The sequence below is a fragment of the Lactuca saligna genome, chromosome 3 (genome assembly GCF_052625555.1).
Source record: "Lactuca saligna cultivar CGN05327 chromosome 3, ASM5262555v1, whole genome shotgun sequence".
Lineage (NCBI taxonomy): Eukaryota > Viridiplantae > Streptophyta > Magnoliopsida > Asterales > Asteraceae > Lactuca > Lactuca saligna.
Window position 1 is genome coordinate 35720027 of NC_136419.1, and position 72089 is coordinate 35792115.

A 72089-nucleotide genomic window follows, 5' to 3' on the forward strand; every position below is an offset into this window, starting at 1 on the left:
CAGGGACAAGCATGGTAAAGTCAGATCGAGTGTGCACCATGTATCAGTTAGGGGTTTTGGTCATAAGACTAAGTTTGGGGGACAAAAAAATGAACTTGGGACCCAAGAAACAAAGCTTCAAGAAATTGAGATTTTAGAATCCTAACTCAAAGTCGAAGAGGACCGGACCTTTCCACGTCTGCGAAGAGATTGAGAACTATGTGAGAGAATTCAAGGGTTTTAAATCAGGACCGATAGCATATGAAGTCGAGCAGGTGACTTACATGGTGGCAAGTGTGAACATTGGATAGGTTTTCATGATCTCTTCACTTACCCGAGCAATATGTGCTTACTAAGGGTAGAATATATGTTGGGAGGATGAAAAATTGTTTTGGGATGTATCGTTTGTGCCTTAGTGATGAGGGTGGTGCGATTAGGCCAAGTGTTGAGTGTAATAGTGCTAGTGCGAGTGTTATGAGTGTGTCTTGTGTTGATGTAATTGGTGGATTGGTTGCAGATGTTAGTGAAGTGAACTTTTTTGGTTATTTTGTTTGTTCAATTTTTTATGGCATAAATGTTTAGCACACACTATGACATAAATGTGAAACTTGTGTGAAATCAAAGTTTACAAAGAAACCATTTCCATCGGTTAAGAGAAATACATCATTACTTGAGTTGTTTCATTTTGATATATGTGAATTAATTGGAATACTTACTCGAGGAGGAAAAAGATATTTCATCACATTTTGTGATGACTCTAGTCAATATCTACCTGTTTATTTGTTGACATCAAAAGACAAAGCTTTTCATGCATTTAAATGGTATAAGGCTAAAGTCAAAAATCAACTTGAAAGACACATCATAATTCTCGCTCGAACCGAGGTGGAGAATATTTCAACCAAGAGTTTGACACATCCCGTGAAGAGAATGGAATCAAACATGGGAGAACATCACCATATAATCCCCAACATAATGGTTTGGCTGAAAGAAAGAACTGAACCCTTTGCGAGATGGTCAATTGTATGTTGAACAAATCGGGTCAACCAAACAATCTATAGGGGGAGCACTATTGACTGTTTACTATGTTCATTCAAGATCACTGGTCATGTGATTACTACAAGCCCTTATGAGTTGTGGAAAGGTAGAATCCTAACCTAGACTATTTGAAAGTGTAGGGGTGTGTTGCTTATTATCGGAATCCCGATCCTAAGAGAACCAAATTAGGAGTATGAGCTAATAAGAGTATATATATTTGATTTGATCACAATATCAAGGCTTACCGATTATTAGATATTGAATCATGTGTTGTTGTGGAATCTAGAGATGTGGTACTCTTTGTGGACTAGTTTTCTAAGGATGATGAAAACTCCAGTCATACAACCCCTACAAATACTTCTCGAGAAATACTCTCAGCTTCTCCTATTGTGGAGGAAGCAAGGAGAAGGACTAGGGCTAGAATATATAAAAGTTTTAGAGATGATTTCTATTCTTATTTGGATGAAGGAACACAAAAGAATGTGACGAGAGAGGTCATCTTTTCCATTAACTTGGATGATGACCCTAAGACCTGTACTAAAGCCATGACGTCTAGAGATGATCCATTGTGGAAGGAAGCCAGCAATGATGAAATAGACTGAATTATGGGTAATGGAACTTGGGATTTGGTTGATCTACCCAAGGGGAAGAGGCCTATAGGATCCAAATGGACATTGAAGAGAAAATATCATCTAGATGGATCCATATATGTCTATATAGCAAGATTAGTCGCTAAAGGCTACAAGCAGCGAGAAGGGATTGATTATTTTGATACCTATGCCCCAATTGCTAGGATTAGTTCTATTAGAACTCTCATAGCAATATCAGATTTGAAAGGATTGTACATTCATCAAAAGAATGTGAAGACAACCTTTCTGAATGGTTATCTCAAGGAGGAGATTTACTTAGAGCAACCTGTCAGTTTCGTAATACCCAGACAAGAAAACAAAGTTTGCAGACTTGTTAAATCCTTGTACGGTTTCAAGCAAGCACCCAAACAATGGCATGAGTGAAATGATACCAGTGTGACTGCTTCTGGATTTCAACACAATAGTGCTGACAAGTATATTTATTCGAATACACATCCGATTACATAGTAGTAATATGTCTTTATATTGATGATATATTGATCATTTTCACTCACCTAGAAGGTATTATTGAGATGAAGAAATACCTATCCTCAAACTTTAAGATGAAAGATCTTGGTGAAGTTGATACAATTCTTGGTATGAAGGTGAAAAGGATAAGCGGTCAGATTTCTCTGAGTCAATCTATTTATATAGATAAAATTCTGACAATGTTTCAAAATTTGAATATCAAGGAATTCAACACTCATTTTGATTCAAGTGTGAAACTTAACGTGAATTATGGACGATCAGTGGCTCTATAACATCCCAAAATTTAGGGCCAAAAATTTCATTTTTAAATAAGTTATTACATAAAACCATCAATATAACAACACTCATTATAATATCTCGTGACCAACCAAAGTTTCGGTAATCAAAACAATTTCATCAAATCATCCTAAACATTCCCAGAAGTAACCTAGGTGGTTTAGCCTTCCATAGATTGCACAAAACACAAAAATTGAATAAAAACAATGTAATTCATAATAAAATTCATAATCAAACTTGAAATCATAAAATTAATAAAATCTAATGATCAATCAATCATGGAATGATGACACCTTGGAGAAGAAGTAACCAAATCTGAATTTTGATGGAATTGATGATGATTCACCGGTTGAATGATCTTCAAACGTTGCTTGATGATGAACTTGGTGATTCGTAGCTTCGGATTCATAAATTGATGATCAAAAATGCGTTTGGAGAAGGTTTGAAAGTGTTTGGAACCCTCCAAAACTAAGGAAAATCGCAGGGGAGAGGTCCTCGATCGATTAAGGTTTAATCTCCCTTAAATAGGTGCTAAAAAACTGATTTTCGGAGCTGTTTTCCGCGTCGGCGTCGTAGTAGGTGTCTTGGACGTGAGGTAGGACGTTTGGGCGTCCTTCATGGCGTTTTACATGCCTTCTTCCGTCCTTGATTTTCACTAGAAAATAGCCTAAAACAGGTAGGCGCCCTACGGGGCATCTTAGACGCGTTCTAGGACGTCCCACATCTTTTTTTCCCCTTTTTGGTGATGAAAATGGTAGAATCAGTAAAAACGCAAAACATTAAATTTGTAGGAAATTTTGTCTAGTTTTCAGAACTTCTTCATTCATGTTAATCAGAGCTCTAGATCTTGAGATATGATCAAAACATTGAAGAGCGGTCAAATTTCTCAACACCATTTTTCTTCATTCCTTTAGTAATTCGTCTCCCATACATGTTAGCTTTATTTTGCTCATTTTTCTTGTAGTTTCCACCCACTTTTAGTCGTATATAATGACCTGCATAAAGTTCAACATTTCATCAAAGTAGTGCCATTCTTGGACAATCACACATCAATTCAACATATTTAGTACAATTTAGTATATTCATCAAATAGACTTATCATGCTGGAGGTGTAATGGGATTAGTTTAATACGAATCTAACTCCAAAATGAAACTCAAGTCCTCTCCAGTTCCTTAGCAACTTTGTGGCTTTTCTTAATTCTTTTATGGATCATTTACTTTTGGTAGTACATACACATATTATATTCTACACCTATCCACAATATATCCAAGAATTGCTCCAAGGTTTCAAAGTCACTACACTATGCTATTTTTGTAGGTCTTTTCACATACAATGTTTCAAGGACCTAATTATTTATTTCCTAGACTTTACTAGGTTCTCGTGTCTCTACCAACGCCCTACCTTACAAACATATACCATATCAATCATATAATAAACTTCCTAGACTCTTCTTTTAGGATTCCTTCCACTCCTCCCTTCTATTGGCCGAGGAGGAACATCTATCAATATTAAATAATTATCGAAAAAATACGATTACATACCTCTAAAATCAAATAGTTTGTCGACAAAAAGGTTCGACACTACGATGGTTAGACTCAAACAATAGTTGCGTAATAGCACCAAATCAGGCAATCTAAAACTATTAAATGTTGGGAGCATGCAACCTAACGTACTTTTCGAAAAACTAAGTAATATCAATATAGGTTCTAAGCAGTAAATAACAAGAAATTCCCTAGGTGATAATGCATCTTAAGTATAAGGAAATTCTAACAAGCAATTCCTGAAAAGATCCTTAGCCTATATACTAGCAAGAGGAACATGCCAAATCAGTTGCTGACATGGAAGATAAGATTGCCTCATTACGACGTGAGATTGCTAAGAATAATGACGACATTGTTACAAGCCCGATGGTGAACAAAACAAGACTTGAATCGGCATTAGTAGTGGATGCATTGGATAAAATATCAGTTCGTATTGTGTATCTGTATAACATAAATAATTTACTTATATAAAGGTACTAGCTACATGAAACATGATGTATGTTTCAGGTTCCTACAGAGTGTGAGTTGTTGCTACCTTACGGCATGGTGCGAAGAAGATGTGCCAACGGACGCATCCACCCATTTGGAAATGGGATAGTACATTCGACACCTTTACAAAAAGATTACGTGAAGGTATCAGTAGATATAATCTATGGTGACTATCATTCTCTCCATATTCATGTGCGACCAATGATGCTGATAACCTAGGGGATGCACTTTATAGTTTTATTCAGTGGCCAAGGCATGCCATTCTTGTTACTAAGGTATACATACATATCCTTTATTTTTCTTCTAATATTGTAGTAGTACATCCATAATTATATTAATCACTTGCTTTGACTATCTACTAGACCTCCCACTTGCCTCCATCCGTCGAAAAAGATGCAAGTCCTCCCACCAAACAAGTTGCCTTTATTATGGATAACCATGTAATTGCTCAAAACTAGTATTAGTCCCTTGAAATTCTTGAAGCCTATGTAACAGTCAAATGGTCTTTTAATGCAGGTCCAACAATACCAAAAAAAAGCAAGCTGCTAAGCGGTTGCCAACAATTGCAAAGAGGGCAACACAAAAATTTGTGACACCAAAGAAACTACAAGGCATACTAATCATCCGATCATGGTATAGTAGTTTTACAAGCAACAAATTCGTTGAAGAATTTCATGTTGAGTCAGAACTCGATATGTTTGGGTCGGGGAGGATTGAAACGTACATTAGACATGATGTGATTATAGAGATGTTGAATAGTGAAGAGCTTAACATCAATTGTATACTTTGGTATCAAATGTAAGTGTATTAATTTTCATTATATTAAACTTTTATAATATTTTATTTTTATATATACTATTTTGTTTCAGAGTGTCACATTCCATTTTTGCAACAAATGGGGTTAACAGATGTGCATATATAAATCCACAGTCGATCACTGAAACAGAATGTGTCCATGATGAGCAGGACAAGACAAACCAACACAACAATCGTGTTGTAACTGGGATCGCTGAAACAATGAATTTCCATCAGAAATTTTTTTTCTTCCCCCATATTGGCAAAGGTACCATATTCTACTATATTAATTGTTGTATGTTTTTTTGTTCATTGATTTTTATCCTAAGCACTTTAAACATTCTAGTCGACATTGGTTGCTGCTTGTGATTTTCCCTTATCAACACACTGGTTACATTTGGGATTCCATCCAGAAGTCGGGAAATCCGACTAATTCTTACAAAGTCATAAAGCATGTTGAAAATTAAGATATTTTTTTATATATTTCTGGATGACATTTCTTTCTATAAAATGCAACAATATTACTTGTTTTTGTTTTAGGGCTATTGAAATGTTTAATGGAGATTTTGAAACATCACATTTAATGACATGGACGATTGTTGATGTAATTGACTTCTCTCTCTCTCTCTGTCTCTCTGTGTGTGTGTGTGTGCATATATATATATATATATATATATATATATATATATATATATATATATATATATATATATATGTATGTATATGTATATATATAACATAAGAAAACCTTTGATTATTTTTTTAGTGCAACCAACAATCATCTAATTGGGAATGTGGCTATTACATGTTGAAATGGATGCGTGAATTTGTCATGTATCGACAATATGCATTCCTAAATGTAAATAACTTTTGTAATATTGTTTTTTTCATTTTGTCTACTGCACCAAACCGTCTATTTTGTTCAATAACACCTTTTGTTTTATTTTGCATGTAGAATCTTTGGAATGACATAAACCCCATTGCAGAAAAGTTCTTGGACAATGTGGTCAATGCGTGGATGACTACTTTTCAAAGTAAACATATGAAATGAAGCCTGTTTGTAATGGTTAGATCTATTCTCTACACTTGTTATTGGATTTATTTTGATGATAATATTTTTGTAATATCTTTTATTGGTGTCTAAACTATGTATAGTAGATGAATAAGTTTGTTTAAGTTTTTTACATTATATTCTCAATTATTTTGTTTGATTTTTAACTTCTACGGTTAAAACAAAGTAATGTATCATATGCTTTGTTTTTAACCATAAAAATATAAAATCTTGACTCATCTTTGCTTTTGATTCTTGATTAGCTTTTCATTGCTGATGGTTGGTTCGAATCCACTTTGAATAATGGAGCTATAGTAATCGGAAAGCTTAAAAAAGATAGAAGAAGTTTTTTTTTTTTTTTTTTTTACCTTTTTTAGGTGTCATAGGTTTGTAATGAAAACAATGGTTCTTCTTCTTTGTCGTTTGAGTCTAACATGATTGTGTTTTAGTACTTTATTTTTAACTACTATTTTGTTATAGTTACTTGTTATTATTCGAAATGACCAATTATTATCGTTCGTAAAAGCTAATGTATTTATGTTTATTTTTTATTGTAGTTGTCAATTTTATAATTTCTCATGACTAAGGTAGTGTTTATTTTTTGTCTGCAGATCTGCGTGACCTCTTCTGTCTGTGTCGCACAGACCACGCGCAAACATTAGCATTTGCAGACTGTTTGTTATTTTGAAGACTGCAGACCTAAAAATGTATGTGCGTCCTCTTCTGGTGCAAATGTGGATCACAGTCTTCTAACGTCTTCAGACATCTTCTAGCAAAAAAAAAAAAAACATATATATTTATTTTTTCAATTTTTTTTTAATTTATATTTTTTCTCCAACTTTATTAATAATAAACAATTTGAAAAAAAAAATTAAAAAACTTAAAAAAAAACGTTCGACGATACAAACATGATATTTTTGATAAATTTATAAATAAAGATTTATTACAATAATAGTCGTTGAAGTTGTTTATATAAATATGAAAAAAATTATAATATATTCTTATACTTTTTTGTCAAATTTTGTAAAACATTATTTAATACAGTATCGTTAATTTTCAAGAAAATATTTATTGTACATTTTTAATGGATTTAATTGGAGAAATTGAAGTTTATTTCCATCCATTTATGTATCAAATTCTTTGATCACTAATTATAATGTTTAGTTATAACTTTGCAACCAAAGTTGTTGATTTTTATCAAATATATACGTTAATTCATATAATTTTTATTTTTATTTTTTATACACCAATACATAAAAATTGATATGGATTCGTTAATTATTTATAACAAAGTCATAAAAATATTAATAAAATTACTTTGAAGTTAAAAAAAATCAGTTTATTTAGATTTCAGTTTATTTTAGTAGCCCGCAGATATTAAAAAGCAGTCTTCTTTTTTCAGACAACAGACATTTGGTCCACCTTTTCTACTGCAGAGGTCTACAGATATGGTCCGCAGATTGCAGACATTTTGCCTAAAAAAACAAACAACACCTAAGTTTTTAACATTATAAACACGCATATCCATGTATGAAGTGGAAGACCGGTATAATTGGTTTTGAAACTATTTTATATTTGATTTTTTATTAATAGATATATACGTTACGGTTCTAAAACCGTACTCTGTTTCCTAGATTAGCGTATTAAATCTTCTTATATATTACAGTTCTACAATCGTGTTCTATTATTTAGATTACCGTACTATATATTCTTATAGATTACGGTTTTAGAACCGTATTCTATGCATAGTTTACCGTATTATATCTTCTAAATAGAAAATGGTTGTATAAGCGTATTTTATTGCTTCTTCAAATAAAACACGTTCTATTAAAATAGGCTTCAATGTCCGTATTTTAATTGCTTTTTCAACCCTATTTATTTTTGATTTTGTTGTAGTGCTTCTTTGAGCTTTATCCTTACGACCAAAGATGTGGGCGATAAGAAGTTTGTTATCTTGACTATAGAATTCGAGAAGGCCAATGCAAGTATACCGGATCCAACATCCTATCTGGATTTGGTTTGTGGATTAGTTGGAAATGTAGGTGCTCATTTTCTCAAGTACCCATGATGTCGTCGATATATTCACTAGATAAATTCATGTCGCTGACATTATGCATGTATATCAGCTCCAAAAGCGACTTGCCTGGTAATAATAGATTAAAGGGAAGTGGTTGTTTAATAAATAAATATCAGTTGTTATATTTATAAATATCGATGCTTGTGAAGATACATATTCGTAAAATTGTATTCTAATACGGTTATGTTCAAAGCATGTTATAACCTGACATTTTATTGTTTTGTATTATTAATTTTGAGTTGTTTGGCTGAAGCCTTTTTCTTTTATATTGGTGGGGAGTCTTGCTTGCAAGTATATTTTATTTTTATTAATAAAACTTTCTAGTTATACCATTATATTTTACAAAAAAAATAAAAAAATAATTTAAAAAATAATAATAAAATAGAGTAAATTAAGCTAATGGTCCTATGGTCTGGGTAATTTGCGCATTTGGTTTCTAATATTCTTTTCCTAACTCGGATCGTCCATATGGTTTAATTTTATTGCATTGTTGGTCACTGATGGATTTAAAATGACCAATATACCCTTATTTATTATTTTATTTATTTTTAACTAATTAAAATAAATTGTTTAATATGTATGGGTCCCATGTAAATCTCTGTCCTTCTCTTGAATATGTAGGTGTATTCATCTACCTTCTTCGCTCAAATCTCACATGATAACACCAAACTAGATCATCTCATCTCTCTCCCTCTCTCAACTTCTACAAACTCATACCACCATCACCTACCGAATACCTAACAACATCGTCGTCGCTGCCTTGTCGAGTGTTGCGATTTGGGGGCGGAGGTGAAAGCGGAAGGTGGTGGAGCCACCGACTCATCATCCAAAATTAGAGCGACTCTCCATCTCTGATCCGACGTCCACATATGCCTCTCACCTCCGATGTAGCCATCTCTGTTATGGTGTAATGGAGGAAAACTCGTCGGATATTGGTCCTCCGATCTAGAACACTCATCTACGCCTCTCACGTGAACAATTGGGTTTAGTGAAGAACTTGTTTTGCCATTATTGATGATTTTCAGTGACGATGCTTGAAGAACAACTGATGAACTGATGGAGAACGAGATGATTTTGGTTTGTTGATTATCATGATTTTTTTTAAGATGAACCGGTTCAAGAACAGATGAAGATGAGGACGGTTTTGGGTAGTATGGGTGGTTTGATATGAAAAATTAGTTGGATTCAATGGGTTGATGTTTGTTGAATCTGATAATAGTGATGAACATGATTTAGGTTCCAATTCATTCAATTGTCCGAAAATTTCTGTAGGTAAATTGATGTTTTGTTTAATTTTGATTCCTGGTCAAAGTTTTGCTGAATGATCTAGGTAATTTTACTCATTTGTAACATAATAACTAATGCAGATTTGTTCAATGGAAATTGTTTATGGGTTAGAGGGAGACTGGCTTGGATTTTTGCAAATTTGGTTTTTCTAGATTTGATTTTCAGGTAGGCTTTATTTTTTATTTTGTTTTTGATTTGATCTTTTAACCAGAAGGGGGAGGTTAAAAGGTTTAAAACACATGGATAGATACAAGAAATAGTGGCCGAAGATATTTGTCGGAGTTGGTAGTTGGATATTTTTGTACGAGAAGGTGATCAGGTATTGGGGAAGGAAGACCGATGAGAAGGACGAAGGGATTTGGGTAGGACCCATTAATATTAAACAATTTTTTTTAATCAATTAAAAATAAATAAAATAATTAAAACAATAAATAAGGGTATATTTGTTATTTTAAGTCCATCAGGACCAACGATGCAATAAAAAAAATTTAGAAACTAAAAACACAAATTAACTGAAACCATAGGGACCATCTATGTAAGTTACTCAAAAAAAATCTTTACATCTGTAGCGAACGACTTCATTTTTTGTTTTCCTTGTAGTGTCAAATGGTCTTCAGACGGCCCTGGATCATGACCTTTAAAGCGTTAGATAATTTTTTTGGTATTTTAGTGCTCTTAAATAATGCATAAGAGAAATCATTGATTCCCATGTAACTAACATCTCTCCATGTGAACAAGATTTAAGACTCTCCGGGAATTAAACTCACCGAAACCCATTAAATTAATATATAGTGTCGTCTTACAATAGGAACTTCATAAAATTGATGATGTCTTTACTGGTTGAAAACCAAATGAGATGGCTAGCAATCAGCCAATCATGCAAGCATTGAAAGACAATAAATTGTCAATCATTTGAACCAATCAAACCGGTGGAAGATACGCCTTTCTGGATTGGATCATTTACGTGAAAATCAACGAACCCTTCAAATAATTTCTCTCCAAAACCAAACACTTTACAAGTCGGAAATTTTCGTATGGCGAACAAAAAGATGAATTTGATCCTAAGGATATGGGAACGAAAGGTGTAGGGTCAACATTCTATACAAATGATTCAATCACATGAGTCACGAGGTTCATCAACACGCAGAGGCGGAGCTTGAACAACTAACTTGGGGGACCAAAAATATTTTAAACTGAAATTAACATTCTTAAAAAAAAAACAAATTGTTTTCAACAAATAAACATCAAAAACACATAGAAAAATGATTACAATTCAGCCCGACGACCTTTAATGTCTTTAAATTCATCAATTCGTTTCTTTATCATCTACCTTTCTTTTGTAAAAATAATCTAAGGTTTTAATCTTTCCCATGATTATATCTACAAAAATCAAAATGAAGGAACAATTATTCAATCAAAATAAAAAATATAACAATAACCAATAACTCATTTAACAATTAACAATATGTGAAAACTAAAAAATGAAAAAAATGAACTGAAATCAAAAGTGATTAAGTGAAAACAGAACAATGACCAAATGACCAAATGACCAAATCAATAATGTCTTGTTGATTTTCAGTTTTGTTTGAAGCATAAGTGCATAACCAAATGACCAAATCAATAATTAGTTTTGTTTGAAGCATAAGTGCATAACCAAATGACCAAATCAATAATTTTATGTTCCTTTTTGGTGTCTTAGAGCTTACATTAAATCATAAGTCATAACCGTCAACAATTAATTTAATCCATAACTGAAATCAAAAGGTTATTAATTGGCATTTGGCAAATGACAGCCAAGTTAAAAAGAAATTCTAATTCCTATTTTGGAGTTTGGACCGAGAGAATTAGGGAAACTCAAAAACAACAAATAGTAGTAGCAGCAACACAACAATGAACAATCAACATTCAACAATCAAAAATCAAAAGAATTAAAGAAAGAACAACAGAAGTAGAGAACTAGAAAAGAAAGAACAGGATTCGCCGATTCGGGAATCGGGATTCCATACGAGACCATACCTGATTTCTGAGTTTCTATTTTCTGTGAATGGCGACTTCAAGACTTGGCGAATGGCGATGGCCGATGGCGAGACTTCAGACTCGAGAGTGAGACCAGGCGGAAACAGCGACAGTGCGACACAATGCGAGACAGCAACAAAGGTCACAACAGAAAGCTAGAAGCGATTTAGCAAATTGGGAAATTGGATGAACGATTTTGATTTCTTGAAGAATTGCTTGGAGAATTCGTATATTGGACTATTGGAGATTTGGAGTCTGTGAGGGATCGGGAGGGGCCAAAGCCCAAATTTTAAACAGCAGGCCAATAACAAAAAATTTTTGAACTATAATTACTGCTTCTAGCCCAAAAATCAGGGGGGGCCACTGCCCCTCCTGGCCCCAAAGAAACTCCGCCCCTGTCAACACGTGTTTCCTCACTATGGTGAATTTTGGGTGCAAGGATGCATGTATTAAAAGTAAAAACATAATAATTTGTTGTTGACTATAAATCTATCAACTTTTTTACTATTGTTAATGTGTATATTTTCCGTTCAACAATAATCCTTCTTCAATACGCTCAATTTTTTATATCAGTTGTTAAGGGATTTCTTTATCAATAGTGATTTGAGCGTTGTCTTTATATTTTTGGCTTTTTGTATTGTACTTTATATTTAATACACCATCATGTACATGGCACGTAGAGAAGGACCAGGTCTGAAATAGAAATCAAATGTAGGGAATTCTTTGGGAAAATATCAAAATTACTGCTAGAGCCTAGTTGGGACAAGAAGCTAGCCAGGGCTCACAAGAAAAAAATATGGGTACAATAGGTAAGTTAGTCCGTGAAGTTAAAATCAAAAGCGATATTAACTTGGTTTATGACATCTACAAACACAAACCAAATGACTCTTCAGTCATCTCCATCTCCCCTGATAAGGTTCAAGGTTGTGATTTTGTTTTAGGTCAATGGGGTGATCCTGGATCTGTCATTGGCACTTCATCCATGGTAAACTATTTCCACTATGATCATTCAACATGAAAAAATTGTTCTATGTGTGATCAATGTTGGTGATTTTTTATCATCAATGTTATTTAAGTGTAATGAGATTACTTTGTTGATCAAAAGTGATATTTATAAATATTATACAACTAAGGAAGGTGTAGAGTACACACTTATTTAAGTTTGATCAAGTTTCAAAGTACACTGTCATTTAGGGGCGAAGCCTCTAAACGAACGGGGGTCCGGGGGCAGTGCCCCTGGTGGGGTCCAAGGGGATTTTAGAAGTTCGGGGATCAAAATTCGAAAAATTTCGCATGAATAGTAACCGGACACGTCGAAACCGCCTCAAGGTCGAAGCTGCTGCGTCACCGAGTCGTGGCTGAATCCGAGACCGACGCGTGCCTTCTTCGTGTCAGCTTCTAATAGGCCGAAGCCGAGGTCCAATAGAAGAGCGACGCGCCTCGCATCGGTGTTCGCTTCTCGACCCTTCGTAGCTCGCCTCCGTGTCTCGCCTCGCTGCTGCCACCTCTTCCTTCCGTGTCCGAACCTCGCAGGCACTACGTGGAAGCTTCTCAGCCACGAAGACCTCGGACTCGCACCCTATAAATAGGGGGGCTGCGAACCTTTCCGACTACTTTTGGAAATTTGACATTTTTCAGCCCTAAACTTATATTTTGACTATTTTGACTTCCCCCGAAGCCCCAATATCATTTTTAAAGCCCGGAATACATCCCGAAGTGCCCGAAAACCCGGAAAATTTTATCTTTTCAGTTTTGAAGCTCCAACTCTCGCAGAGCCCGGTTTCTCAATAAAACTCCCGGTTATATCAGAAACGATCATTTTAAGGAACGAATTGCTGCCCGATTATCATCAAATCAAGTGAGTGTATAGTCACTTTCATCTTACACATAGATATGAAGTATTTTCTATAAAATACATGTTATGTGTAATTATATTGATTGTTTATTTGAGATGATTGTTGAATACAATGTTTTATACAAGTTATAAACTGTATATGTATTTTATCTACAAATATGTTGGGTAAAACATGGGTAGACGAAATAGTTGATGTGTGTTAAAATGATGAGAGGCCTCGATGTTCTTGTTGTTCCAGTCATCTAGCGGAGTATGGATGACGACCACAGACTCTTCTAGACAGTCCAGTGGAACACTGGCAGGCTCGCAACCTGTAGGTGTTGTGAACGATGTGTTCACCGGTGTACTCCATCCCCTGATCGTTGCCTTTAGGACATTTATTGTTGAGGAACCCCCTTAGCAGTAGTGTCCATCCCGATGATAAAATCGTTAGACTAGATCCCTTGTATAGGTGTTTAGGGACGTAAAGTGAGGATAACGGGAATGGGTAATCAGGGTTATTGTTGGTTTGATGAAATTAATAAATTTATTGTTGATCGATGAAATTAATAAATTTATTATTTGTGGGTTGAAAACCCTATATGCTCACCAGGCTCCCAAGCCTGGCCCACTCAGCTTTCTGTTTTATAGGTAGTGGACTCAGAGCATAATTATGATGATGATGAGGGAGTTTTGGATTATAGTCCATTAGTTGTAAATAACTGTTGTGAGGCTTATAATGTACTGTTTATACTTATGTACTGTATCGAACATGACATCCCGAGTCTTTTAATGAAATACATTTCTAAGGAAATGCTTTTGATAAATCTTTATCATATTATTGTTTTGGGACAAATTCCTCAATCCTTTTATTAATAGGTTACTTTGATTTTGAAATAAAGTATAAACAAAACTGGTCTTTTCTGGCCATGAAATTGGGGATGTCACAGAATTGCTTTGGATCTAGGTTTTTCTCTATTGAACATCCAAATTGAGTACCAAAGCGTAGAACCCTAAAACTAGCATAAAATTTCGAATTTAACAAGTGATTAGGGTTTAGATGTTACGTCTCTTGTTATGTAGCAATAACAAGTTTACCTTGAAGTTACCTGACCTTTGAAAGCTTAGTGCCCCAAGTGTTGCACCTCTAATGGAGTAACAAACACTCAATGCAAAGGATGAGAAGTGTTAAGTATTAAGTATTGCGTCTTTTGGACCTTTGCATGACAACTCGAATTTTCTTTCTTGTACAAGAGACCAATTGAATACAAGTTAGACTTATTTTGTTAGCTTTCAACACCGTTTGGGGTCTATTAGAGTGTTCTAAACGTAATACAAATGAAGGCGGAACCTAGAAATAGGATAACACAGTGTGTATCAAGCAAAATCGGGCCAAGCACTCCAAAACATAGAGTGTGCGGCCACACACTTGAGTGTACAGCCACACACAGGTGTGTGCGGCCGCACACCCGTTTCCAGCCACACACTCACCCTATATATAAGGGAGGACCCCCCCTTTCATTCATCCTTTCTTCCTTTGGCTACAATCTACTTCTCTCTATACTTTCTCTCTCTAAAAGTCTCGTCCAAAGAACACTCTAAGGACCTCGAAAATGTGAATCACCTCCATCAACCAACTTGTTTCTGGTAAAACATCTGAATCTAAGCTTAAAACTCATAGTGTTCTTCATTCTATGAAGGAGTGTGGCCGCACACCTTCATGTGGTGGCCGCACACCTTCATGTGGTGACAACACACATTCATATGATCTAAGAACACCTCAAAAATCAACATTTTGGACACAGATTAGGAGTGTACGGTCGCACACTCCTGTGTACGGACGCACACCCCCACTATACAGCCGCACACTCAAGTGTGAAACCGCACACACACATTTGTTGTGCGTATTGACCATACACTCCCTTGTGTGGTCATATATCACTCATATACAACCTTATATGATTGTAACACTTCATAATAAGTGTTTACTAGTCCGTAAAGAGGTCCCAATACAATGAATAGTTATTCCAAACACTAATTACACACATATTTATGTCGTTATATGGTCAATAGGATTCCTTGGTGCTCAAGTCCGCAATTAACACCCAACCTCCTAAACTGATCCTACCATCGCATCACTCGCTATAGGTGAGTTCATACCCCTTAATTAACCTTTCAAATGTTTTTAAATGATTTTATGGGGGGAATACAAGTTGAATCCAACAATTTATAGTATCAATCACATGTGATTTGTAGCTTACAATCATATGTATACTTTTAACCGTTTTTCCATCAAAACTGATTTCAATGTTTTCAAACTCATTTTCATGATAATTTGTTATAAAAACTATTTTCAAACTCTTTTAAAGCTTCTTATGTTTCTAAAATATATCCACACCAATATATTTATATAAGTAAGACTTGAAGGACTTAGGACTGATAGCTCGCCTTATTTCCTATTCTTGTTTGATTGGGGTCTTAGGGTATATTGTTATCTATCCGACTGTTGTTGAATTCTTAGTTATATATTATATGTATTTGTGTTGGATATGAATGTCTTCACTCAGTTCAATACTTTTGAGTATCCAAGAATAACTGCAACATGCTAGTTAACTATAATAGGTATAGTTAAGGTTTACCACTCCTCACTACCATTACTATGATACTTACCACAGTTAGTACTATTATGAGTCTCTATATGTTAAGTACTACACAAGAAGAATATTATATACTATACAAAAGAACACTAAATACATTATACCAAGAAGCACATTATATACTAATACAAGAGAACATACTAAAACAGAATGTGATACACTATTTCTCTGTATGACACTTTACTGCGCCTTCACCGTGTAACCTTAGTCTCCTGGAGGGAGAGCGGGCTCTACGTGTATAGATCTATACCGGGCGAACACTCTCACATCCCAACTGCTAGCTACAGTGCGAGCCGACTAGGCCTAGGGATGATAACATGCTACCACACTACATGTGACCTGGAGGGTCATGATACATTCAATCGCCTATCCGCATGGTTACATACATATTCATATTCGGAAACCTAACCTAACAAATTACGAATTAAAGGTAAAGTAGACTCCCCGAGGTGTATTAAATACATATCACTACCTAGAGTCTGCTGTTATTTACCATTCATTTAGCAGTGACACTGCTAGAATAATACATTATTTTCCCATTTACTTTGTACAAATGAAGCCCAAACTATATTTTTATAATTAAGAGTCTAACTGGGAAGAATTTTACACATTCAAAGGATCAAACCTACAAGTAACCAAGTCTTGGCATAAGACTACTTTTATTAGAAAATATAGGATTTTCTAGAGATTCACACTATTTTCAAACTTGATAACAACTTTCATGTTATACAATTGTAAACACTTTTATACAAGCAATGACAATAAATTCTTATGAACTCACCAGCTTTATGCTGATACTCGTTTTCAAAATTACTTGTATTCTCAGGTTGATAGTAGATAGGCACAGGTATAGCTTTTGAAAAGATGGAGCACATATAAGACTCCTCTTTATATCTTGATTTTATTTTTGGTGTCTAACAAACTGTACAGAACACGCTTGTATTTCAAGTACTATATTATTGTGATGGGTGTTGTTGCTTATTTTTACTATTATGCATTGTTATGATATTGTACATGACGTCCTCTACCCCAGAACGTATTCCTCTGTTCTCGGTTTCGAGGTGTGATAGATTGGTATCAAAGCATTGTTTATAGTGAATCAAGTATATCAACCCATAAAAGATATACGAACTATAAACACAAAGGGTCAGTATCATACTAGAACAGAACAAAAGTATTAACATTGTTGAGCAGCACAATTAGGCTTAGAGACATATAGTCACATTTGGGTGGATGTAGCCTGATCAACTGCATTTCCTACGAGTGACTAGCGTGTGCCTAAGAGTGATTGTGATGTTGCAACAAGTCTAAAGACTTACCAACACTACCACAAGATGTTAGGACAAGAGTACTATAGGAGTATTCTGCACTCTATTAACTACATAAGTGAGAACTAAAAAGGGTCGTTACTAGTAGGGAAATAGTTGCTAAGTGGATACACTACGGTTACATGTGACTAAGGCACTATAGACTTAGAATATGTGACCTTTGCTTCATTTCCTATTCTTGTTTGATTGTGGACTTAGAGTTAGGGTCACTTATTCGAAGGTCTATCTTGCTTCGATTACATGTAATTGATATGCACTATGCAAGTATTGGGTCGACTAATAACGATCATCTTATAAGTATCTTAGATTCACACGTCTATTAAGTTTTCTTTCCCCATTCTCACGTAGATAGGATGGATGGCTTCCACCTTCCTGGTGATCCGTACTATCAATACAAAGGTAATGGAGGATGGCTCGAGGAGGAGTCAGAAGATGAGCATCCGAATCCTTTGGATGATCACCGTGAAGAAGGCTTCTCGGATGGGTCAGACTCCGAACCCGAAATCAACAACCTACCTGCTATGGCTCCGGTCCCAAACCCTAACCCCCGCAAAGCCTTCCAAGGCCCGACGACTGCATGGGTGGAATTCATAGAAACATGGAGTGAAGAGCAAAATCAACCCATGCCATTCAATGGTGACCGAAGCTTTTATGACACGAGCGAAGGAGGATCATCGGACAGAGTCTTGCCCATCCTGGCCCGAAGAGTTGCCTGTAATGAAATCCAAGGCAGGACAGCCCTCCAGCGTATCGCAGAGGTTGATACAAACGGAGGACTGCACTCCATTCGCACCTGTCGTTTGGAGCATGCTAGGGAGAGGTCTACAACGGACCATGAGGCCCTGCATCAGGCATTAGCTGAGACTCGGGCTGAAGTCATAGAGCTCCGGGTTTGCCAGAGGGTCTACGAGCGACACCTCCTAGACATGGAATGTCAACTGGCAGACCTTAGAGTTTTCCCGAGGAACATCCGCGGCCGCCGTTAAAAGATGAATATATAGCACATCTTTTCTTTTGAATTAGGAACAGCCTTTAACATCTGCACTTGAATGAAACACTTGTCTATATAATATTCCCAACTTTCAGTATGCTATGTAGACTTCTAAACTGTCAATCATTTTCCCCTCATATAGTTTGATGTAAGGCTTACTGTTAAGCCAATTTTCCCAAACTTATTCACATCAGTAATACCAATAATATTGGCAGTTACCTACTTCAGGGGAAAGTTTATGTTTTCGTGTTTCCCCTACTCTGTTGCTATGACTCTCTCTGATGTTTGGACTACATCAGTTTAGTCCATGAAACACTCTCATCCTGTTTACAGTTGATTCTTACTATTGTCGTCATCTCTGTAAACTTTCAGTGAAAGATGCCTCCTCGCAAGCGCCCGAGCAAAGGCAGACCTTCGGCACAAACTCCACCTCCACCTCCACCACCTCCTCCTCCTCCTCAGTTCGATCAAGTGATGTTTCAGACAGATGTAACCGTACTTGTGACTGCAGCTATGTCTCTAATAAATTCTGGCGATGCAAGTGGAGCCGGAATTGGCACCAACTCTAGACATGGTGAAATTCATGCACGTATGTAGGGGTGTACCTATAAGGATTTCATGAGCTGCAAACCAACATTCTTCAAAGGAAACGGAGGGGTCATTACACTTTCCCAATGGATCAAAAGAGCTGAAGCCGTCTTTGAAATGTGTTGTGCCCTGAGGAGAGCAAGATAAAGTTCGCTGATGCCACATTTACTGAAAGGGCCCTGACATGGTGGAATGGCCATGTCAATTCACTCTCTTTAGTGACGGCCAACGCCATGGGCTGGGATACACTGAAGGACCTAATAAGAAGGGAGTACTGCCCTAGAGGTGAGGTTCAGAAACTCGAGGAGGAACTGTGGAACCTCAAGATGAAAGGGACAGACATAGTGACTTATACGGCCAGGTTCTGCGACCTCGTAGCTATGTGCCCTAACATGATACCTTCTGAAAGCAAGAAAATTGAACTATACATCTGGGGTTTAGTGCCCCCGTATCGAGGAAACGTTCTATCATCACACCATACAACCTTTGACAGTGCCAAGGAATTGGCCCACAGGTTGATTGATCATGAAGTTCCTTTCACTCCATCAACAGCAACAACAATTGCCACTACAGCGACCAAGACATCCGACAACAAAAGGAAGCGGTGGGACCAAAAGAAGGGCAAGAAAACTCAATCCTCTTCTAAAAACCAACATATTGTCGCTGTCCATGCTGCCACTACTCCTGCTACCCCTTGTACCAGCAAAATCCTATGCTGGAAACCTGCCTAAGTGCCCAAAGTGCCCTTTCCATCATAACGGCCCCTGCCGTGAAATGCACTGCACAAATTGCAACCGGAAGGGCCATACCACCCGGTTTTGCAAATCTCAACCCAAACCCATTTCTCAGGTCTCCGGCTCGGGAGTAAGCCAATCCTGTTATGGCTATGGCGAAGTAGGGCATTTCAAGAAAAACTTCCCAAAAGCGGGGAATGCAGGAGGAACTGGAAGACTACTTGCTATTGGCCACAATGAAGCAGTAGCATACCCCACAGTAGTCATGGGGTACCTTCCTTCTTGATAACTCTTATGCTGGTATCCTATTCGATAGTGCAACAGAGAGTAGTTTCGTAAACCATAACTTTAGACAATTACTTAAGCAATCCTCACAACCACTAAAAGAAACATTCGTTGTAGAAATGGCTAAGGGAAAGACAGAGAGTTCTAATGAGATCTACATAGGTTGTACCCTAACGCTAGATAATCATTCATTTCCAATCAACCTTATACCAGTATATATCAAGAGTTTCGATGTCATTGTGGGCATGGATTGGTTGAGTCTCCATCGCGCTAATATCTTGTGCTTCGATAAAGCCGTCCGCCTAAACCTACCAAATAACGAAACTCTGTTAATCTACGGAGACAAGCCCAGTGTGAGTCTTCGTATCATCTCGAGTATTCAAGCCCAAAAGTACTTACGTAAAGAATGTCGTGCGTTCCTTGCACACGTTGTTGACACGAGCCAGAACGCAAAAGATTTAAAAGACTTCCCCGTAGTATGCGACTTCCCCAATGTTTTTCCAGAAGAGTTACCAGGTTTACCTCCCAAACGCCAGAAAAGTTCAGGATCGACCTAATTCTAGGAGCTACCCCCGTAGCCAAGTCACCCTATCGTCTAGCACCCGCGGAGATGCAAGAGCTGTCCGGTCAACTTAATGAGCTGCTCAATAAGGGTTTCATAAGACCAAACTTTTCACCCTGGGGAGCGCCGGTCTTGTTCATAAAGAAGAAAGATGTATCGTTCCGTATGTGCATCGATTATTGGGAACTCAACAAACTCACGGTAAAAAATCGCTACCCTCTTCCTCGTATAGACAACCTATTCGACCAACTACAAGGGGTGAGTTACTTTTTTAAGATTGATCTAAGGTTCGGGGATCATCAATTACGAGTGCTCGAGGCGGATGTTCCGAAAACAACTTTTTGAACTTGTTATGGACACTACGAGTTCATAGTGATGCCCTTCGAACTGACCAACGCACCCGCAATATTCATGGGCTTAATGAATAGGGTGTGCCGTCCTTACTTGGATCAGTTCGTCATCGTCTTCATTGACGACATACTTGTCTACTCTCGGAGTAAGGAGGAGCATAGAGATCATCTACAACGAGTCCTAGAAATCCTACAATCGGAGAAGTTATATGCGAAGTTCTCAAAGTGCGAATTCTGGATTCGAAGAGTTGAATTATTAGGACACGTGGTTAGAGAGGAAGGAATCCAGGTGGACCCATCCAAGATTAAGGCTATCGAGAACTGGTCAGCACCAAAGACGCCTACAGAAATTCGTCAATTCCTAGGCCTCACTGGCTGTTACCGCAGATTCATTCAGAACTTCTCTAGGATCGTGAAACCCCTTTCCACATTGACCGAGAAAGGCGTGACCTTTGACTGGGGAGGGAAATAGGAGAAGGCATTCCAGAACTTGAAACGAGCCCTATGCACCGCGCCAACACTCTTCCTCCCTGAGGGGACAGAAGATTTTGTAGTATATTGCGATGCATCCAATCAGGGGCTCGGTTGTGTTCTGATGCAACGAGGTAAGGTCGTCGCCTATGCCTCGAAAAAACTGAAGACACATGAAGTTAACTACACCACGCACGACCTCGAATTAGGAGCGGTTGTATTCGCTCTGAAAATCTAGAGACACTACCTGTATGGTACGAAGAGCATGATATACACTGACCACAAAAGCCTCCAACATACACTGAACCAAAAGGAGCTCAATATGAGACAACAACGGTGGGTCGAGCTACTCAATGATTACGACTGTGAGATTCGTTATCACCCGGGAAAAGCCAATGTAGTAGCAGACGCCCTAAGCCGAAAGGAATGTTCTGGTCGAAGAGTCAAGTCATTAACAATGACTATCCATTCGCATCTATCCGCACAAATTAAGGAGGCTCAGCTCGAACCTTTGAAACCTGAGAATATGGCGGGAGAATCCCTACGAGGAATGGATAAGAACTTGGAGGTCAAGGTTGACAGAGCCTTATATCTAATGGACCGAATCTGGACACCGCGACACGGTGGCTACAAAGACTTGGTCATGAAGGAATCACACAACACCCGATATTCCATTCACCCAGGTTCAGATAAGATGTATTTGGACCTCAAGAAATCATATTGGTGGCCTAACATGAAAGAAGAGATTGCTACCTTCATGAGTAAATGCCTTACTTGCGCAAAGGTCAAGGCCGAATACTAGAAGCCATCAAGTCTACTACAGCAACCAGAGATACCTGAATGGAAGTGGGAGTGGATCACTATGGATTTCATAACCAAGCTACCCAAGAAAACAGGTGGGCTTGATACCATATGGGTCATCATTGACAGATTGACCAAGTCCGTGCACTTCTTACCCATCAAGGAAACCGATAAGATGGAGAAACTCACAAGAACGTACATTAAACAAATTGTGCGACTAAATGGTATTCCTGTATCTATTATCTCCGATAGAGATAGTAGGTGTCACACCCCCAAACCGGAACGGCGAAAACGTTCGGGGGTGGATGACTTCATGTGGTAACGTAACAATTGAATACATAGTAAAGAAAGCAATATAACCATCATATATATAATTGAAAGTTTACATTGTTAAAAGGTACATGTTCAAAACCAATTACAATATGATGCGGAAAATATGAATTTAAACTGGCGCCGCAGCGTCCCTTCTTCAAAAGCATGTTTGTTACCTGTAATTACTGAATCCCTAGGACATACAAATAGTTTTGAAAGAGAAGATCAACATTTAAGTTGGTGAGTCTCATAAGTATTAGATGAAAATGTTTGTAAGAACTAAAATGAAATGGCTTGTTTTTGTTTGTTGGTTCCTAGAAAATCCCATATTTTCTACTTGTATAAATGTAGCCTTCTATCAAGACCAATGTTTGTTTCTAGAAAATTGATGTTTTTCCGTATGTGGGTAGTGGTTTAGAAATTCCAAAATTGTATCACGATAAGGTTTTTCATGCCTAAAGTAGTTAATTTATGTACGTATAAAATTGTCAATACATCTGAAAAACCCCGTAAATCAAAGTGTTTTTAATACTCCATGTGAGTTTTATAACCATGCTATTGACTAGAAATGCCTATACACAACGTTCTTCAGGCGTTGGAATGTTCTGACGTTTATCACCCCAAATGGTGTACTGTAGCTAACAGTCAGGGCGCGGGGTTGTCAATCCAGTATAGATCTATACACAAACACCATGCTCCCCCTCCAAGGGATTCTGGTGTATAATACACGACTTGAAATGTGTACTCGAACGTACGTGAAGTTTAATGTCTCACAAAACTTACTATAAAATAGATTTACGTGTGAAAATGTTTGTTTCTTCTTGTATATGAAAGTAACTTCTTGAAATAGTGTTTCTAGTATGTAAAAGTTTGTGATGTTCTCGTAAAACTATACCTATTAAAGTTTTCTAAAAGTGTGTCTCGTTTGTATAGTAATCCCTAGTGAAATGCTCACTTGTTATGAAGAGTATAATTTTTGTAGTGCCAAAGATGGATACATATACATACAGTATAAGCAGAGTGTTTTACTTATATATATATATATATATATATATATATATATATATATATATATGTATATATATATATACATATATATATATATATATATATATATATATATATATATATATATATATATATATATATAAACAACATTTTTCATTTCAACAGACAAGATGTTATCGTGATATATTTTGCATACGAAAGTTTCCCTATAATAGTTATAACTCACATATGATTCCATTGATAAAAAGTGTATAATGAAACTTCATATAACACACGATAATAATCGTGTGTTTTACTTGTATTTCCCCCTTAAAAGCATATAAAAGCATTTATAAAACATTTAAAAGTGTGGATTATAGGGGTATGAACTCACTTGAAAGATCGAAGAAGGCGAGATGAAAACCACGCAGAACTTCGACTCGAGAAAGCGGATTTTCTCGGGATTCTCGGAAATCTCAGGAGCACAAACGACCTTCAGGACTTGAGCGAGGAAACCAGGGTTTCGGGATATCACGTGCACAGAAAACGAGGCAAAAACACAAGAAAGATGAGAGGAATTGGGCCTTTTCTTCGGAACCCTCGCATCCCTTTTATAGGGGCTGGGAACCGCCTCAATACGATGGGTGTACACGTGCGTCATGCGTGACCGCCTCCTCGACTGCCTCGGAGCTTCGGATGGGATGGGGCATAGCCTCGCATAGAGGCGACGTGGACAATCTGAGGCTTAGACCTCGAGTACGTTGGGCGTACGAGTGTACGTTGGGCGTAACTCGAATCGGCCTGGTGAGTCCTCCTTCGAATAATACCGAAATTTAGTATATAATTTATATTTTATTTATTTAATAAACTTCAAAAATTTATATCTTCTTCATACGAATTCCGTTTTCGACGTTCTTTATATCCACGCGTAGGTGAGACTACTCTCTACAACTTTCGTTTAGATTCCGTTGGTAAATTTTGAAATTAATTTTATTATTTATTTTTAAAAGGTCGCGGTAAGAAAATTTCATTAGAAATTCATAACTTCATTATCCGACGTCTATTTTTGCTAGACTTTTACCGTTGAAAACCATATATATATATATATATATATATATATATATATATATATATATATATATATATATATATATATATGTTACCCAAAAACCATTTAGTTTACACATCTGATTCATACAGGTTTTATCAATCTCTAAAAATGACAGACGATTCTCATGTTAACTCAATAAATCTTTCAAGCAACATTTGATCTACAACCATAATTCCCATTCTTTTTCCCAACGATTATGAAGTATAGGCGTTTCATTTTGAAGACTATGTACTTGGGCTTGAAGACCATGGGTATTTGCTATGCGAAGCTATTACTGTCTAGGTGTTTACTCATACACGAACGAGAAGAGAAATTAAAACTCAACAAGACTACAACAAACTTCTTCTTGATGTAAAAGACGTGTCACAAAATGAGAAGGACATGCTAATAAGCAACATTAAAGCAATGAGGATCATTAGGGTTTCCTTGCCACCAGACACGCTTCATTTGGTTAGTTCGTTCAACACAGCAAAATCCATTTGGAATAGGCTTAAAGAATTGTACTCAACTGATGTTGATCTCCAGGATTCCACTCAGACTCTACTTCTTTCAGAGTTTGGAGCATTTGTACAAAATCCGGAAGAGAGCCTAGATCAAAATTTTAATCGCTATAATCATCTTCTCAGTAGGATGATGAAGCACAAGATTGGACGTGAACTTATCGAGCAAAAAGTCACGTTCATCAACGGGCTAAGATCCAAATGGAAGGCTATTGTTTCTACTATAAAATTGCATGAACAGTTTAGGAACTATTCGTTGGAAAAGTTGGTTGGAATATTGAAGTCACATGAAGCTGAAGTGACGAAAGAAGTGAAGATGGTTTCAGGAATGGGATCTTTGGCCCTTGTTGTGAAAGGTAAAAAGGCTTTAGATGATGATGGTTAGGAGTCTGATCTCTCAGATTGTGAACTTTCTAAGGAAGAGTTCGCTTTGATAGTATCCAATCCAAATAGATTCGTAAAGAAAAACTTCGGTCAAAATAAGAACTGAAACTAGCAAGGCAGATACAGCTTTGAAAAGGTAAAGGAGGAGAGTGTGAATGACTCTCAGAAAGAAGAAGCGAAAAAGGATAAGAATCTCATGAGGGACTCTAGCTATGATTGTAACTATTGTAATGGAAAAAACCATCTGGCCAAGGAGTGCATGCTGAGAAGGTTGAATGATAAAAAGGAAGGAGAGGATAATGAAGCTTATTATCTCCAAAAGTTACAGGAGATCAAAAGGAAGAAGAACGTTGATAACACAATGCCTGCTTTAATTTTTTAGGAAAATGAAGCTGAAGATGAGTTTGGCAGAGTCGAGGTCTGGTCGACTGACTTTGAAGATGAAGAGGTTCATAGACCTTCTCATGGAAGGAGCTTCATAGCGAAGGATGAAGGTTTGCAGCTTCATGGAAGGTCTTTGATGGTTACAAGTGACGTGTCAGAGTTGAGACGCTATGCTACTGATGGTAGACGTGGCGTTGATAGCTGTTTCGCTGTGAAACCAGTTCCTGAGCAAATAAGCGAATGCGAGCAAGTCATCAACAAGGTAAATTCAATTCTCGAATCTTTAAATATATGTGTGTCTAGATATGAAACTGAATTGAACGTCTTAAAATACACATTTTCATGTTTTAGTGATAGTTTGAAACAAACTCGCTTAAGAAATTCTAACTTAATCGATCAACTCAGCAAGGTTTCATCAAGAAGTGAAGAGAGACGCATGTGGATTAAAAATTTGGAGACAGATTTGTCTAAGTCTAGGGATGAGTCTATTTATTTTTAGAGAGATAATTTAGGTCTTTTAAAACATCATAATATTTTTTGTTTGATTGCCAAAAGAATTTATTTTAATATTACTCAATTGCATCTAAATTGTGAGATTGGGAAGAAAATTCACAAGATGATTTTTCCCTTTTTTGAGTTAAAATAGGAAGAAATCGATGCAGGGTGTTACAGGTGCGAATCCATTGTCTCATCAGACAAAACTTTGGACACATATAGAATAGGACTTGACAAAATTGAATCTTTCATAAAGTCCAAAGATCACAAAAACAAGCTCAAACAACTTTTAGATGAAAAAGACAAAGAGCAAATTAAATCCAAAACTGTACAGAAGTTTGAGTCACTAAGTAACAAGTTAAATTAAGAAAATAAACTTGATATTGAAAATATTTCTGAATTCGACGATGAAAGTGATATGAGTCAAATCTCTGTAGAGGATGAGACTGACTGCTCGGAATTTGTTAAAAACGAACCTTTACCTACGAAAGTCTTAATTTCTGAAAATTCAATTGAGTTCGCACATGTTTCTGAGAACAAATCTAATGTTTTGAAAGCTAAAGCAACTGTTTTCCCAAAAGTTCAAATTGTACCTAACCAAGTTTTTACAACAAAAGGACTGAACAAAAATCAAACAGTCGAATTAACGTCCTTAGTCTAAGATGATAACAAAGATGGATGTGATGAGTTCTTGTGGTCTGCTTCAATCGATAATGCAGATGAAACCGAAGGTCCATCTGAAATGACCTCATGGAAAACAAACAGCCGATGTGTAGTAGAACCCCTAAAGAGAGTCAATTCAAGCTACAAAAGGGATGTCCCGGTGGAACTAAGAACGTTCCAAGTGAGACATCATTAGTTTGGACCAAAACCTAGGGCTAACATTCACAAATTCTCTGAGCAGTTCGCAACTCAAAAAAACCAAAGGAATGCAAGATACAACAAAAATCTAATGTAAAGAAAGCAGTTATGGCAGTCTAAGAGTCCTAACTTTGTTCGCAGAGAAAAACCCAATCCAAATGCGAAAGTCTCTTTACATGCGAAACCTAAAAATTTTCAATAAGATCATGCTCCACATGTCTCGAATCAAAAAGTCTTTCAAAAACCATCATTTCCAAATCATGCGAAATGTGAGCAGAAATCCAACTCTAACTTGTCTCCTAATAAGATTGTTTTGCATTCAGCTAAGACATTACAAGATGTTAAAGGCAAAGGAAAGATAGTTTCGGAGCCTAATGTTCCTCTCAAAATATCTGAAACTAGTTCTAAGAATGTTAAGAAAAAGGTCGTTAAACAGCAAATCAAACATAAACAAAAGAATATATCCTCCAAGGATACGATCTCAAAAGATAATAGGATTCCTGTTTTTCAAATCACAAAAAAAAAATCAAACAACCTTAATAAAACGAACTTATCTGGTTGATCCTGCTATTTCTTTTCCTATGAAAAACTCATGAGGGCCTAAAGAACTTTAGGTTCCTACATTTGCTTAACTTTCGCACGCAATATGTGACGAGCAGTTTGAATCAGAATGGTATATCGACAGTGGCTGCCCACGTCACATGATAGGAAGGAAGGAAGAACTACGAGAGTTTAGAGCACTAAAAGACAAAGGAAGGGTGAAATATGGCAACAATTTCCTTTGTGAAATCAAAGGTTATGACGTGATAACCAATGGAGAGTTATCAATTCGCAAAGTTGCGTATGTAAATGGAATGCAACACAACCTCATTAATGGTTCACAGTTGGTGATGGGAAACAGGACTGGAAGTATCATTTGATGATGAAAGATCCGAAATAATCGAAAAAAAGTCCAAAACAGTGCTCCTGAAATCCAAACTCAAAGGCGAAATGTATCCGTTGAATATGAATCCCATCCAAGGGAAGCTTACAATCTGTTTACTTGCAAAAGCTTCTACTGATAATAGTTGGTTGTGGCACAGGAGACTCTCGCATCTCAATTTCAAAGATATCAACAAGATCGTTCTTGGAGATCATATGCGAGAATTACCTCTATTGAAATTTGACAAAGAACATCTTTGTGCAGCCTACGAAATTGGAAAACAGAGCAAGAAGAGTCATCCAACAAGTGTGAACACGAAAGTCATTGAACCACTTGAACTTTTACATATAGAGCTCAGTGGTCCTTCTGCAATTGAAAGCATTAGTGGTAATAGATATATTCCTGTTATTGTACATGATTTTCTAGATTCACCTGGGTATATTTTCTTAAACAGAAATTAGAACCCACTCCTAAGCTCAAGGACTTCATAAAGCAGATGGAGCTTCAACTGTGAAAGTTAGTTCATAATGTTCGCAGTGACAACGGTCTAGAATTCAAAAACGAAGTGTTTGATGAATTCCTGACTGTGAAAGGAGTAACTCACAACTTTTTAGCTGCTTTTACTCCTCAACAAAATGGACTCGTTGAAATACGAAACCGTTCGTTGTGCAAAGCTACGAGAACCATGCTGTCATTCACAAATCGGCCACTTTGCTTATGGGTAGATGTGATCGGAACTACTTGCTTTACCCAAAATAGATTCATCCTCAATAAGCAATTCTAATGTCAAGTTTTTCCATGTTTTTAGTTCTATATGATTTATCTTCAACTAAATAGAACAAGGGAACAAATCCGATGTGAAGGCTGATAAAGGTATCTTCCTGGCGTATTCTCTAACTTCTAAAGCATATAAGGTTTTCAACAAAAGGTCCAAAAAGTTTGAAGAAACCTACTATGTTATGTTCGACGATAACTACATGAAGAAGCTTCAGAAGAATGACAGTCCAACACAGGAGATCTTTCCTAAACCGAATCCTGCTACCATTCCACTCTCTCCAATTTACGAGGAGTTCCTGAATCTATTTGATGAGCCTGAAAAGCCAATCTCCTCGGAGTCCAAAGCAGCAGACAATAAGGAAGATAAATTAAAGAAGATCATTGATGATGTTGCGAAAGAAATGGAACAGGAACACACCACTACGAAAGATCCTGAAGTTCCAGTTCAACCTATAGACGCGAATGTTCCATTACAAGGGAGAGTTCTACCTCAACCTCCTCAACTGATACAACTATTTAGGGGGGGGGGGGGAACGAAACTCCTGGTGTCAGCTTAGAGCCACCTTTCTAGGGGGAGAATCTGAATTCAGAAGATGAAATTCACACATCATTAGAGGGTAGAATGGAAATGCGAATGATGATTTGGATGTACAATCAAATTTTGAAGAAGTGAATTCAAAATTGGATCCTTCATATGATCCAAATTACCCTCCTTTAGTTAAATGGACCAAAGATCATCCGAAAACTCAAGTCACAGGACAATCTTCTTCAGGTGTTCTTACGTGAGCTCAAAAAAAGGTGAAGCAAACTGTACTATTCTCTAAAGTGGAATTTTGCATGTTCAATTTGTTTGTCTCCAAAATTGAACACAAAAATGTTCAAATTGCTCTTGATCACTCTGATTGGGTGCAGGAAATGCAAGATAAGCTCAATGAATTCGAATGAAACAAGGTATGGAGACCCATTCCCACTCCAAAGGATGCATCTATTGTTGATCTTAAATGCGTATTTCGAAAAAAAAGAAGGATAAGGAAGGCAATGTGATTAGAAATAAGGCGTGACTCGTAGTAAAGGGATACTGTCAGGAAAAGGGAATCAACTATCAAGAACCCATCGCACCCATTGCAAGGTTAGAATCAGTTTGCATCATTCTGGCATACACAGCACAGAAGAACTTTGAAGTTTATTAGATGGACGTAAAGTGTGCATTATTAAATGGGGAACTCAAAGAAACAGTGTATGTGGAACAACCACCAAGGTTCATAAACGAAAAGTATCTGAACCACTGTTATATTCTGGACAAGGCAGCTTACGGTCTAAAGCAAGCTCCATGGGTCTGGTACAAAACTCTAACTTGTTTTCTAAAACAGGCTAAATTTAGACAAGGATCAATCAACCGAACCTCCTTTCGCAAGAAAGATGGTAACCATTTGATGATCATCCAAATTTATGTTGATGATGTCATCTTCAGATCAACTAACGCCCGCTTAACAGTTGAATTCCGAATGTTGATGAAACTAAATTTGAGATGAGCTCCATGGGTCTGATTAACTTTTTTCTTGGCTTGAATATAATATAGAGTCAGGAAGGTATCTTTATAAATCAGGAGGCTTATTCAAAGACCTTACTCTCCAAGTTTTCAATGGTGGGAGAATCAAAAGCAAAGGTTCCAATGGCATATGGAACGAAACTCACAACATCTCTGGATAAACGAGCAGCTTATATGACTCTTTATCGTCAGATGATATGGTCATTGATGTATCCAACTGCTAGTCGTCCAAATAGTTTTTTGTTTGCTATTGTGCTAGGTTCAAGCTAATCCTCGTGAACCTCACATGACAAAAGTTAAGAACATCTTCAGGTATCTCAAGTGTACATCCTCATTAGGAATGTGGTACCCCTTTGGTTCAGGCTTCTTTGTGCAAGTGTTTTCAGATGCTGATCTTGGAGTTTGCGGTCTAGATAGAAAATGTACAACGGGAGGATGCCAATTTCATGATGGCAAACTCATAAGTTGGCAATATAAAAGCAAACTTGGATCTCCCTATCGACTGCTAAAGCAGAGTACATTGTTGCTACCTCCTGCACTTCACAAGTCATTTGGATTCAGAGTCAACTTCGTGACTATGGCATCAACATGAAACGAATCCCCTTATATTGTGATTCTGAAAACACCATTCACATTTGTCACAACCTTGTGCAACATTCAAAGACGAAACATATCGCTCTAAGGTATCAATTCAACAAAGATCAAGTTGAAGATGGAAATTTCGAGATATACTTTGTAAGATTCGCTGACCAGTTAGTCGATATCTTCATGAAATCCTTGTCTGAATAATCATTCAATCGCATTCTTCAAGGCTTAGGAATGATAGACACTGAGTATATTCCGAAACCACATTTGCAGTCATAAATTTTTGTTTGGCGTGCGAATTGGTGCGAATGCTCGTAGTGACTCGCAATCATCTTTTGTCCTGGGAATTAGTGTGAACGCTCGCACTGACTCGCAACCAACTGTTCACACTGTGAATTGGTGCAAATGTTCGTAGTAACTCGAAGACAACTGTTCATTTGTGGTTTGCAATTTTCTTGCATCCTTTGTACATTTTTTTATTTCTTGTTATTTCTTTCTGTTTTTATTTCTTTTTCAGAATAACGAAAATCCAAAAATATATTATTTCTTTTTGTTTTTATTACTTTTTCAGAAAAACAAAAATACAAAAGTATTTTATCTCTTTCTATTTTTAATTTAAAAAAAAAAACAAAATACAAAAAAATATTTCCTTTATTTTCATTATTAATTTTTATCATCAAATTATAGCCAATTAAGCAGGTTTTAAGGCAAACATCTTGGTGATCTCACTTGCAAATGATGGGGCAGGTATAAATTCCGAAACTTTGCACTAGTTAAGTATCCCTAGAAGCATGTTGCTGCATTTAGAACAAATCCTCGAAGACTTTCTATGTAGAAGCCTTAATGATTCGATAACACTAATCGTTTCTTCCCAATAAGGTTGTTTATTTACATAACTCAAGAGCTACCTAACTCTTCTCACATCGAGTTAAGAGTTACCTACTTTGTCACTTTCGTATAGTAGAGGTACATTGTTTCTTTGAAGCCACCTCATACCATTTCTGCATCAACTTTCATATTCACAAATGTAACCCTTAACACTCTCAAAAGTTACCACTGAGGTTTATGGTTATAACAAATTCGTTGTTTATGATCTTAAATTCGTTATTACCACGAATTGAGTGAAACCCAAAATCCAACACATATATACAAATTGACGGTGAACAATAAACATGTTCTAGATATTTCACCTTGGAATTAACAAATGTCCATTTTCATGGCCAATACCAGGAAATCTCTTTTTCTTTTTATGATCTTAATGATACGTTCTAGACTTAAGACGTTTCTTCCCAATAGATCTGGTTTTTATTTTTCTTGAGATTTCTATGCTTATCCCAGTCACTTACAGTAATTCCAAAACATACTTTTTTTATGGCTACACTGGTCAGAAAAATACTTCATCAAACGTTCGGACTTATATCAAGTTTCGTAGTTTGGTTGACGATCAACCACCCTTAAAGCCTAAGCAAAAGATGCCTTTCGTTGTTTCTTAAAAACCAGTGATCGTAATTTAATGGGAAACCACACGGACACTTTAGAGTCTCTCTTGACTCCAAAGAAAGAGATCGTTGTCCGGGATCCACTTCTTTATGTCTCCATAAGACATCACTAATATCCCACAAAACTTTGATTTATTTCTTTATCTTTGGCACACTATCGCATGATGATCCTTGTGATTTTCCAAAGTCTAGTTCATGGTACTTACTTTTACATTTAGTTTCAAAGGCTTGTTGATGTCCCATCACTGCGAAAGTCCATTACTGAATCAAATGCGAAAGTTTATAACTGATTCAACTGCGACAGTGCATACCTGAAGCGGTATCTTAACGGATAAGATTGGGTGCGAGAATTTGAAACAACAATTATTTGAAATGCTGCTGATTTGACGTCGTCTGTCGTACGTCACAACTGTCATTCATCCCTTTTTATTCGTCTTTTTAGTAACTGGTGAAACAAATCAACGATTTTCTCTCACCTACTACTTCGTATAAAGGATTTTGACCCCACATTAATCAATTACTACTCTAAAAAAGGCAAAAAAAATCCTCCGGCGATCTTAATCTTTATTATTCATCGTCTTCTTCATCAAAGCTTCAATGGTAGCTTCTTTAGAGACTCCTTCAGAAAACGTGTCCCAGTCCTCAATTCTCAATCTGAAAGCTAATCGAAACATGATCCTTGATCTTGACCCAGCAAAATACGATGGGTTTCTCCAACCGATTCTCGAGTGCCTGAACTACTCCCTGCCCATCATCGCGCTAACCAAGACTGAGATTGTTCCTCTGGTACATCTCTCAAGAGCTTAATCCACTGCAGGTTATACCAAAGGAGAAGAACAGGTCACATTCGAAGTCCACAACCAGAAAACCCACATCACGAAACCGAGGTTATGCACTCTTCTAAGGCTTCCTCAGAGTCCAGACCTAATTAACCCTGACAGCATCACCAACTCCGTGATTATGGAGATGTCCTACCATATGGGCTATAAGGAAATATTAATTGTTGTTTCAAAGTTCGAAAGGCCCAACTTGTCATCGATGTGGAATGACTTATTCACGCTTCCCTTCAAGAGTTTTTCTAAACAGGTTACTGGCTTCGACTGTACGAGCAAATTCTTCATGACGATGATGTACGGTGTCTACTCTGGCATCAACTTGGACTATGGGTCAATTCTCTAGGCTCAGTTCATACAAAGCACTCTCTCAACCACTCAACATAGTGAAATCTCATGTGCTCGCTTCTAGTCCATTGTTGTTCAAAGGGCAATTAACATGTTTAACATTCCCTATATGGAAGGTTCGTCTTTGGCTATGATCCCAACCTTTCACACAAAGAACATCATCCTCCCTGATAACTCCAAATTCATCATTATCGGTTGTATTCCTGAAGCAATGCTTCAAGATGTTCCTGTTGCGAGCGAGGTACTGTAAGCCCATCGCACTAAACCTCTCTCAGGCTTTCGCCCTATTTCTATAGAATTTCAAAAGATGCTTGACGAAGCAGATCAACCCAAGAAAGGAGGAAAGAAAACGGGTATGAAAGCTGGTATGTTTGAAACTATTCAGTCATAGAAGAAGGTTCCTAAATCAGAGTCTAATGAAGGAACCTCCGAACCCCCTAAAGTTCCTAAAAAGAAAAAGATCAATAAAGTGGCTCGCAAACCAAGAGGTCCAACACCGAGTGACTATGGAGCTTTGGATTCACGCACAATTTTAGAGATTCACATTCAAGAGGAGGTTCACAACGAAAATGAGGCAATCGCTACATCTTAACGGAAGGTTTTGCAAGTTGTCTCTACGAATCATGATGTAACCTTTAAGATCCCAACATTTGTTACCATAACTTATGAAGTTTTCAAAGATTTTTCTGTCCCTTCTCCAATTGCCACAATTTTAACTCCCATTACCATTCCCCTTTGCCCAACGGTTTCATTGGGAGTCTTGCAAGTCCAAACCTCATTCTTTTCTGATTCCACCACCACCATCACTACCTTCTTTGTTGATCCTCTAGTAACTATTAATGCATCTGATGTGGGGGCAGGTGCTTCAGGATTCACAGCTGGTCATTTGACACCACCTGTTTCACCTTTCCACCATGATGATCCAGCCATGATCTATGGTGATGATGACGAAGACTTCGAAGGATTCGCCTACAGTCCATTCAAAATTTGGACAAAAAGTGATGACGAAGCTCCTGTAACAAAAGGGAAACTCAAAGCGATAAATGAAAAACTAGACTCGTTGCCCCAAGCCTCTAAAGCATCATCCACTGATGATTATTCACAAGCATCGATGTAGTCCATCCTCGAGACCGTTACGAAGGAGCACTCCGCTAACCTTGAAAAGATGAACAAGGTGGTAGATGCTTCTGCTTCAATGTGCAACGCAACAACCGAAAAAGTCGATAAACTAATTACAGATGCTTGCTTGTTCATGGAGACATTTCAGAGTTCATCCGAATCTAACACCGTGAAGGCCAATGAAGTTATTTCTAGCCTTCGATCTGATCTTCTCTCTGAAAGGACCAAGCTTGAAGCTGTTCGCACTGGCATCCAGTCTGATCACTCGGAGTTGAAAACCTCCATTTCAACTAAACTTCAAAAACTTCAAGATGACTTGGTGTCTGACAACAGTCTTAAGGATCAACTCGCTAGAAAATAGCAAACAAGAAAGCTCTCGCTATTAAGCTCGAGCAGGCTGAAAAGCAAATCACTGAACTTCTTTCAGAAAAGGTTGTTATCAAGAGTTGTGTTGTAGATGTGAATGTTCTGCTATCCGACATCATTGAGACCCATGACTCAATGATCACGATCTCTGTCAGGAAGCATTTATCAAAAAAATTAAGGCCGATGTTTGCAATGCTAGACCAGATTCAAGGTATTTCGGAGTCGAGCACTATTCCGAAACAAGGGGGAAAATTTTGAAGTCAATTCAGAAGGAAAACCCTAAGCCCAAGTCTGACAAAGAACCGAAGGGTAATGCAGCTTCGGATTCTAAAGGCAAAGAAAAGTTTTTCAGTGAAGAACCAATAGTTGATTGTAACATCCTAAAAATACAAGCCAAAAATTTCGTTTGAAAACATTACTAAAACCATAATATCCAAATATCATATAAGGAAACCATAAGTCGTATGTCTCAAAATGTCATAAAATATGTCTCATACCGAAACTGATGTCAAGATCATGACAAAAATATCAGACTCTAACTCCCAGGCGAAAACTATGGTGTGCGCCATGCCATCATCCTAAGCCCTTCCCTTTGCTAGCTAAAGTAGCTGAAACCAAAATTGAAACTGTAAGCACGAAGCTTAGTGAGCTACCCCAAACTACCATATACCATACAATAACATATAAATAACATACTGGGCCTTGACCACTGCATCGGACCAAAGTCCGGAACTAACTAGGGCCTTGCCCACAGCATCGGACCGAAGTCCGGAACTGACCAGGGCCTTGCGCACTACATCGGACCGAAGTCCGGAACTAATTAGGGCCTTGCCCTCTACATTGGACTGAAGTCTGGAACTAACTAGGGCCTTGCCCACTGCATCGGACCGAAGTCCGGAACTAACTAGGGCCTTGCCCATTGCATTGGACCGAAGTTCGGAACTAACTAGGGCCTTGCTCACAGCAGTGGACCGAAGTCCGGAACTGACTGAACGTAGCATAACATAACCATAACATATAACAATAACACATATACTGCATACTGCATCAGGCCGCAGTCCGGAACACATAACACATAAACATGCCTAAATCACAAAGACATCAAGCATATTGAACTACCTCTCGGGACCACCCCGGCATCGGACCGCAGTCCGGAACTACTGCTATCTAAACGGGTCGGCATTTTGTCCGTAGACCCGTTCCTACTAGAAGGAAACTCACCTCTAAGAACTGTTGGATTAGTGTCTAAGTCCATAACTATTTTGGTATGTACTTGACCCGATTATGAGCATGGTCCTTTTGGGTTGCCTTCACCATAGCAATATGTAGGATGATTTAAGGAGAGAAAGGTTTAAATATGATTTATTAATATATTATGAGAATAATATATTAAAGGAGAAATCATATTGTTTAATTAATATTAGTCAAGCGTTAATTGTTAATTAATTTTGTGGCTAAAAGAGATTAATTAAACTTAGGGGACTGGACTGCAATTATTGGATAATTGAGTTATTGGGCTAAGGAATGCTAAAGGAGTAAGGGGTGAACGAAATTATGATGGAAGCCCATCATATTTTCTTCCATAGCCTTATCCAGAAGGTTCCATGGGCTGCTTAGAGTTTAAGCTGTCCATTAGGGTTTTGACTGAAACCCTAGCAGCCCACACAAGTATATAAAGGACCCCTTAGACTCCAAAAACGTGGACAACACTTCCATTAGGGTTTCCAGCCGTTTTTGGTGCCTCTTTTTCTTCTCCTCTTCATCCAAGTTGCATATGGTGTTTGTGACTCCATTAGAGGTACTACACTTGTGGTACTTGCTTTCAAGAGCTAAGGAAATTCAAGGAACAAGTTGTTATTGCTATATAACAACAAAAGGTATGTATTATAGTTTTATATATGAATTTCGAAAATTATAGTAGCATGCCAGGTTTCTTTTTGTGTTCATAAAGTTGTATAACTAATAGTGAAAACATAGATCCAATACTAGGGTTGCATGAACACATAGGATTGTTTGTATAAAACCCATCAGTGGTATCAGAGCCATTGGTTTTTGTTTTCAGTTAGCTTTTATTCAAATTTGTGAACTTGACATATTAGGGTTTATGGCTAATAAACCCTAAAGGCTAGGTAATTTTCGCAATTAGGGTTGCAAAACCCTTGATGGCGATTTTTGCTAGGGTTTCCCAAATCCTTTCCTTAGCCTCCAAGATTTTGAAATCTAGGGTTATCCAACCCTTGGATTTCGAAATTACCTCCTTCCCCAAGGTTAGATCCTAAATTTTAGGGATTTGGATAATCCCATATCTTGTAATTATCTTTTAATTGTTAAATATGGTAATTAAAGATCTTGAATTATCCCATCCCTTATTTTCGAGATTTAGAGAGGGATTCAAGGGATTAGGATATCTTAGATGTATAATTGGTAATTATCCTCATGATCTAGATAATCCCTTGTGATTTAATAATTTAAATTAATTGTTTAATTTATGGTAATTATTAAATCAAGAGTTTTAATATTTAAAATTTTAATTTAAATGTCTTAAATTCGAAAATTTTAAGTGAGATTAAAACCTAATTGTTTTGAAGAGTTTCAAAACTTGCCCTCAAGTTTTGGAATTTAAATTGTTGATTAAAAGTTAATTTTGAAAGTCTAAATTCCAAAACCCTGATTTTGAAAAGTTCAAATTAAACCCTTATGGTTTTATTAAATTAATTAAGTGTATAATTAAAAGAGATTTAATAAATCCATAATGATTTTGGTTAATTAAAAGTATAATTTAAACCATCTAGTATTTTAAAAGTGTAAAATACACCCTTATACTATATATAACATTAAAAGTTTAATATTATATATGTATAACTAAAAATTCAGTCTTACCGTTAGTAGGCCTCATTCACGAAGCTAGTCTATAAGGGGTGTTTAAGGAAATTGCCTATAAAATGGCGATTGAATGGGTATCCACTCTTACCCACCGCACTCTTGATTAGTGGAGGGTCGTTAGCCGAACGGGTAGGATAGGACAGAAACCTTCCATTATAAGTATAATGAAGTACAAAGTAACTAAATGCTTTTTCAAATTCCCAAATCATAGTTACTTTAGGCAAAATGTGAAATTGTATGCTAACCCATGGAATTACACTTCGTACCCTTGTCAAATGTTAGTGGAGCGTGTGTGGTTAACCGGCACACTAATTTGGGGATGACATTGGTGGCAAAGGGTGGCTCGATGCTTATCATAGATCAATGGAGCGTGTGTGGCTAACCGGCACATTGATTAGGTGATAGTAGCATTGGGTGCACCACGTGATTCGTATGGTTATTTACACCTTGTTTGTGATCCTCGGCATCCCAGTCACGAATAGTAGGGCATAATCGAGATTAAACATGCCATTGAAGAGTTCAATGAGTCTCAAAAGATCTAGGAGTTTCAATTCATTTAAAACTTAAACTTCTTTTTCGTTTTTCATGGTGAAAATTGGTAAATCGTCATTTACCTACCTTCAAATATTCTGCAACTAGATTACGGCATCCCTCTTCTAGGTTGTAGAGTATTGTGTTGGATCCTAGCTTGATGTTTCATTTGGGTGTTGCATCAAGAATTCTAATCAACTTAACTTGAATTTTCTCCCGTTTTGTAGATGTCTGAATCTTACAATGGTCTTCCCAAATCCTTTGGAACAAGCTTTCCAAATGAAGATGACGTTCCGAGATACGATCAAGGAAATGAGAGTCATGCTTCACTTCCTCCACCTCCTCCAATTATTCTCCCTGACCCACAAGTTCAAAGGCTTGAAAAGTTCAAGCTCACTCAAGCCCTTTTGGCAAGTAAACACGAAGATGGGAAACCTGTGTGTGCGCACGTCTTAGAGATGAAGTCATACATTGATAGGTTAAACATGTTGGGTGTCGAGATTTCAAGTGAGGTGGCTGTTGACTGGGTTCTTCAGTCACTTCCTGAATCATATAGTGAGTTCGTTAGAGAGTACTATATGATGGACCACGACGTGACCCTAATTGATCTCACCTATTTGCTTATAGCTGCTGAATTAGCAATGATTTGGCGTGCTGGTCAAGCAAATTTGTCTAGTGAATCAAACTCCCAAACTTCAATGGACACTGGCAACATTGGAAGTCCAGAAAGAACTAAGTCTGTGATTGTCCGATGTGTTGTGCCAAAGGAGTCTATTTGCTTTTATTGCCAAGAGAAGGGGCATTGGAGACGAAGCTGCCCTAATTACCTGAGAGATCTAAGAGATGGGAGAGTCAAGACGTATGGCTCTGCTTCAGGTAAAATCCATTAACTAACTCTTTTAAGTTCCTATTCTAGATTCTTAATACATGATGTGATAAGATTACATTTTGATGTTTTGTAGGATCGAAGAAAAGAGAGGAAACTTGAGAAAGGAAGTGAGCTGAATCTAATCATGAAGAAATGGATTTCGATCGCATTACTTGAAGAATGGATTCTTGAGCTACTACTTGGAGTTAGAATAGATTATTAAGAAATATGTAATAACATAGTTTTTCAATTGAATTACATTGGAAGGACAAATTTTTTCCGCAATAAAATAAATTTTGATTTTGTCTTATTTATTTATCCTTACAATGAAATATATGAAAAATTGATGTTCATGTACTTCTATTATTAGCATAATGGATTTGATTCTTAATTATGTTATTTGTGCAAATGTCAAACGTTTACCAAATAGGGAGAGTTTCTCATCGCCCAAGTTTCAATTGGACAGAAACTTGGAATCATGCAATGTGTATTGTATGATGAATGGAAAACTTTCACATTTGGGAAACTTAGACTAATTCTTTGGCAAAGTGTCAGTTGAAGGACTAGGAGATCAAGTACACTAGGTTGTGCATTGATCAAGTCCACCACAAGAGTGACAAAGATATTCGTCATGATTTACTAAAGTTTAGTAAATGTGATTATACTTATAAGATTAAGTGTAATTCTGAGATTGATTGAAAGAATTTTAATGAATAATAGAACGAATAAAGAAGAATCGAGTAGGCAGAAAGATAAAAGTTTCTCTTTTCTAGGAAGAAGGGAGAGTACCTTTTATTGTGTTTTATGATAAGTCTTAAAGATTAAGAACCATGTCTCAATAGATCCTCTAAGTGAGTCTTAGTGCAATTGCATGTCTAAGAAGAGGAATCAAGTATTGTAGAAATGGTTAAATCAAGAAGTCAATCACACTTCGTTCCAATATCAAGTCTTAAAGTCAAGATTGTGACATTGAGTGAAAAGTTTTAAGTAGGTTTATAACACTCATCAAATATGGAACTTGGAAAAGTTTTCTTATTCTTGTACATTTGAGATTGGTAAGTTGTGATGTCTTGGATAAGACAAAGACCAACTAGGACCAACTTGTGAAGTGTTCTTGTCTTGATAATAACTGCACTGACTCTTGAATATTTGATTGTCAAGAAATGTTTCTTGACAAAGAGAATCATATATGTCAAGAGGTCAGTGGGAGTTTTAATGTTTTGAAAAAGTTTCAAGAACAAATCAAGAATAAACCTTATCGATCATCACTAGCACACGACTTGAGGTTTACAACCTATCGTGCTGACATTGTTTTGTTTCTGTGCCATTCCAATTGGGTTAATTGTGTATATGAGTTCTATGAGTTCTTATTTGAATACACACTAAAGCCTTAGTCGATGGAAAGTAAATTGATATGTAAGGACAAGTTACTAAACTACTTGGAAGACATGGTGGGCACTCGTGTTACCATAGGGCAAGAAATCAAGATTAAGAAAGTTCAGTCCATATGAGTTTGGATTTGTCGCAAACCTTGGTTTTGGCAAATTCACATGGATAGGAACTCATACACCATAAAATCTAAGTGTCATAAGATTCCCTCCTTCATGAAAATGACTGTGAGGAAATGCTTTCACTAAGAGAGATTTTAAAAAGATAGCAATTGAGAAAATTGTATTCTCAAATTCGATTATGGTTACGGCATCCCTTTCCATAGTTCGAATTGTGAGATTTGGCAATTAGTTTCAACATTTGGAACTTAGTAACATAAGTTATGAATTGTTTAAACACACATATGAGCTATTAAGGCAAAGGTGTATAAGGTTAAGAAGCTTAGATAAAGGCTTATCGAATCATCTGGTATTAGAAATATGAATTTCAGAAATTCAATAGGCATTGTTTTCTGGAAGTTCATTTGTTTTCTGAATACATGTCAAAGCTAGTGGGAGCATAAATGTTATGCTTATATGATAATCGTCATGATAGTGGGAGCATAAGTGTTATGCTTATGGCGAGTATTGCAAGTTAGCAATATTAATTATAGAAAAACAAAGATTCCATTTGCAAAGTTGCATGGGTTGAAAAGTTGTTTTGCTATAATTAAGGGAGAGAATACTATACTCTGTTTCAAAATCTAAAGCTTAGATTAAGAAATTTTAATATTTTCAGTCAAAGGATACATTGTATGTTCTTAAAATTCAATTATGATTACGGCATCCCTCTTCATAGTTCGAATTGTGAGAACATGACACATAAAATATTATGGCAAAAGATTGGTAAAGTATCATATCTTTATGTAAGACATTATGCATCGTGTCCCATACACTTCGGGTATAGGATCGATTGTAAATGCTATAGTATTTTACCATTCTAAAATTTTCCAAATGTCTAGCGCATTAAGAGGGAAAAAGGAATAGAATTGGTTTTGACTGAAAGAATTTAACAACTATCAAAGGACGATCCAAAGTTCGCTGAGGATTGATCGCTTGTAAGTAGTTGGAAGTATGGTATTGGATGGACCATATCGACATTATTATGAATAGATAAGATTCTATTAAGAATGAGTTGTCATATGGCAAATGTGGAAATGTTTCCATATTGGGAGTTGGATATTGAGAGTCTATGCCTAGATTAGAAACTTTTATGCAAGAAGGATGTTCAAAGGAATGTACTTTGAATGTGAGACTTCACATCTATGGAATTGTCTTGTAACAATTTCTAAGAAAGTACTTTGTAATTTCATTAGCTACGTCTTGGTGACTTTTGTGCTATGATTTTGCAAAGGGATCGTTGCATAAAATGTTAGAATCTAGCATATTCTAGTAGTGGCAAGAACCTTGTGTTCTTACACTAATAATTAGGATTAAGGAATTTTGAAATGAGCATCATTGAAAAAGTTTTCAGGTGATCTATTTCACAAAGCATGGACCATAGGAAACAAAGTGTGCATGTTTAGAGCATGGGACAATTGTTGGTATAATTCAAGTAATGAGTTGATTATCCGAAACATTAAATGATAAATAATGAGTAATCAATATGGTGGATAAATAGAAGGGTTTTATTTACTCTCACAAGTTTGGGGCCATATAGGATTAAGTATTGTTGTCATGTTTCACTTTGCATGTTTTGACTTCCAGAATAACTAGGTTATTCAAACATCCACAGTCGGTTATACGTTGGGAGTAGGTATGAAGAAAGACTGTCATGAATGTGTCTGTAGATTGTCTGAAGTGTTTAGACATGGCACAAGTTTGCTGCAGAGTTCATGAGTGCTTTGATAAGATTAGAGTATTGGATTAAACCCACGCTCACTTGGATCACTTCATGGTTTTATCACGAGTGATTAGTGAGACGATAATATTGTATATTCTTGAAACCGAGACATGTGAGTTGTTATTTGTTGGTCAGTTGCACATTGATAATAAGTAAACGCACCAGTAACTTGGTGTTATAAAACTTATTGTTGTGTGTGATTCGATCAGTAAATGCAAGCGAGCATTTGAGTCAAAGTTTATCCATTCCTTTTACCCAAAGTGGGATAAAAGCGATATATGTGGGCCTCTCGATGATTTAGTAATGACACCTAAGCGCTTGGCCAAGCCGGGACTAAGTTGATGTGTTCAATTGTAGTCTTTTGTCAGTCGTCATAAATCGGAAGTCGGGAAACAGTATAGAGAGAATGATTGAAATTCATGTCTTATGTCTATACGATATCTTGAGAATGGAGGAATATATAATCCCTTATCTAGAGGACACGCTATCTGATAAGATCAGAGTTGACAGCGGCTTTTGAAAGCTACGATTGCTGATCAGGTTCTGAAGTCATACGGAAAATAGTTATTAGACTTATCCAAGTGGGAGACTGTTGGATTAGTGTCTAAGTCCATAACTATTTTGGTATGTACTTGACCCGATTATGAGCATGGTCCTTTTGGGTTGCCTTCACCATAGCAATATGTAGGATGATTTAAGGAGAGAAAGGTTTAAATATGATTTATTAATATATTATGAGAATAATATATTAAAGGAGAAATCATATTGTTTAATTAATATTAGTCAAGCGTTAATTGTTAATTAATTTTGTGGCTAAAAGAGATTAATTAAACTTAGGGGACTGGACTGCAATTATTGGATAATTGAGTTATTGGGCTAAGGAATGCTAAAGGAGTAAGGGGTGAACGAAATTATGATGGAAGCCCATCATATTTTCTTCCATAGCCTTATCCAGAAGGTTCCATGGGCTGCTTAGAGTTTAAGCTGTCCATTAGGGTTTTGACTGAAACCCTAGCAGCCCACACAAGTATATAAAGGACCCCTTAGACTCCAAAAACGTGGACAACACTTCCATTAGGGTTTCCAGCCGTTTTTGGTGCCTCTTTTTCTTCTCCTCTTCATCCAAGTTGCATATGGTGTTTGTGACTCCATTAGAGGTACTACACTTGTGGTACTTGCTTTCAAGAGCTAAGGAAATTCAAGGAACAAGTTGTTATTGCTATATAACAACAAAAGGTATGTATTATAGTTTTATATATGAATTTCGAAAATTATAGTAGCATGCCAGGTTTCTTTTTGTGTTCATAAAGTTGTATAACTAATAGTGAAAACATAGATCCAATACTAGGGTTGCATGCACACATAGGATTGTTTGTATAAAACCCATCAAGAACTGACTGCTTAAAATCTGAGTGAAGGATCCCTGACTGATGTCCCGGCTGCTCTCCGGCTATCATGACCAATAAAACACTTAATAAAAATGAGGATCCTTCTATGGTTAAAATGTCTATTTTACCCCTTCTATGGTGTGGTTCATGACTAGGGTCCAAACCCCCCTTAAATCTTTCCAGATCTAACAATGGCCCACTAAAGGCCCACTAATGGCCCAATTTTCCAAATCGAGCCTAACTCCTTGTATGGTCCCACATAAACCCAACATGTCCTTGGTCCAAAATCTAAGTTCTGATGGCCTTGTTGAGGCCTAATAACTGAAAATTTAACAAATGGCCGAAACTGAGGCCCGAAAATGTACAAGTCCAAATTTGTGGATTACGCGGGGCGTTCTTATCTATACGCAGCGCGACATGCTTCAAAGCTTGGTCCACATTAAGCACTTAATACTCAAACCCAGAAGCTACAACTACAGATCCATGTTCCTTTCAACGTCTTAATACATAAAGTCTATGACTTGGTGGCTTGCAACCCACCAAATGCACCCAACTCTAGAAATAACAACAAACTTCCATGGAAATGGCTAGATCTTATGCATGACTATATAAAGGCCCCAAAGCTTGAAACTTTATTGCTATAGGGCCACTTTGAGGTTCAAGGATAGCAATCCCAAGCTCATGATGAAGTTACATGGTAAAGGTCCAAACTTCTAAAAACTCCTAGATCTAAGCTTATAAGAGGAAAGTTAGGAACTTTATACCTCTTTTGGATGCCAAATGACGAAATGATCCCAAATCCTTGAGCTCAAGATACTAAAGTTCTCCTTCTTCCACTCCTCTTCTCTTCTTCCAAGATTTTCTTCACAAAATGAGCCCAAACGATCAACCACACACAATCAAAGGAGTAAAGGATGAACTAGGGTTTTCTGAGAGTGAAGGATATGTGACGAGGCCAAGTGGGAGGCTATAATGGGGTTTATATACCTCTTAAACCCTTAAATTAGGATTTCCTTATCTGTTCACGTACGCTGTGTGTACACTTTGGTATTCTGTGTGTATGTGTGCGCGCGCCCGATTCCACACGCGGCCCATTACACCCAGTGTACGCCTTCTGGGCGGCCCAAGTCCTTGGTTCAAGTGCATAAGTCCAATCTAATACTCTTTTTATCCACACTTGGCCCAACTATAATTTAAGAAAATTAAATAATTAATACCTCAAAAGTCGATCGTTACATTGATAATAGTGAAGATGAAGAGCCTGACGAACACAAGCTGAAAAGAAGAAAAGACCGTGACGCTTACTTCGAGGAACACCAAAGAATTATTCGTGAGGCTGAAGAAAAAGAAAAACATTTGAACGCAAAGCTCATGCCATGCTGGACAGCCGAAATCACTTGTTTCCAATATGGACCTTGAAGCGAATCCTGAATGAAGCAGTTGATATGCCAAGCCATTCTGGGCGGCCCATAGTGAAGATGAAGAGCCTGATGAACACAAGCTGAAAAGAAGAAAAGACCGTGACGCTTACTTCGAGGAACACCAAAGAATTATTCGTGAGGCTGAAGAAAAAGAAAAAAATTTGAACGCGAAGCTCATGCCATGCTGGAAAGCCGAAATCACTTGTTTCCAATATGGACCTTGAAGCGAATCCTGAATGAAGCAGTTGATATGCCAAGCCATTATTGGTTGGAACCGGTTGCGTCATTCGATCTTCAGAATACCCAAGATTCGCAGTTGGACCTTCCAATCACTCTAAAAGCTTTCAGGTTTCGCAGCTTTTTGAAAGTAGCGAATGTTCAAACAACAGATAGTGATGTACACCACTTACTTTTCTCATTCTATCTCAAGCATATGAAGCCACAATACATAACGTGGAGTGTGAGTAAGATTACGGTTGTGAAGGTCACTGGTCTAATTGAAACCGATAGCTTCACTAATGCAGAATTCAAAGTAGCTAGAGATTCACCCAGTCAGGTCCATGAATTTACCCTCGCTAATTTTCCATGCCTTAACCGTTATGACTGGATCATGCTTTACAACTTGTTGTTGAGAGATGAACAGAAATATGGGTTTGTTATTGCTCACCTCAAACAGATGATTATTTCATACATTCATGAGGTTGGGGAAATGGATATTGATATTTTTTCCGTGTTCACTTCCCAAAGAAGTCCCTTAAGGTTTTGATAAAAAGAAACTTGGGAAGATACAAAACGATGGGTGGTTTTTAGTTGTTCAATTAAAAGAGCGAATTGATGGAGACTTTCACAAAGTTTGTTTCTTTCTCGATGATAAACACTTATTCTCCATTCCTTGCGTAGAGTACATCTTGGACTTCGTAAATAAGCACAGGGGTAATAACAAAGGCCACAAGAAGTGCTTTTCGGATATGATTCTTTGGTATATCCAAGTTCACAAGGTTCTACTGAGCATAATTCCAAAAGTTTTTTGAAGTTCAGAAGTGAACTCATCCATGAAAGACTCTCGCCTCAATCGACGCAAAAGGGGAGATGGTTGAGTATTAAGTGTTGCGTCTTTTAGGCCTTTGTATTCAGTCTTTTGTATATCCGGGTTGGGCCTATCCACCTGTGTTTAATGATTAGAATTTTACTATTAAAGGTGCATGCATGCATCGTGTATTTAGTTAATCGTGTCATTGTAAACCCTACACGCCACTACAGTAGCAGTTCTTTATCAAGCTCTTCTGAGGTTGCGATTTATAATCATTCGACACATTCTTGATCTATATTTGTGTTTGATTGTTATTACTTGTTTGAATCTTATCGATCATTAGAGTTTTTAACTCATCCATAAGGAGAGAGGAAGGACACATAAGGATTTTCGGCAAGGGTTAGCTCAAGGAACATTGGACGAAAATCTTATGACCATGGGGTATTTATATAGTTGTTGGGCTGCTAGGGTTGTTCAGGTGGAAATCCTAATTCTTGCTTAAGGCTTAAGCAACCCATGGACTTCCTCTTTAGATCCCTTGGATGAAATCTTATGGCCTTTGCCGATAAATTTCGTCCATTCCACCCTATGGAGTCCATCAGCCTAGTTCTGCAACTATCAATGATTTGCAAAACAGTCCCTCCATTATTAATCAGTTCCTCTTAATCCCAAAATTAATATCAAATTAATTTCTGATTAATTACCAATTAATAATATTATTTCCAAATAATATATTAATCTTTTAATATATTAATAAAATTATTCTAAGTACCAATTTATTATTCATATAATAAATCTAACTCTCTCTCCACTTTCATCCTGTATAGTTGCATGAGTGAAGGCAACCCAAAAGGACCATGCTCATAATCAAATCAAGTACATATCAATAATAATTATGGGCTTAGACACCTAATCCAATAGTCTCCCACTTGGATAAGTCTAATAACTATTATTTCAAGTATGACCTCAGAATCCGATCAACAATCGTAGCTTTAAAAAGCTATTGTCAAACTCTCATCATATCAGTAACGCGTCCTTTAGATAAGTGATCAAATATTCCTCCACTCTACAAGATATCGTATGGACATGGGACATGGATCATAATCATTCTCTTTCTCCAAGGTTTGTTTCCCGATTTCCGATTCATGACGACCGACTAATTGAACAAATCAAATCAGTCCAGGCTTGGCCAAGGGATTAGGTGTCATCATTAAATCATCGAGGGGCCCACAGATATCTCTTTTATCCCATTTAGGGTAAAAGGAACGGATAAACTTTGACACATATGCTTGTACTATTTACTCATCAAATCACACACGACAATACGTTTTATAACATCAAGTTACTGATGTGTTTATGTATTATCAATATGCAACCAACTTGCAACAATAACTTCAGTGTCTCCATTTCAAGAATATAAGATATTATTGTCTCACAATCACTCGTTACAAAATCCATGAAGTGATTCAAATGAGTGTGGGTTTAATCCAATACTCAAACTTTTATTTTAGGAGTACTCATGAACACTGCAGCCGACATTAGCTATGTCTAAGCTCTTAGACAATCTACATTCGGATTCATGATAGTCTTACCTCATTACTTACTTCCAAAGTATGATCAACTGTGGATATTTGATATCGCTTTTATCCCATTTAGGGTAAAAGGAACGGATAAACTTCGACACATATGCTTGTACTATTTACTCATCAAATTACACACGACAATACGTTTTATAACATCAAGTTACTGATGTGTTTATGTATTATCAATATGAAACCAACTTGCAACAATAACTTCAATGTATCCATTTCGAGAATATAAGATATTATTGTCTCACAATCACTCGTTACAAAATCCATGAAGTGATTCAAATGAGCGTGGGTTTAATCCAATACTCAAACTTTTATTTTAGGAGTACTCATGAACATTGCAGTCGACATTAGCTATGTCTAAGCTCTTAGACAATCTACAGTCAGATTCATGATAGTCTTACCTCATTACTTACTTCCAAAGTATGATCAACTGTGGATATTTGAATAACCTAGTTATTCGGGAAGTAAAACATGCGAAGTGAAACACAAGAATAAGCTAATTCAATATGGTCTCAAACTTTTGAATATAAATAAAATACTTATTATTCAATCACCATATTAATTAGACCTTATTCATTGTATATTTTTTCAACCAATCAACGGAATACTTGAATTAAAATATTTGACATGCCATGCTCTTAGCATGCACACCATGTTTATCTATGGTCCTTTCTTTGTGAAACAAATCAATTGAAAACATTTCCAATGATATCCATTTCACAATTCCTAATCCTTATTACAAGTGTAAGAATACAAAATTCTTGCCACTTACTAGCTAGAATATGTTAAAGTCTAAACTTTCATGCAATAATCCTTTTGTAATTCCAAGGCAACAAAGTCACAGAGACTTGGGTAATGGTATTACAAAGTATTCCATTGGAGACTTGTTACAAGAAAAATTCCATGGAAAGGAAGTCTCACATTCAAAGTACATTCCTTTGAACACCCTTCTTGCATAAAAGTCTCCAACTTAAACATAGATTTGTAATATCCAACTCCCATAATAGAAACATTTCCATATTGCCATATGACAACTCATTCTTAATAGAATTGTCACACCCCAAAAGCAGAACGGCGGAAAAGTTCAGGGGTGGATGACTTCATGTATAGTATCATAACAACGAATGTAATAGTGAAGAAAGCAAACACAACCATCATCAATATAATTGAAAGAGTTACATTATAGAGTAAGTTTACATGTTTCAAAATCAATTACATCATGATGACAAAATAAGTTTTGAATTTCTCGCTTTAGCGTCCCGTCCTCGAAAGCAGTTGATTTACCTGTTTAGTAATTTCCTGAGAATACAAGTTGTTTGAAAAAGTGTCAACACAAAGGTTGGTGAGTTCATAAGAGTTTCAATTGAGAATTAAAGTGTTTTTCCTTGTAAAAGCAATTAAGTTGTTCCAAAAAATCCGATATTTTCCTCAAATTGTGAAATGTAAGTTTCTATGTTATGAAATAGTGCATCCTAGAATTCCCTATAGTTTCCTTCTATAATTTCCTTGTGTATATAAGCTATATAAAATTAAAGTTAGATAAAACGTCGAATGTAATGGTTCTGCCCTAGACCCACAACCAAACAAGGAACAAGAAATAAGGCGGACCCACCAATTCTAGGCCAATCACGACTAGGTTCCATATAACTCTAGCATATACACTTAGAAATTATAGCTGAAAACTAACAATTCTAGATTGAATGTAGTCTCAAAACCAAAAAAGAAACCAAACCCTAGTGTAGTGTACGAAATAGTTGGGTTCCCTCCACGTTGTTCGTGCGAGAACAGGGGTAGAAGAGATAGTTAATAGACGTCTACTCCTATAATTACTTATAGGGGTGATCCTTATTAGTCACTTCTATAATCACATAGTGTGTACCAGTTCTACATAATCTGAGATAAAATAGACCTTCGAATAAATGACTCTACTCTAAATCCACAACCAAACAAGGAACAAGAAGTAGAGCAATAGTCATAGATTCTGAGTCTATAATATCTTTGATTATGTATAACCTTAGCGTATGCACTTAGTCATTTTAGACATACTAATAGGGGTCTTTAGTTTTCACATAGTTAGTTATAGTGCCTCAAAGTACTCCTATAGTACTTTAATATCTGTCTTATGTTCTCAGTGTTTCTTTGTAGATAGAGTTGGTAAGTTTTTAGACTTGTTGCAACACCTACGACCATTCCTGGGCATATGCTAATCACTTCTGGGTGAGATATAGTTGATCAGGCTATGTCATTCCCAGACCTGACTATACATCCCCAAGCCTACTCGTACTGTTCAACAATCACCACTTTTGTCCCATCCCACCATGATACTGACCCTAGTGTGTATGCACGTGCTCATACTTTTACCGAGAAATTATTTGTTTCTAAAAGTATAGTTATTTGGAAAATTTTAAATCAGCCACTTTCAGTCCTAATGTATTTATAGTTTGTACATCTTATATTGTTCGATATACTTAGTTCACTATAAACAATGCTCTGATACCAATCTGTCACACCCCCAAACCAGAACGGCGGAAACGTTTGGGGTGGATGACTTCATGTATAGTATCATAACAACGGATGGAATAGTGAAGAAAGCAAACACAACCATCATCAATATAATTGAAAGAGTTACATCATAGAGTAAGTTTACATGTTTCAAAATCAATTACATCATGATGACAAAATAAGTTTTGAATTTCTCGCTTTAGCGTCCCGTCCTCGAAAGCAAGTGATTTACCTGTTTAGTAATTTCCTAAGAATACAAGTTGTTTGAAAAAGTGTCAACACAAATGTTGGTGAGTTCATAAGAGTTTTAATTGAGAATTAAACTGTTTTTCCTTGTAAAAGCAATTAAGTTGTTCCAGAAAATCCGATATTTTCCTCAAATTGTGAAATGTAAGTTTCTATGTTATGAAATAGTGCATCCTAGAATTCTCTATAGTTTCCTTCCATAATTTCCTTGTGTATATAAGCTATATAAAATTAAAGTTAGCTAAAACGTCGAATGTAATGGGTCTGCCCTAGGCCCACAACCAAATAAGGAATAGGAAATAAGGCGGACCCACCAATTCTAGGCCAATCACGACTAGGTTCTATATAACTCTAGCATATACACTTAGAAATTATAGCTGAAAACTAACAATTCTAGATTGAATGTAGTCTCAAAACCAAAAACCAAAACCAAACCTGTCACACCCCAAAACCGAGAACGGCGGAAACGTTCTGGGGCGGAGGACGTCATGTAATGTATCATAACAATGTAAAGTAGTAAACAAGCAACAATATCATCCATTGCGTTAATAGTATAAATTTAATTACAAGTGTGCTCTTTCATAGTACCAGAAAACATAATAACTAATCAAAATAAAAAAAAGATTCTTGATTTCTCCGTCTTCACAAAACGTGGTCGTCGTACCTGTCTATTTGTGACCTGAGAATACAAGTTATTTTGAAAGCGAGTATCAGCAATAAAGCTGGTGAATTCATAAGTATTAATGTGTATTTGATTTGTAAAAACTGTAAAGTAAAGACTTGTAAACATTTGGAGAAAAGTTGGAAAATGTTTGTAAGTAATTGTAAACGTTTGAAAACCTTAGGAAATCCTATATTTCCTACTAGTATAAAAGTAGTCTTCTACCAAGACTCGACTGTTTTGAAAGTACGCATCACTGTAAATGTGATGGTTTTTCCTTGTTTAACTATTGTTATAAAACTATAGCCTACCTTATCTACTATGTAAATGTGTCACAAAATAAAGGTAGTAATATAATTATATAAGTATTAGTCTACCTCGTCGTTTATGCGAATGTATAACAAAGTAAAGGAAATGAACTAATAACTTAAATATTATCCTTTGGTACTAGGATAAACACGGCATAGGAATTACCGAATAGTATTAACCGTAGTCATCCGAAAATGTACATTTACCTCTATTGCTAACAGCTGGGTGTAGGAATAGTTAGTACCTGAAAGTATACCTATAATGGTATCAACCGTAGACATCCATAGATGTGCATTTACCTCTGTAGCTAACAGAGGTTATAGGAATGGTAAGTCCCGAAATGTTTGTAACTGATCCTATGTAATAGTATCTATTAAATGTATTAATGTAGACGTGTTCATGTAAGCGTATCTCTATATACGTATCAATGTAACGTATCTCCGTAAGCGTATCTATGTAAACATATTCATGTAAGCGTATCTATGAAAATGTACTCATGTAACCGTATATATGTAAACGTAGTCATGTAACATGCAATGTATTAGTATAGACTCATGAATGAACTGACTCTTGTGTGATTCCTTGTACCTGGAATTGTAAGTAGTATCTTCTAACTATACCTATTATAGTTACTAGTAATGTACGAGTATAATCGGAAGTATACCTTTGTTACTCAAAGGTACTGAACTGATTAATGGAATCTTTATACCTATATATGTGTACATGATATATAAATAATATTTATACGACATTCGGACGAACAACCGATACCCTAAGGCCACATCCCAACGAGGAAAAGGAAATAAAGCAAGCTAACCGTCCTACGTCCTTTAAACATTACTTATATAACTATACATATATGGGCATGCATTTGACAATATAAAATCGTAAAAGAAGTTTTCTAAAACCTTTGAAAAGTTTAATAATAAGAAACGATGACCTGATGTCAGATATAAAATGATTGAAAGTATTTTGTTTGATAAGACAGTTCAAGTATACGGAAAACCTCTGTTTGAAAACACCTTTGTAATAGAGTTTGAAAGGAAGCTTACAGTGTGTAAGACAGTTTAATAAAGAGATTTAAGCATGTTAAAACGTTTAAGAAAGTCATTTGAAGTAATATGTTTAGTAAAACTGCTAAACCTGTAGTAAATCCATTTGTATACTAGTTATAAATCCCATATGATTGATTTATTAACAGCAAGTATCGCAAAAGATTGATGTTTTTCGTGCCAAATTAATCGTATGTTTGTGGTACAGAAGATGGACACATATACATACCGTAAAAGCAGAGTGTTTGATATATATATATATATATATATATATATATATATATATATATATATATATATATATATATATATATATATATATATATATAACAACACTTTTCATTTCAAAAGTTATGATGTTATCGATGAGATATTTTTCATACGAAAGTTTCCCTATAATAGTTATAAATCACATATGATTCCGTTGATAAAAAGCGTATAATGAAACTTTATTATATAACACACGATAATAATCGAGTATTTAACTTGTATTCCCCCCCCCCCCCCCCCCCCTTAAAAGCATACAAAAATATTTATAAAACATTTAAAAGTGTAGTTTATAGGGGTATGAACTCACTTGATAGATCGAAGAAAGCATGATGAAAACCGAGCAGAACTTCTACTCGAGAAAGCTAATTTCTCGGGAATCTCGGGAGCGTAAAACTTCCTTCCGAACTTGGATATGAAAACCGGGACTTTGGGATGACTCTGAGGGTTGAAATGCAGAGCTTCGGTGCGAGAAAGGAAGGAAATGAGCAATATGGGCCGGCATCCTCGCACCCTTTATATAGGGTCTAATTCCTAGGATTACGCTGGGCGTACCAAGGAATTACGCTGGGCGTAATCCGTATCAGACTGGTGACTCCCACTCCAACGGATAATATCTGGTATTTTTAATTAAATTAAATATTTTAATTATTAATAAACTTCAAAAGTTCATATCTTCCTCATACAAACTCCGTTTTCGACGTTCTTTATATCCACGCGTAGGTGAGACCACGATCCACAACTTTCATTTAGACTCTGTCAGCTAATTTTGACTTTATTTTTAATATTATATTTTTAATAGGCCGGGACAGAAAAAATCCGTTAAAATTTCATAACTCCTTCATCCGCTGTCTGTTTTCGCCAGACTTTTTACCGTTGTAATACCATTGATGAGATCTTCGATTCTCGTTTAGGTCATGTTGGCAAAAATCCGCTCGATTTCGATTTCGAGTTTTTAGTTGTCTATTGTTGTGTCTGAAACTTCCAAAAATCATAACTTTCTCATATGAAGTCAGATTTGGGCATTCTTTTTATGTATGCTTACGGTTTTGGGATATCTAAAAATTTCATTTAGATACCTAAGGCTAAAAATTATTGTATTGAAACTTCGCGTTTTACGTCTACCAGTGTTGTCGATTTTTGTTGTGAATCTTAGATTGGTTATAACTTCTTCGTTATAACTCGGATTTTAATGTTCTTTATATGCACGAAAACCTTGATACGATTCCTACCACTTTATTTAACCCAAATAAGATTTTAGGAAAGTTAAATTTTTACCTATATTTGACTGGTGTTACATTTCATTGTCTCGAAATATCGGGTTGTCACAAAACTCTAGTGTAGTGTACGAAATACTAATAGTGGCCGTGAAAATAACTATATATATCATAGTTCATCGGATAGTGATAGTGACTAGTGAACATGAACTATGCATATTATAGCTTATCAAAATTGGTGGTGATGGTGAATATAAACTATACATATCATAGTTCATCAAATAGCGATAGTGGTAGTGAACATGAACTATGCATATTATAGCTTATCAAAAGTGGTGGTGATGGTGAATAAAAACTATACATATCATAGTTCATCAAATAGCGATAGTGGTAGTGAACATGAACTATGTATATTATAGCTTAGCAAAAGTGGTGGTGAATCCCTTCTTGTAATTAAGTTCGTAGTGTAGATGAAACATAAACTATACATATTATAGTTTATCACTTTGTTTGTAATATATATACGCCATAACTATACATATTATAACTAGCGTATTCGTTTGTGGGGGTATAATGGACTTAACTATACTTATTATAGTTTATCATAATTATTCATAGTGGTAGTAACCCTTTTGTATGCGTAATACCTTTAGTAATGTGTTTGTTATGTAAATGAATCCTAAACTATACCTATTATAGTTTATTAAATATTTGTTGGGGTAGTGAGCATAAACTATACTTGTCATAGTTTACCCATGTTTGTATTTCAATGGATATAGCCTTGTAATACCATTTATATATTTACCATACTTATGAAGGTAAGAATTCATTTGTTTTCCGATGTATGTCTATATAACAAGACAAAATGACATATATGGTAATAGCATATCATCACATGAAGGTACACCCCTTGCTCAACAAGTTACAAGGTGTAAATGAAATTGAAAACATTTTTCTAGTATTACCATTTCTATTCTGTTTTTAGAAAATTCATAGAAAAATAATTAAAGGTGCAAATCAGAATCCGTAAATTCTGAGAGTTTGGAAAATGAGTCTAGTTTGTTCATAATTTTTATTATGAATTTTAATGACCTCCAACTTGTGTGAAAAGGTCCATAATCATAGACTGGTCCACATTGATGTTTGAAATGATAGGCAGTTTTGTAAAAATCACCATAAATTGTAGAAAAATCGTATGAAGATTTTCAAGTAGTCATTTAAAAGCTAAGAACTGGAACTACTTGTACCTAAAACAGTTTTGAAACTAAAATGTTTAAATTGTCCAAAACAGTCCGTGAATGAAGTCCAACTTTTCTGATGAAAGCTGTTACAAAAATTTAGTTATGTTCTTGGTGTTTTAACTTGTATTCCCCCCCCCCCCCCCCCCTAAAAACTTGAGAAAACATGAAAATATAGGGGTATGAACTCACCTTGAGTGATTTCAGTGGTTGAATGTTGAAGAAGAGAAGTGTTCCACTCAAGAACACTTGAAGAATTGCTTTGAAGATTCAAGAATCTAACACAATAATGATGGAGTTTGTGTAAGGAATCAATGATTTGAATAAAAGGAATGTAATAACCATAAGGAGAGTGATGATACTTACTTAATGAAGATGGAAAGCTTGAAAAATGACTTGGAAATCTCGAAATTGTATGAGAGAATTTGAGAGAAAAGATGTGTTTGATCTTTGGTGGAAATGAAAGAAATGAGTGAGAGTGAGAGACGGTGGGTTTTCATCCTTTGACTAAGAGTATGGCTGGTCAAATGGTGGGGAAAGTACCTTTGAATGACCAGGTATAGTGGGGAGAGGTGTGGGTTAGTCATGGAGTGGGTATGGGGGTGGTTGCTTGTGTTTAACACTAAGCTAAAGTCAACACTCCACCTCAATTATTCACCCACTAGATTTTATTCTTAAATAAATATTTCCATAAAAATATGTTTAAATTATGAATATTTAGGGTCTTATATGTTAAAATATGATTTTTGGAGAAAATCCCACGTTAAAAGGATGAAAAATGGGCTTAAAATGGAGAATTACTCAAAAACCGGGTAGAAAAGTGGCAAATCCGAATTACTCAAAAACCGGGTAGAAAAGTGGCAAATCCGAAGTCAGGAGGGGGTTTGCGGTCATTAGCAGCCTTGGAACCGGAGCGGCTCGGCTGCTGAGGAGGATCCGAAGGGAGGAAGCTGCGTTCCGAGGAGAGACCTGAAGCGGTGCGTGGTTGCGGCTCGCCTACTGTGGTCGGGGCTGCGGCTCGCTGGCTGCGGCTCGCATGCTGCGGTTCTAGTCCAAGAGGGTCTGGTCTCTAAGAGGTTTCGGCCCTAGGGGGAGGTTCCGGATCCTTTAGGGTATTTTCTCCATTCTAACTCCATTTTAAGCGATTTTTGACCCGGTTAAGGGTCGGAATGACCCGAATGACTTCAAAAAGTCACAAGAACTTTTGAGAGAGATTTGAGAGAGATTCCACATACTTGGAGAGATTTGGGAGAGATTCAACATTCTTGGGGAGATTTCTCATACAAAGAGAGATTTGGGAGAGATTTCACATTCTTGGAGAGATTTCTCATACAAAGAGAGATTTTACATTCTTGGAGAGATTTCTCATACAAAGATAGATTTGGGAGAGATTTCACATTCTTGGAGAGATTTCTTATACAAAGAGAGATTTGGGAGAGATTTCACATTCTTGGAGAGATTTCTCATACAAATAGAGATTTGGGAGAGATTTCACATTCTTGGAGAGATTTAGGAGAGATTTTTGATAAAGAGAGATAGAGTGAAAACGATTGAGAGAGGTTTCGTTTGTGACATTTGTGAGTGTTTGGCTCCGCAATGCAAGGTCCGTAAGCCCCGTTAAGCCATGATTAAGGATCTCACCCACTCCCGATGAGTACCCAACATTGTTTTATCGGTTTGGTTCGTTACTTAACGCAGTTTTAGGTTAAGGGAATCTAGATGTACGGACTTTTCAATTGATGATTTCTCATTAGCATAGCGATTTGTATACTAATTACCTAACGTAAGCCCTAGTACACAAAGGTTAATTGAGTCGATCAGTTTAACTTGTTGACTTTAGTTGAGTTTGACTTGACTGGAATTTGACGGTTGTCACAAGAATCCTATCTACTAAGAATTGTGTCAATACGGTCCATCCATTACTATACATACTTCCAACTATCCACAAGCAACTAATCTTTATCGAACTTTAGATTGTCTTTCGTAGTTGTTAAATAACTTTAGTCATATTTTGTTCTAGTCCTCTTTCCCTCTTAATGCACTAAGCTTTTGGAAAAATTAGATCAAGTGAATATTATAGCATATGCAATTGATCTTATATATCCGAAGCATATGGGATACGAATCATAATGTCTCACATGAAGACATGACACATGATCAGTCTCTTGCTATAATATTTCCATATAGAATTTCCAATGTTGAAACATTTCAACATCACATATATATATATATATATATATATATATATATATATATATATATATATGACTAAGTTTCATTAAAATTTCAATCTAAACTTTTAGATCTTGAAATAAAGTATGAGTTCCTCTCCCTTAAAAACTTTCTATAGCAAAACTATTTCCAAACTTCGCAACTTTCCAAATTGAAAACTTTGTTTTCTATAAATAGCATTGCTACATTGGAATACTTCACATAATCATCATGCTCCCACTAGCATAAAAATTATGTTCTTACTAGCATAACAATTATGCTCCCACTAGCTTTGACATGTATCCAGAAATCAGCTAGACTTCTAGAAATCAATACTTATTGATTTTCTTACGAATGTTCTGATTTCTGATACGTGGCACTTCGATAAGTCTTTATCTAGACTTCTCAAACTCATATGCCTTCATTAGATAGCTCACGTGTGTGTCTAAACTCCTCTAGGACTTATAGCAATAAGTCCCGAGTCTTCAAACTCTTTGCCATTTCTCACAATTCGAAATATGAAGAGGGATGTCGTAATCATAATTGAATTTGACAACGCAATTATCACAACAGCTAACTCTGTTGATACTAATCAAGCCTTTTCTTCACACTCATTTTCATGAAGTAGAGAGAACCTTTTACCACTTAGATTTTATGGTGTATGTGTTCCTATCCATGTGAACTTGTCATTTCCAACAACTATAATAAGATAAGGTTTATGAAAAATTCAACCTCATATGGACTGAACTTGTTCAATCTTAATTTCTTTCCATGTTGCTGCACAAGGGCCAACCATTGCTTCTAAGTTAATGAGCAACTCACCTACACTGATCAAGGTGCTTTGCCTTATGCAGTCAAATGAGAACTCATAGAACTCACATGCATTGTTAACTTAACTGGAATGGGCACAGAAACAAGGATATGTCAACACGATAGGTTATCAACCTCGAGTCGTGTGCTAGTGATTAATAAAAGGTTTATTCTTGATTAGCTCTTAAAGCTTTTCAAGACCATTAAGACTCCCACTGACCTCTTAATATATAATATTCTCTGTCAAGAAACATTTCTTGACAACCAAAAATTCAAGAGTTAGTACAGGTTCTTATCAAGACGACACTTCGTATAATTAGTCTTAGTTGGCCTTTGTTTTAACCAAAACATCACAACTACCAATTTCAAATGTGCAAGAGTTAGAAGACTTTTCTGCTCCACATTTCTTGAGGTGTTACAAACCTTCTTAGAATATGTTACTCAATGTTCAACTTGAAATAACTAGAGTATAACTCTAAAATGTGATTTTGGAACGAAGTATGACTCATCCTTTTGATTTAACCATTTCAACAATTCCCGATTCCTCTCCTTAGTCATACAAATGCACTAAGGTGTCCTTTGAGGGTCAATTGTGATATGGTTCCATATTTATTAGGATGACCATAAAATATGATACAAAAGTACTCTTCTTTCCTTTCAGATTGGAGAAACTTTTATCTTTCTGCCTAATTGATTCTTTCTATTCGTTTTGTTATACTTTGTAATTTTTCAAAGGTATTAGAATTACACTTAATCTTGTAAGTACAACCATATTTACTTAACCAATAGTACATCATGATGAACATAATTTATCGTCCTTTGTGGTGGATTTGACCATTCCACATCAATGTGTACTAGATCCATTAGTCCTTCACTTGATACACATATACATGTGAACATGGAGTTAGGCTTAAATTCCCAATGATCAAGATTCTCATTCATCACAGAATTCAAATCACATGATTCCAAGTTTTTGTCCAATTGAAACCAGGCTGATGAGAATCTTTCCTTATTTGGTAAATTACGACACTACCACTAACGACATAACCAAGAATCAAATCCATTTCAATATTGCTAACAAAGGAAATATAAACACCAATTTTCATAAATGCCATTGCAAGGAAATTTAAGATAAGATAAAATAAAATTTTATTTTATTAACAAAAATGAGGAAAAACTTGTCCTTACAATGCAAATACAAATGAAAACTATGTTTATAAAGATTCCTAAGCAATCTTTTATAACTCCTAAGTAGCAGCTCAAAAATCCGATCATCGAACCATGTGATTGAAATTCATCTCTTCACAATCAAACTCAGCTTACTTTTATTTTAGGTTTCCTTTCTTTTCTTCAATCCTACGAAACATCAAAATGTAATCTTATCACATCATGTATCAAGAATCTATAAATAGGAACTTAATAGAATTAGATAGTGGACTTACCTGAGGCAGAGTCATACAATTTGACTTTACCGTCCTTACGATCCTTCAGGTAGATTCAGAAGCTTCACATCCAATTCCCCTTCTCTTGGTAATAGAAACATACGGACTCTTTGGGAATGACACATGGGACTATCTCAGAGTTTGCCTTTCTCTTATGATCAAACTTTCGATCATGGTCGATTTCTCTCCCTTAGGAGGAGAAACCATTTCTAGACTATCACCTTTGCCATCACCAAAGTCCGTGGATATATGTGATATAGATCTTCCAATAAAACTTTCTTGACTAGTGTGCCAAAGCATTGTTGATTCAGCAATAATTAGCAAATATTTTAGATAAATAAACATCATGTCGTGGTTGGTCACATAGTAGTCTTTTACAAACCGACAATATGACTCGGGAAGTGACTGAAGAACCAACTCAACAACTAGCTTCCTTGGGAAAACGGCACCCAACATTCCTAGTCTATCAATATACGACTTCATCTTCAAAACATGCGCACACACATACCTGCCATCTTGGTGTTTGCTTGCCAATATAGCTTGAGTGACCTTGAACTTTTCAATTCAACGAAAATATGGGTCCGGGATAATCACTGGAGGTGATGGAGGAAGAGAAGCATGATTTCTGGTTCCACTAATGCACGAAGAAGGGATTGATCTTTCACCTTGATTGCCACGTGGAATATCATCTTCCAATGGAAAGCATTTTTCAAAGGATTGAGGAAGACCATAGTTGTCAGAACTAGACATCTACAAAAGGGAGAAATCAAGTTAGTTGATTTAATCCTTAATATAACACCCAAATGAAATACTAAGGGTAGGACCCAACACAATACTTCATAATTCGGAAGAGGGATGCCGTAATCCAATTACAAATTATTTGAAGGTAGGTAAACGAAAACCAATTCCACCATGAAAACAAAATTTTAAACGATTTAGGTTTTAAATGAAATTCTTAGATCTTTTGAGATTCATTGAACTTTTCAGTGGCATGTTTATTCTCAAGTATGCCCTTCAATCTAGTGAATTGGATACCGAGGATCACTAACAAGGTGTGAATAACCACACAAATTAGCTTGGTACTCTTGATTTCGTTTATCACCTAATCAATGTGGAGTTTAACCACATACGCTCCATTGGTCTATGATAATTTACGAGCTACCCATTTCCATCCTTCATTAGTCCACATTAGTGTGCTGGTTAACCACACACGCTCTGCTAACTGACCAATAAGGCGCAATATGCAATTTAATGGGTTAGCATCAAATTCACATTTTCCCAAAGTAACTAAGATTGGGAATTTATAAAAGTTTTAGTTAGTTTGTATTTTCATTATACTTTTAATGAGAGCTTAGTGTCCTATCTTACCCGTTCGGCTAACGACCCTCAACTAGTCAAGAGTGCGGTGGGTAAGAGTGGATACCCAATAACGGTCATTTTACAGGTCACATCCTTAAACACCCCTTATAGACCAGCTTCGTGAATGAGGCCTACTAACGGTAAGACTGACTTATTTCTTGTACATATATACATAAATTAGACTTTTGATTATATAATAGTATATAGGGGTATTTTAAACTTTTAAAATACTAAAGTTTAATCTTTTAATAATTAAACTTTTTAACTTAGTTAAAATTTAAACCATATCATGGAATCATTAATTGTCTTTTAATTAAATTATTAATAAAACCATAAGGATATCTTTTAGTGTCTTTCATTTAAATTTCCAAAATTAAAATTTTTAATTCTAAAATTTAAATTGTGAAACCAAAAGGATGTATTTTAAACATTTAAAATACTAGGATTTTCAAATTTCATATTTCAAAATTAAACTTTTAATCAAATTTTAAATTTTGAAACCAAGACGGTGCAATTTGAAACTATTCAAAAAATTACTAGGTTAAATTTTAAATCAAAACAATCATATCATTATCCAAATGTAATCAAACCTATTATTTTCATAAGGATATTATATCACCATTCAATAAATTCAAATTTAGGCAGTAAAAAGAAATTTTGGTAATTATCCTAGTCAAAATCGGATATGAAAATCAAAATTTTAGCTGACAGATGAGTCAACTCGTCGAGTTGGGCTCTAAACTCGTCAGGTTCACCCAACTCGTTGAGTTCTACAATGAACTTGTCGAGTTCATCTTTCAGAAAACAAAAATCAATTTTCCTCTACTTTGGCCAAATCACTATTGCATCATATTCAATTGAAAAATGACCTAGGCTCTGATACCATTGATGGGTTTTGAGCATTACAACATTCATATGGTGCACATGCAACCCTAATTGCTTTGGATCTAGGTTTTTCTCTATTGAACATGAAAATTGAATATCAAAGCATAGAACCCTAAAACTAGCATACAATTTCGAGTTTAACAAGTGATTAGGGATTAGATGTTACCTCTCTTGTTATGTAGCAATAACAAGTTCACCTTGAAGATCATTGGCCTTTGAAAGCTTAGTGCCCCAAGTGTTGCACCTCTAATGGACTCACAAACACTCAATGCAAATGATGAGAAGGAGAGAGGAAGGACACACAAAATTGTAGGCCAAGGTTAGCTCAAAGAACATTGGATGAAAATCTTATGACCATGGGGTCTTTATATAGTCATTAGGTTGCTAAGGTTTTCAGGTGGAAACCCTAATTTCTACCTAAGGCTTAACCAGCCCATGGACTTCTCTTTAGAGCCCTTGGACGAAATCTTATGGCCTTTGCCCATAAATTTCGTTCACTCCACCCTATGGAGTCTATCAGTGATTTGCAAAATAGCCCCTCCATTATTAATCAGTTCCTTTTAATCCCAAAAGTAATATCAAATTAATTTCTGATTAATTACCAATAAGTAATAAGATTTCTAAATAATATACTAATCTTGTAATATATTAATATAATCATTCTCGGTACCAAATTTATTATTCATATAATAAATCTTACTCTCTCTCCACTGGTCATCCTATCAAGTTGCATGAGTGAAGGCAACCCAAAAGGACCATTCTCATAATCAAATCAAGTACATATTAATAATACTTATGAGCTTAGACACCTAATCCAACAAATATCTTATATTATTGAAACATATATATATATATATATATATATATATATATATATATATATATATATATATATATATATATGAGTTGTTGTTTACGATTCAGTTGCGCACTGATAATATGTAAACGCATCAGTAATTTAGTGTTATAAAGTTTACTCGTTCCTTTTTCCCTAATGGAAAAAATGATATTTGTGGGCCCCTCACTGATTTAGTGTGGACTTATAAGTGCTAGGTCTAGCCAAGACTAAATTGATGTGTTCAATTAGAAGTCTTATGTCGTCATCACAAATCGGAAATTTGGACATAAAACTCGGTCAATGAGATTGATTTTAATCCATGTCTCATGTCCTTAAAATATCTTGTAGAACATAGGAATATTTGGTCACTTATCTTAGGACACATAACTGACTGGGTCAGAGTTCGATAACAGTTTTTGGAAGCTACAATTTGCTGATCAGTTTAGAATTTATACTGGAAATTGTTGTTATTAGACTAATCCAAGTGGGACACTTCTGGATTAGGTGTTTAAGTCCATAACTATAATTGGTATAAATATGAATTGTAATGCCCGCGTTTCCAGGCTAGGCATTATCATTGATGTAATAGTCTAGGTTAACCCTTGTAACTCTTTTTAAAGTATTAATGATGAAATATTTGAGTATTATGTAAATTATGTGAATTATGTGTTTATTTTCCTAATTATTATAATTTAATGAATTAAGAAAAAAATATGCGTCAAAATTTAAGTATGAGATAAGCCCGATATGTTTGCATGAAGATGTAGTGGTTGAAATAAGGATTCCGAAGATATAAAGAATGCTGAAATCCGAGTTATAACGAAGAAGTTATGACCTGTCGAAGTTTCGCGACAGAACCGGCAACGCTGAATGACGAAAAAAGTGAAATTTACGTTAGAGCGATATTTAGCCTTAGTGATCTAAACGAAAGTAGTAGATTTCTTTAAACCGAGAGCGTGCATAAAAAGATCGTCCAAATCTTCGTATGAGGAAGTTATGATTTTCTGAAGTTTCGACTTAGCAGTATACAACCCGAATACTCGATTTCAGATCGAGCGGTTTTTAGCCGAAACAATCTAAACGAGAATCGAAGATCTCGTTAATAGTAGTGAAACGATAAAAATACAGGCGAAAACGGACGTCAGATGAAGAAGTTATGAATTTATAACGGAGTTTTCCTGTCCCGACCTACTAATAAAAATAAATCCAAAATTAGCCAACGGAGTTTAAATAAAAGTTGTAGAATGTAGTCTCATCTACGCGTGGATATAAGGAACCTCGAAAACGGAGTTCTGATGAGGAAGATATGAATTTTTGAAGTTTATTAAATAATTAAAGTATTTAGTTTAAATATAAATTCGATATTATCCGAAGAGAGGAGTCACCGGTCTGATCCGAAGGGTACGCCCCGCGTAACGTTTAAGTACGCCCGGCGTAACTCGGTCTTATGCGGTCCGAGAGAGAGCCACGATTCACCACCCGAAGCTCGACACGTGGAAGGCTTATTCGAACTATGCCCCATGTAGTGCCTCGTACGCCTAACGTACATGCGAGGTTCAGCCACTATAAAAGGGCAGCGAGGCCTTCGGCTTTTGTTGCTAATTTTTACACTTCTTCACCCTAAGCTTATTTATTCTTGGCATTTTATACTCCCGAAGCCTGGGTATTAATCCCGAGACCCGAAGCAAGTCTCGAAGCCCCAAAGATCCTGAGAAGTAAAATTCCCGAGCCGAAGCTCTGCCCGCGAGAAGCCCGGTTTTTGTGAATATCTTCCAAATCTAACGAAGAATACTACTTCTACAAGTCGTAGTGTTGTCCGATCATCTTCTGATCAAGTGAGTGTGTAGTCACTTTCTTCTAACGTATAATTAAGAAGTATTTTATACGAAATACGTGTTATGTGTATATTTTGTTGTTATATGTGTGTGAATGTATATTCAGTTTCTTCTACCTCATAGATATGATTTATTATCTATGAAATACGTGTTATGTGTATGTGCCTCATCTGTTGTTTGGAATATATATTGCATGAGAATGCTATACAGGTTTTAAACTATGCATAAAAATATATATTTTTATCTACTAATATGTTGGGTAGAACATGGGTTGATAGTTGATGTGCGATAAATAGATGAGAGGCCTCGATGTTGTTTTTGATTCAGTCATCTAGCGGAGTTTAGATGACGAATACAGACTTTTCTAGACAGTCCAGTGGAACGCTAGCAGGCTCGCCACTTGTAGGTGTTAATGAACTTGGGTGTTCATTCGCTGTACTCCATCCCCCTCATGGTTTCCTTATTTGACATATATTGCTGCGAAACCCCGAATGCATGTGTTGTCGCCCTGATGAAATATTCTAAGACTAGGTCCCTTCTGTTAGTTGTTTTAGGGACGTAAAGTGAGAATAACGGGAATGGGTAACTGGGTTATTGTTGGTTGGTGGAATTAAATCTAATTATTTATTGTGGGTTGAAAACCCTATATGCTCACCAGGCTCCCAAGCCTGACCCGCTCAGTTTCTTTGTATTACAGGTAGTGGCGCCAAAGCATAAGTTGGATGACTTGTCAAGTTATTTTTGGATTATAGACCTGTTGTTGTAAATAACTGTTGTAAGGTCTGTATTGAAATGTTTATGCTTTTGGTCTGTTTATCGGAACATGACATCCCGAGTATTGTAATATAATGAAAAATACATTTCTTTAAGAAATGCTTTGATGAATCTTATTTTTATCATATTTTGTTTTGGGAAAAAATTCCGCAACTCTTTTAATCCAAGGATTACTCTGAAATCATAATTAAACTGGTTTTTTATGGTCGTGATTTTGGGGATGTCACATGAATTGATGGTAGCACAGTTATTTTGGGTTGCCTTCAAACCTTACAATTGAATAGGATAGCTTATATATATATATATATATATATATATATATATATATATATATATATATATATATATATATATATATATATAACCTTATAAAGCATTTTTAGTCAAATGCTGAATTTTAAGTTGTACAAACCTATATGCATTATTTACAATGATTTTATGCATCACCACATGTTTGGTCAATATTTGAAAAAGTAAAAATAATAATCCCTATGGTTTATTGACTAAGTCCTGTATATACATTTGCGTGTGAAAAGGCCAAAGATAAGAATTCAGAGTATTCAATTATACTTGACCTATTCATACCATAATTTAAGGAGTTTTAGTTAGATTTAAACTTGAATCCTAATTATCTCGGCCTTGTTTCCTTAAATTCCTTCAACCTGCAGATTGTTTCGATTCAAGGTCAGATCTAAGCCCTAGAATCCAACCGACCACCTTTGGCTTTGTCCGTCGTTGTTGTTGCTTTGACTGTCACCACCATCTGCAACTTTCACCATGACGCCTTCAATGACCATCTTCTCCTTCACCGCCACCATATAAGCACTATGTTCTCAAAATCCCCACTACCACTTCTCACTTCTGCAACATCGGTCTCTTTGTTTAACTATCTAGAATTCCTACTGAAAAGCCTATCCCCACCCTGCTTACTACCATTGTTACTTTCACCATCACCGCCACCCACTGAACCACTCACCACCACCGGACAATTCACCTCACAAAACTGTATTAGAGTTGTTACATGCTACACGTCAAACGGTAGAGCTTCAAGATTTTGTTTATCTCTCCCCTATTTGAACATATGCTCAAATTGTTTTTAATTTTTTGGTTTATTTTGTAACAAAAGCAAGCTTCGATTTTCGTTGTTACAGATATTTCAACAAATCGTTTTCATTGCTCCAGTTCCTGGTAACATTTTTGACCTAGACACTCTTTGATTTCAAACAAAATGGATTTTTTTGGATCTTCTTGTGGATGTGGTGTTTCTTGGAATGGTAGAAACCCTCACTCTCCATCAACGAACCCTAATCTTTTTCCTCTATCTAAAAATAGCTTCCTTTTTATTTCCTCACTTACTCACCCCCATCTTCTACTCACCAAAAATTAACCATTAGCCCGCCAGAAAGACTATATGGCTCTTCTTCACTTGAAGATTGACACGAGGCATATTGTTTGTACCTCTGCTCTCCCAACGAAGTTTTGTTACAATTAGGAGATTTTGAACCCTAAGGAAACAGGTAAGTTAATTTTTTTGATCTCCAATCAACAAATCCAAGGTTTTCACTATTTGCCCTAGTTTTCTTTGACCCTCACGTTGATCATTACATCAAATTTTGTAGTATGTTATTATAATATGTTTGTTGATTTCAACAAACTATTTATAATCATCAATTTTTTGATTTCACAGGAGTCAACATACTTGAGAATTTCTCTAAATGATCTGGATATTGAGATTTAACCTTAGGTAACGTTTTTAATCTAGATTTCTGTATGTTGCAAATGTTACTATGATCCTAAAAAACAAATGAAATCGTTTGGGTCATTACTCATATAGACATGAAATGAGATATGATCTTCATGATTTGAAGCTTGGGAAATGGTCATAAATTGTTCTGTGTAAGCTTGGTCAAAATAAATTGGGCTTGAAACACAGTTTCATGTGACTTGGTCTTGGCAAAAAAAGTATGGATTGCATGTGGTGTTGGCTACTTTGATGGTTTTGTTAGTGTTATTTATTCCCATCCATGTATTTATGTTTTTAAGGTGGAGGAGCTAACACTAATTTAATTTCTCACTGAAAAGTCGTTATCTTTTCTTTTAAAAACACAATAGATTCGATCTTTTATTGGATGACTATGTTTTTAAAGCTTTTTCCACTGTTTTTGCTGTTGGAACTATTAATACTCAAATTTTGATAGTGTTAGTGTTTTTTTTTGTTGCAGGAACATCTGAAAAATCAACTCTTCATAGAAGCTTTCTTTCCTGTATATGGTCTGGGTTTCTTTGAAAAAACATTGAGGGCTTCTTATAAAACCTCTTGATAGAGGTAAGTTGGATTTTAACTATAAGTTCTTGGTTTTTTTTTGACATATTTTCTTAATATTTTTAAATGCTTTTCAAGGCTAAAGGTTTTCCCAAGGCACCTTATGAATACTTATACAAGTCCTCTCTCTCTATCTCTAAGTCCAAAACCCTAAGTCTCACCCCTAACACATCTGACAAAGCCCTCCAAAAATTGCAGCCCCCTTGTTCTCACCATCTTGGGGTATGTTGACCATGGAAAGGTAATAAGTCATAGTGGTTTAAATTTTTTTAAAAACTATCTTGCAAATATTATCTGTAACTGTGTGTATGTGATTGAAATGACTTTTTTTTTCCGGGTTTCTCTATTACAACATTAAACCTCATTATAACTTTTTTTAAACTCTTTTTTCTATTATTTTTCCCTACTTTCAATTACTTTTATATGAAGTAAAATAGTTGTAAAGTGTTGCTGGGCATTTACCATTGAATCATGATGTGTTGGACTGCTGTCAAATGTTCAATAAAAGGGAAAGGGTCTTTTCGTCTTAGTATGCTTAGGTACAATTACAACAAGGTCTGACCATTTTGGTTTGTTGTCGAGGTTTTACCATTGGCTTGCAATCTGTTAACAAGAGATTGGTTGTTCGTATAAGAAAGGGCATTATAGTATTTTTTTTATAATATTTAATAAAAGGCTGGAAACCTTTCATGTATTTGTTTCTGACTGCTGTAACTAATCATGTGATTTTTGTTGTTAACATGTATTTGATTAAATTTTTCTAGGTGGGTGCCTAAAGATATGTTTTCGAAGCAAAAACTGTGTATAGTGGATTTCTTTTAGCATAATGAAATGAAGGTTGCAAGAAGTGATGCTTAATGATGTGGATGGAAGTCAAACCAAGTGAAGATGCTAACTGATGATGATCAAAGTCAAACCAAGTGAAGATATATTGAAGTTAACTTAACCAATATTAAGTTTGACTAATGTTAAAACTTCTTAAAATTGTGTAAAAACCATTAGCCAAATACCAAGATTGGATTGATCATCAGCATACTAGTGACTTAGTAATTTCAAAATGCCAATGATTGACTTCATGTAATTCCACCCAATCGAGATAGCAACTATTGTGGCAAAATCTGTAGTTGGGATTGGAATTAAAATGGATCATATTTCTACAATCTTTTACTTGCATATTATACATGTCTGGTTGTACATTAAGTTGGATTTTATAAAAATACATGAGTTTAAATAATTTATGATTATGATATGTGTTTTTGCATGAGATAAGGGTCTCCAATGTATGGAAGTTGTGGGTGGTTGTATAATTAACTTTTTGAGTGCGTAATGCCATCATTTGCTGAAAGCCGAATAAGCCTACTTCATACTTATGCCAACAAAATAAAACTAGAAATATATGCATTACGTTTTGAATTTTTTTATAGTAAATTCAAACAGATATTAGAATTTTATTTTGAAACCAAACCATTTTAAAAAACAGTAAAATTAGAGTCGGATTTTACATGATATCCCGTTCTATATCTATGTTTATTTAAAATATAAAATGAAAAATATTAACTGAAAACACAAAAACGGATAAAAGGAAACATGAAAAATCAAAAAGTGGGTCGTATGATTAAGATATAACCAGTTAGTTATATTAGATGTGACAATAGCTTGACAAAAGAATGGGTGGTTGGTTGAATTGGAGACGAAAAATGATCGCATCCACTTCAGGAGGTCGACATGAGAGTGAGGAGAGGTTCCACCGAGCAATTTAACCATTTTTAAATTAAAAGTAAACTTAAGAAGTGGTGATTATATATTTAAAAAGTGGTTTATTGATTAATTAGTAAAAAAACATACAAAAGTAGTATATTGATTAGTTCACAAGCCTGAAAAATAAGGATTGATTGAGTTTGAATCAAATTTGTCAAAGATTTTGTTAATATCTTACAAATCTTATGTAAATTCTTTTAAATTGTGATTTTTTACCAGCTCTCTAATACATTTTAGAAAGAAAAAACTATTGAAAAATAAGTCTGAAAAAACTAACTAAGACCTATATCCTCAAACTTCACAATGGGTTTTTAATATTTTAAAGATTTCAATAAGTGTTATGCAAATTAAATATTTACAACAATCTTGATATATATGTAAAATATATTCTTACATTTGATGTAATAATTAGAATTATCAAGTTAATGACGGATAAAAAAAATTAAAACGAATGACAAAATTAATAACAAAAACAAATATAGATGATAATAATAAAAATATATATTTGTTGAAAATCGATAAAAGTAATAATAATATATGTTAAAAAAATAATACAACTAATAAAACAAATAATATATCTACAAGCAAACTTGCCATACACCTATGGAATTTGAAAATATATATTTAATAACAAAAACCAACTTATTTTAATGTTATCCTACAATAAATGATGTTTTTTTTTGACAAAACGACCAACGCATGTTTATTTTTTACCCGAAATAACAACGTACACATATTTAACCAAAAATAGCAATTTCCAGTCATTGATAGAAAGGAAACTATTTGAACATGTCCAACGAAATCTAATTATTGTCCCAAAACTATTCACATAAATGAAAACAATCACAACCAACAAAATACTTTTCATTTAAACGCAAATAAACAATGTACTTTTACCTTCAAACCAAAACAACATTGACCACATAAAAGAATTTTTTTGACGTATGCACAAACAAAGACAATCGTTGCCTAGAAACTATTTTCTGGAATGAAACTAATTATTTTCGCCGCATAGCGCGGGTCGATTACTAGTATATATATATATATATATATATATATATATATATATATATATATATATATATATATATATATATATATATATAGCGAGAGAGAGAGAAAGAGAGAGAGAGAAAGAAAGAGAGAGAATTATTTATTTATTTATTATACGGTTAATAAATTAACTAGAAATCATAATAAATGATTTATTAAAATATTATAAGAATAATATATTAAATGGAAATCATATTATTTAATTAATAAATCAAAATTAATTGGAATTAGTTTTGGGATTAATTGGATTAATTAAAAGTGTAGGGTCAATTTGGTTATTTATTGAAAGTTGATGAAATGATTCCATGGACCTCATTCAATAAGGTAGACAAAAATCACTTGGACAAACCCATGGAATTTTGTCAAAGCCCTTGAATTAGGAGGGGAATGGGTAGCTTGGTCACCAAGCAAAGGGATTAGGTTTCCTCATTAAACCATAGCTTTTGGCACCAAGCTACCTCAGTTATACAAAGGCCTCTGTAGCCCCATATTTCGTCCATGACTTCCTTCTAAGAGCCTTAGACGAAATCTTGGCTCCCCCCCCCCCTCTCTCTCTCTCTCTCTCTCTCTCTCTATATATATATATATATATATATATATATCACTAGCTTCGGTGTGAACCATTAGAGGCACGTCATTTGTGGTGCTTGCTTCCAAGTGATCTTCAAAGAAGAATTTTAGTTGTTTGCTATAACAACTAAAAGGTATATAACACTAAACCTTTTCTTTAGTATTTTTGAAAATACCTAGGTATCTTTAAGGTTTTTATTTGATGTTTAAAGTTGTATGTTCAATTAGAGAAAACATAGATCAAATTTAGGGTTACATGTACACATCAGATTTTATTTGTTTTGCATAAAACTCATCAATATCATCATATGAATTTATTTATTCATTTATTTGATTAACAAATCTCTTTACTTATATTATTATTATTATTATTATTATTATTATTATTATTATTATTATTATATATATATATATATATATATATATATATATATATATATATATATATATATATATAA